Raw genomic sequence first — 72,089 nt, 5'->3', positions numbered from 1 at the left:
CCAGAAATAAGGCTAGCAAAGAGATCCACGAAGAACAGATGTAACTCTGTGAGATAAATTAACAGAAGACTAAGCAGTTTCTCAGAAAGCTACTTTCCAGATTTCATCTGAGGATATTTCCTTTTTCACCATAGCCCTCTATGGGCTTCCTAATATCACTTTGCCAATTCCACAAGACCTGTGTTAGCGAAAGGCTTCTTGAGGGGAAAGCTGTAACTCTGTGAGATGATTTCACAGAACACAAGGAAGTTTCTCAGAAAGCTTCTTTCCCTTTGTTATCGGTGCATATTTCCTTTGGACCTGTAGTCTTCAAAGGGATCCGAAATATCTGTTCTCAGATTCCACAGAAATAAGGCTAGCAAAGAGATCCACGAAACACAGATGTAACTCTGTGAGATGAATTAACAGAACACTAAGCAGTTTCTCAGAAAGCTTCTATCCAGATTTCATCTGAGATTATTTCCTGTTTTAACCATAGCCCTCTATGGGCTTCCAAATATCACTTTCCCAATTCCACAAGAACTGTCTTAGCGAAAGGCTTCTTGAGGGGAAAGCTGTAACTCTGTGAGATGACTTCACAGAACACAAAGAAGTTTCACAGAAAGCTTCTTTATGTTTGTTATCGGAGGATATTTCCTTTGGCCCTGTAGTCTTCAAAGCGTTCCAAAATATCTGTTCTCAGATTCCACAGAAATAAGGCTAGCAAAGAAATCCACGAAACACAGATGTAACTCTGTGAGATGAATTAACAGAACACTAAGCAGTTTCTCAGAAAGCTTCTTTCCAGATTTCATCTTAGGATATTTCCTTTTTCACCATAGCCCTCTAAGGGCTTCCAAATATCACTTTGCCAATTCCACAAGAACTGTGTTAGCGAAGGGCTTCTTGAGGGGAAAGCTGTAACTCTGTGAGATGATTTCACAGAACACAAAGAAGTTTCACAGAAAGCTTCTTTCTCTTTGTTATCGGAGGAAATTTCCTTTGGCCCTGTAGTCTTCAAAGCGTTCCGAAGTATCTGGTCTCAGATTCCACAAAAATAAGGCTAGCACGAGATCCACGAAATACAGATGTAACTCTGTGAGATGAATTAACAGAACACTAAGCAGTTTCTCAGAAAGCTTCTTTCCAGATTTCATCTGAGGGTATTTCCTTTTTCACCATAGCCCTTCATGGGCTTCCAAATATCTCTTTGCCAATTCCACAAGAACTGTCTTAGCGAAAGGCTTCTTGAAGGGAAAGCTGTAACTCTGTGAGATGATTTCACAGAACACAAAAATGTTTCTCGAAAGCTTCTTTCTCTTTGTTATCGGAGGATATTTTCTTTGGCCCTGTATTCTTTAAAGGGATCCGAAATATCTGTTCTCAGATTCCACAGAAATAAGGCTAGCAAAGAGATCCACGAAATACAGATGTAACTCTGTGAGTCGTACTCACACATCACAGAGCAGTTTCTCAGAAAGCTTCTTTCCAGATTTCATCTGAGGATAATTCCTTTTTCAACCTAGCCCTCTATGGGCTTCCAAATATCACTTTGCCAATTCCACAAGAACTGTCTTACCGAAAGGCTTCTTGAGGGGAAAGCTGTAACTCTGTGAGATGATTTCACAGAACACAAAGAAATTTCTCAGAAAGCTTCTTTCTCTTTGTTATCGGAGGATATTTCCTTTGGCCCTATAGTCTTTAAAGGGATCCGAAATATCTGTTCTCCGATTCCACAGAAATAAGGCTAGCAAAGAGATCCACGAAATACAGAGTAACTCTGTGAGATGAATTAACAGAACACTAAGCATTTTCTCAGAAAGCTTCTTTCCAGGTTTCATCTGAGGATATTTCCTGTTTCACCTTAGTCCTCTAAGGGCTTTCATATATCACTTTGCCAATTCCACAAGAACTGTCTTAGCGAAAGGCTTCTTGAGGAGAAAGCTGTAACTCTGTGAGATGATTTCACAGAACACAAAGAAGTTTCTCAGAAAGCTTCTTTCTCTTTGTTATCGGAGGATATTTCCTTTGGCACTATAGTCTTCAAAGGGATCCGAAATATCTGTTCTCAGTTTCCACAGAAATAAGTCTAGCAAAGAGATCCACGAAATACAGATGTAACTCTGTGAGATGAATTAGCAGAACACTAAGCAGTTTCTCAGAAAGCTTCTTTCCAGATTTCATCTGAGGATATTTCCTTTTTCACCATAGCCCTCTATGGGCTTCCAAATATCACTTTGCCAATTCCACAAGAACTGTCTTAGCGAAAGGCTTCTTGAGGGGAAAGCAGTAACTCTGTGAGATGATTTCACAGAACACAAAGAAGTTTCTCAGAAAGCTTCTTTCTCTTTGTTATCGGAGGATATTTCCTTTGGCCCTATAGTCTTCAAAGGGATCCGAAATATCTGTTCTCAGATTCCACAGAAATAAGGCTACCAAAGAGATCCACGAAATACAGATGTAACTCTGTGAGTGGAAGTCACACATAAAAGAGCAGTTTCTCAGAAAGCTTTTTTCCAGATTTCATCTGAGGATATTTCCTTTTTCACCATAGCCCTCTATGGGCTTCCAAATATCACTTTGCCAATTCCACAAGAACTGTCTCAGCGAAAGGCTTCTTGAGGGGAAAGCTGTAAATCTGTGAGGTGATTTAACAGTACACAAAGAAGTTTCTCAGAAAGCTTCTTTCTCTTTGTTATCGGAGGATATTTCCTTTTGCCCTATAGTCTTCAAAGGGATCTGAAATATCTGTTCTCAGATTCCACAGAAATAAGGCTAGCAAAGAGATCCACGAAATAAAGATGTAACTCCGTGAGGTGAATTAACAGAACACTAAGCAGTTTCTCAGAAAGCTTCTTTCCAGATTTCATCTGAGGATATTTCCTTTTTCACCATAGCCCTTTATGGGATTCCAAATATCACTTTGCCAATTCCACAAGAACTGTCTTAGCTAAAGGCTTCTTGAGGGGAAAGCTGTAACTCTGTGAGCTGATATCACAGAACACAAAGAAGTATCACAGAAAGCTTCTTTCTCTTTGTTTTCGAAGGATATTTCCTTTGGCCCTGTAGTCTTCAAAGCGTTTCGAAATATCTGTTCTGAGATTCCAGAGAAATAAGGCTAGCAAAGAGATCCACGAAATACAGATGTAACACTGTGAGATGAATTAACAGAACACTAAGCAGTTTCTCAGAAAACTTCTTTCCAGATTTCATCAGAGGATATTTCCTTTTTCACCATAGCCCTCTATGGGCTTCCAAATATCACTTTGCCAATTCCACAATAACTGTCTTAGCGAAAGATTTCTTGACGGGAAAGCTGTAACTCTGTGACATGATTTCACAGAACACAAAGAAGTTTCTCAGAAAGCTTCTTTCTCTTTGTTATCGGACGATATTTCCTTTGGACCTGTAGTCTTCAAAGGGATCCGAAATATCTGTTCTCAGATTCTACAGAAATAAGGCCAGGAAGGAGATCCACGAAATACAGATGTAACTCTGTGAGTGGAAGTCACACATCACAGAGCAGTTTCTCAGAAAGCCTCTTTACAGATTTCATCTGAGGATATTTCCTTTTTCACCTTAGCCCTCTATGGGCTTCCAAATATCACTTTGCCAATTCCACAAGAACTGTCTTAGCGAAAGGCTTCTTGAGGGGAAAGCTGTAACTCTGTGAGATGATTTCACAGAACACAAAGAAGTTTCTCAGAAAGCTTCTTTCTCTTTGTCATCGGAGGATATTTCCTTTTTCCCTGAAGTCTTCAAAGGAATTCGAAATATCTGTTATCAGATTACACAGAAATAAGGCTAGCAAAGAGATCCACGAAATACAGATGTAACTCCGTGAGTGGAAGTCACATATCACAGAGCAGTTTCTCAGACATCTTCTTTCCAGATTTCATCTGAGGATATTTCCTTTTTCACCATATCCCTCTATGGGCTTCCAAATATCACTTTGCCAATTCCCCAAGAACTGTTTTAGCGAAAGGCTTCTTGAGGTGAAAGCTGTAACTCTGTGAGATGATTTCACAGAATACAAAGAAGTTTCTCAGAAATCTTCTTTCTATTTGTTATCGGAGGATATTTCCTTTGGCCCTGTAGCCTTCAAAGGGATCCGAAATATCTGTTGTCAGATTCCACAGAAATAAGGCTACCTAAGAGATCCACGAAATACAGATGTAACTCTGTGAGATGAATTAACAGAACACTAAGCAGTTTCTCAGAAAGCTTCTTTCCACATTTCATCTGAGGATATTTCCTTTTTCTCCGTAGCCCTCTATGGGGTTCCAAATATCACTTTGCCAATTCCACAAGAACTGTCTTAGCGAAAGGCTCCTTGAGGGGAAAGCTGTAACTCTGTGAGATGATTTCAGAGAACACCAAGAAGTTTCTCAGAAAGCTTCTTTCTCTTTGTTATCGGAGGATATTTACTTCGGCCCTATAGTCTACAAAGGGATCCGAAATATCTGTTCTCAGATTCCACAGAAATAAGGCTAGCAAAGAGATCCACGAAATACAGATGTAACTCTGTGTGTGGAAGTCACACATCACAGAGCAGTTTCTCAGAAAGCTTCTTTCCAGATTTCATCTGAGGATATTTCCTTTTTCACCATAGCCCTCTAGGGGCTTCCAAATATCACTTTGCCAATTCCACAAGAACTGTCTTAGCGAAAGCTTATTGATGGGAAAGCTGTAACTCTGTGAGATGATTTCACAGAACAGAAAGAAGTTTCTCAGAAAGCTTCTTTCTCTTTGTTATCGGGGGATATTTCCTTTGGCCGTTTAGTCTTCAAAGGGATCCGAAATATCTGTTCTCAGATTCCACAGAAATAAGGTTAGCAAAGAGATCCACGACATACAGATGTAACTCTGTGAGATGAATTAACAGAACACTAAGCAGTTTCTCAGAAAGCTTCTTTACAGATTTCATCAGAGGATATTTCCTTTTTCAACATAGCCCTCTATGGGCTTTCAAATATCACTTTGCCAATTCCACAAGAACTGTTTTAGCGTAAGGCTTCTTGAGGGGAATGCTGTAACTCTGTGAGATGCTTTCACAGAACACAAAGAAGTTTCTCAGATAGCTTCTTTCTCTTTGTTATCGGAGGATATTTCCTTTGGCCCTATAGTCTTCAAAGGTTTCCGAAATATATGTTCTCAGATTCCACAGAAATAAGGCTAGCAAAGAGACCTACGAAATACAAATGTACCTTTGTGAGATGAATTAACAGAACACTAAGCAATTTCTCAGAAAGCTTCTTTCTAGATTTCAACTAAGGATATTTCCTTTTTCACCATAGCCCTCTATGGGCTTCCAAATATCACTTTGCCAATTCCACAAGAACTGTCTTAGCGAAAGGCTTCTTGAGGGGAAAGCTGTAACTCTGTGAGATGATTTCACAGAACACAAAGAAGTTTCTCAGAAATCTTCCTTCTCTTTGTTATCGGAGGATATTTCCTTTGGCCCTGTAGTCTTCAAAGGAATCCGAAATATCTGTTATCAGATTCCACAGAAATAAGGCTAGCAAAGAGATCCTCGAAATACAGATGTAACTCTGTGAGTGGAAGTCACATATCACGGAGCAGTTTCTCAGAAAGCTTCTTTCCAGATTTCATCTGAGGATATTTCCTTTTTAACCGTAGCCCTCTATGGGCTTCCAAATATCACTTTGCCAATTCCACAAGAACTGTTTTAGCGAAAGGCTTCTTGAGGGGAAAGCTGTAACTCTGTTCGATGATTTCACAGAACACAAAGAAGTTTCTCAGAAAGCTTCTTTCTCTTTGTTATCGGAGGATATTGCCTTTGGCCCTATAGTCTTCAAAGGGATCTGAAATATCTGTTCTCAGATTCCACAGAAAGAAGGCTAGCAAAGAGATCCACGAAATACAGATGTAGCTCTGTGAGATGAATTAACAGAACACTAAGCAGTTTCTCAGAAAGCTTCTTTCCAGATTTCATCTGAGGAAATTTCCTTTTTCACCATAGCCCTCTATGGGCTTCCAAATATCACTTTACCAATTCCACAAGAACGGTCTTAGCGAAAGGTTTCTTGAGGGGAAAACTGTAACTCTCTGAGATGATTTCACAGAACACAAGGAAGTTTCTCAGAAATTTTCTTTCTCTTTGTCATCGGAGGATATTTCCTTTTTCCCTGAAGTCTTCAAAGGAATTCGAAATATCTGTTATCAGATTACACAGAAATAAGGCTAGCAAAGAGATCCACGAAATACAGATGTAACTCCGTGAGTGGAAGTCACATATCACAGAGCAGTTTCTCAGAAATCTTCTTTCCAGATTTCATCTGAGGATATTTCCTTTTTCACCATAGCCCTCTATGGGCTTCCAAATATCACTTTGACAATTCCCCAAGAACTGTTTTAGCGAAAGGCTTCTTGAGGTGAAAGCTGTAACTCTGTGAGATGATTTCACAGAATACAAAGAAGTTTCTCAGAAATCTTCTTTCTCTTTTTTATCGGAGGATATTTCCTTTGGCCCTGTAGCCTTCAAAGGGATCCGAAATATCTGTTGTCAGATTCCACAGAAATAAGGCTACCTAAGAGATCCACGAAATACAGATGTAACTCTGTGAGATGAATTAACAGAACACTAAGCAGTTTCTCAGAAAGCTTCTTTCCACATTTCATCTGAGGATATTTCCTTTTTCTCCGTAGCCCTCTATGGGGTTCCAAATATCACTTTGCCAATTCCACAAGAACTGTCTTAGCGAAAGGCTCCTTGAGGGGAAAGCTGTAACTCTGTGAGATGATTTCACAGAACACCAAGAAGTTTCTCAGAAAGCTTCTTTCTCTTTGTTATCGGAGGATATTTACTTCGGCCCTATAGTCTACAAAGGGATCCGAAATATCTGTTCTCAGATTCCACAGAAATAAGGCTAGCAAAGAGATCCACGAAATACAGATGGAACTCTGTGTGTGGAAGTCACACATCACAGAGCAGTTTCTCGGAAAGCTTCTTTCCAGATTTCATCTGAGGATATTTCCTTTTTCACCATAGCCCTCTAGGGGCTTCCAAATATCACTTTGCCAATTCCACAAGAACTGTCTTAGCGAAAGCTTATTGATGGGAAAGCTGTAACTCTGTGAGATGATTTCACAGAACAGAAAGAAGTTTCTCAGAAAGCTTCTTTTTGTTTGTTATCGGGGGATATTTCCTTTGGCCGTTTAGTCTTCAAAGGGATCCGAAATAACTGTTCTCAGATTCCACAGAAATAAGGTTAGCAAAGAGATCCACGACATACAGATATAACTTGTGAGATGAATTAACAGAACACTAAGCAGTTTCTCAGAAAGCTTCTTTCCAGATTTCATCTGAGGAGATTTCCTTTTTCACCGTAGCCCTCTATGGGCTTCCAAATATCACTTTGCCAATTCCACAAGAACTGTCTTAGCGAAAGCTTATTGATGGGAAAGCTGTAACTCTGTGAGATGATTTTACAGAACAGAAAGAAGTTTCTCAGAAAGCTTCTTTCTCTTTGTTATCGGGGGATATTCCTTTGGCCGTTTAGTCTTCAAAGGGATCCGAAATATCTGTTCTCAGATTCCACAGAAATAAGGTTAGCAAAGAGATCCACGACATACAGATGTAACTCTGTGAGATGAATTAACAGAACACTAAGCAGTTTCTCAGAAAGCTTCTTTACAGATTTCATCAGAGGATATTTCCTTTTTCAACATAGCCCTCTATGGGCTTTCAAATATCACTTTGCCAATTCCACAAGAACTGTTTTAGCGTAAGGCTTCTTGAGGGGAATGCTGTAACTCTGTGAGATGCTTTCACAGAACACAAAGAAGTTTCTCAGATAGCTTCTTTCTCTTTGTTATCGGAGGATATTTCCTTTGGCCCTATAGTCTTCAAAGGTTTCCGAAATATATGTTCTCAGATTCCACAGAAATAAGGCTAGCAAAGAGATCTACGAAATACAAATGTACCTTTGTGAGATGAATTAACAGAACACTAAGCAATTTCTCAGAAAGCTTCTTTCTAGATTTCAACTTAGGATATTTCCTTGTTCACCATAGCCCTCTATGGGCTTCCAAATATCACTTTGCCAATTCCACAAGAACTGTCTTAGCGAAAGGCTTCTTGAGGGGAAAGCTGTAACTCTGTGAGATGATTTCACAGAACACAAAGAAGTTTCTCAGAAATCTTCCTTCTCTTTGTTATCGGAGGATATTTCCTTTGGCCCTGTAGTCTTCAAAGGAATCCGAAATATCTGTTATCAGATTCCACAGAAATAAGGCTAGCAAAGAGATCCTCGAAATACAGATGTAACTCTGTGAGTGGAAGTCACATATCACGGAGCAGTTTCTCAGAAAGCTTCTTTCCAGATTTCATCTGAGGATATTTCCTTTTTAACCGTAGCCCTCTATGGGCTTCCAAATATCACTTTGCCAATTCCACAAGAACTGTTTTAGCGAAAGGCTTCTTGAGGGGAAAGCTGTAACTCTGTTCGATGATTTCACAGAACACAAAGAAGTTTCTCAGAAAGCTTCTTTCTCTTTGTTATCGGAGGGTATTGCCTTTGGCCCTATAGTCTTCAAAGGGATCTGAAATATCTGTTCTCAGATTCCACAGAAAGAAGGCTAGCAAAGAGATCCACGAAATACAGATGTAGCTCTGTGAGATGAATTAACAGAACACTAAGCAGTTTCTCAGAAAGCTTCTTTCCAGATTTCATCTGAGGAAATTTCCTTTTTCACCATAGCCCTCTATGGGCTTCCAAATATCACTTTGCCAATTCCACAAGAACGGTCTTAGCGAAAGGTTTCTTGAGGGGAAAACTGTAACTCTCTGAGATGATTTCACAGAACACAAGGAAGTTTCTCAGAAATTTTCTTTCTCTTTGTCATCGGAGGATATTTCCTTTTTCCCTGAAGTCTTCAAAGGAATTCGAAATATCTGTTATCAGATTACACAGAAATAAGGCTAGCAAAGAGATCCACGAAATACAGATGTAACTCCGTGAGTGGAAGTCACATATCAAAGAGCAGTTTCTCAGAAATCTTCTTTCCAGATTTCATCTGAGGATATTTCCTTTTTCACCATAGCCCTCAATGGGCTTCCAAATATCACTTTGCCAATTCCCCAAGAACTGTTTTAGCGAAAGGCTTCTTGAGGTGAAAGCTGTAACTCTGTGAGATGATTTCACAGAATACAAAGAAGTTTCTCAGAAATCTTCTTTCTATTTGTTATCGGAGGATATTTCCTTTGGCCCTGTAGCCTTCAAAGGGATGCGAAATATCTGTTGTCAGATTCCACAGAAATAAGGCTACCTAAGAGATCCACGAAATACAGATGTAACTCTGTGAGATGAATTAACAGAACACTAAGCAGTTTCTCAGAAAGCTTCTTTCCACATTTCATCTGAGGATATTTCCTTTTTCTCCGTAGCCCTCTATGGGGTTCCAAATATCACTTTGCCAATTCCACAAGAACTGTCTTAGCGAAAGGCTCCTTGAGGGGAAAGCTGTAACTCTGTGAGATGATTTCACAGAACACCAAGAAGTTTCTCAGAAAGCTCCTTTCTCTTTGTTATCGGAGGATATTTACTTCGGCCCTATAGTCTACAAAGGGATCCGAAATATCTGTTCTCAGATTCCACAGAAATAAGGCTAGCAAAGAGATCCACGAAATACAGATGGAACTCTGTGTGTGGAAGTCACACATCACAGAGCAGTTTCTCAGAAAGCTTCTTTCCAGATTTCATCTGAGGATATTTCCTTTTTCACCATAGCCCTCTAGGGGCTTCCAAATATCACTTTGCCAATTCCACAAGAACTGTCTTAGCGAAAGCTTATTGATGGGAAAGCTGTAACTCTGTGAGATGATTTCACAGAACAGAAAGAAGTTTCTCAGAAAGCTTCTTTCTGTTTGTTATCGGGGGATATTTCCTTTGGCCGTTTAGTCTTCAAAGGGATCCGAAATAACTGTTCTCAGATTCCACAGAAATAAGGTTAGCAAAGAGATCCACGACATACAGATATAACTTGTGAGATGAATTAACAGAACACTAAGCAGTTTCTCAGAAAGCTTCTTTCCAGATTTCATCTGAGGAGATTTCCTTTTTCACCGTAGCCCTCTATGGGCTTCCAAATATCACTTTGCCAATTACACAAACACTGTCTTAGCGAAAGGCTTCTTGAGGGGAAAGCTGTAACTCTGTGACATGATTTCACAGAACACAAAGAAGTTTCTCAGAAAGCTTCTTTCTCTTTGTTATCGGAGGATATTTCCTTCGGCCCTATAGTCCTCAAAATGATCTGAAATATCTGTTCTCTGATTCCACAGAAACAAGGCTAGCAAAGAGATCCACGAAATACAGATGTAACTCTGTGAGATGAATTAACAGAACACTAAGCAGTTTATCAGAAAGCTTCTTTCCAGGTTTCATCTGAGGATATTTCCTTTTTCACCATAGCCCTCTATGGGCTTCCAAATATCACTTTGCCTATTCCACAAGAACTGTCTTAGCGAAAGACTTCTTGAGGGGAAAGCTGTAACTCTGTGAGATGATTTCAGGGAACACAAAGAAGTTTCTCAGAAAACTTCTTTCTCTTTGTTATTGCAGAATATTTCCTTTGGCCCTCTAGTCTTCAAAGGGATCCGAAATATCTGTTCTCAGATTCCACAGAAATAAGGCTAGCAAAGAAATCCACGAAATACAGATGTAACTCTGTGAGTGGAAGACACACATCACAGAGCAGTTTCTCAGAAAGCTTCTTTCCAGATTTCATCTGAGGATATTTCCTTTTTAACCATAGCCCTCTATGAGCTTCCAAATATCACTTTGCTAATTCCACAAGAACTGTTTTAGCGAAAGGCTTCTTGAGGGGAAAGCTGTAACTCTGTGAGATGATTTCACAGAATACAAAGAAGTTTCTCAGAAATCTTCTTTCTCTTTGTTATCGGAGGATATTTCCTTTGGCCCTGTAGCCTTCAAAGGGATCCGAAATATCTGTTGTCAGATTCCACAGAAATAAGGCTAGCAAAGAGATCCACGAAATACAGATGTAACTCTGTGAGATGAATTGACAGAACACTAAGCAGTTTCTCAGAAAGCTTCTTTCCAGATTTCATCTGAAGATATTTCCTTTTTCACCATAGCCCTCTATGGGCTTCCAAATATCACTTTGCCAATTCCACAAGAACTATATTAGCGAAAGGCTTCTAGAGGGGAAAGCTGTAACTCCGTGAGATGACTTCACAGAACACAAAGAAGTTTCTCGGAAAGCTTCTTCCTCTTTGTTATCGGAGGATATTTCTTTGGCCCTATAGTCTTGAAAGGGATCCGAAATATCTGTTCTCAGATTCCACAGAAATAAGACCAGCAAAGAGACCCACGAAATACAGATGTAGCTCTGTGAGATGAATTAACACAACACTAAGCAGTTTCTCAGAAAGCTTCTTTCCAGATTTCATCTGAGGATATTTCCTTTTTCTCCATAGACCTCTATGGGCTTCCAAATATCACTTTGCCAATTCCACAAGAACTATATTAGCGAAAGGCTTCTTAAGTGGAAAGCTGTAACTCTGTGCGATGATTTCACAGAACACAAAGAAGTTTCTCAGAAAGCTTCCTACTCTTTGTTATCGGAGGATATTTCCTTTTGCCCTATAGTCTTCAAAGGGATAGCAAATATCTGTTCTCAGATTCCACAGAAATAAGGGTAGCAAAGAGATCCACGAAATACAGATGTAACACTGTGAGTGGAAGTCACACATCACAGATCAGTTTCTCAGAAAGCTTTTTTCCAGATTTCATCTGAGGATATTTCCTTTTTCACCACAGCCCTCTATGGGTTTCCAAATATCACTTTGCCAATTCCACAAGAACTGTCTTAGCGAAAGGCTTCTTGAGGGGAAAGCTGTAACTCTGTGAGATGATTTCACAGAACACAAAGAAGTTTCTCAGAAAACTTCTTTCTCTTTGTCATCGGAGGATATTTCCTTTGGCCCTATAGTCTTCAAAGGGATCCGAAATATCTGTTCTCAGATTCCACAGAAAAAAGGCTAGCATAGAGATCCACGAAATAAAGATGTAACTCTGTGAGTGGAAGTCACACATCACAGAGCAGTTTCTCAGAAAGCTTCTTTCCTGATTTCATCTGAGGATATTTCCATTTTCACCATAGCCCTCTACGGGCTTCCAAATATCACTTTGTCAATTCCACAAAAACTGTTTTAGCGAAAGGCTTCTTCAGGGGAAAGCTGTAACTCTGTCAGATGATTTCACAGAACACAACGAAGTTTCTCAGAAAGCTTCTTTCTCTTTGTTATCGGGGGATATTTCCTTTGGCCCTATAGTCTTCAAAGGGATCCGAAATATCTGTTCTCAGATTCCACAGAAATAAGGCTAGCAAAGAAATCCACGAAATACATATGTAACTTTTTGAGATGAATTAAGAGAACATTAAGCAGTTTCTCAGAAAGCTTCTTTCCAGATTTCATCTGAGGATATTTCCTTTTTCACCATAGCCCTCTATGGGCTTCCAAATATCACTTTGCCAATTCCACAAGAGCTGTTTTAGCGAAAGGCTTCCTGAGGGGAAAGCTGTAACTCTGTGAGATGATTTCACAGAACACAAAGAAGTTTCTCAGAAATCTTCTTTCTCTTTGTTATCGGAGGATATTTCCTTTGGCCTTGTAGCCTTCAAAGGGATCCGAAATATCTGTTGTCAGATTCCACAGAAATAAGACTAGCTAAGAGATTCACGAAATACAGATGTAACTCTGTAAGATGAATAAACAGAACACTAAGCAGTTTCTCATAAAGCTTCTTTCCAGATTTCATCTGAGGAGATTTCCTTTTTCACCGTAGCCCTCTATGGGCTTCCAAATATCACTTTGCCAATTACACAAACACTGTCTTAGCGAAAGGCTTCTTGAGGGAAAGCTGTAACTCTGTGAGATGATTTCACAGAACACAAAGAAGTTTCTCAGAAAGCTTCTTTCTCTTTGTTATCGGAGGATATTTCCTTCGGCCCTATAGTCCTCAAAGGGATCCGAAATATCTGTTCTCTGATTCCACAGAAATAAGGCTAGCAAAGAGATCCACGAAATACAGATGTAACTCTGTGAGATGAATTAACAGAACACTAAGCAGTTTCTCAGACAGCTTCTTTACAGATTCTACTGAGGATATTTCCTTTTTCACCATAGCCCTCTATGGGCTTCCAAATATCACTTTGCCTATTCCACAAGAACTGTCTTAGCGAAAGGCTTCTTGAGGGGAAAGCTGTAACTCTGTGAGATGATTTCACAAAACACAAAGAAGATTCTCAGAAGGCTTCTTTCTCTTTGTTATCGGAGGATATTTCCTTTGGCCCTATAGTCTTCAAAGGGATCCGAAATATCTGTTGTCCGATTCCACAGAAATAAGACTAGCTAAGAGATTCACGAAATACAGATGTAACTCTGTCAGATGAATAAACAGAACACTAAGCAGTATCTCAGAAAGCTTCTTTCCAGATTTCATCTGAGGAGATTTCCTTTTTCACCGTAGCCCTCTATGGGCTTCCAAATATCACTTTGCCAATTACACAAACACTGTCTTAGCAAAAGGCTTCTTGAGGGGAAAGATGTAACTCTGTGAGATGATTTCACAGAACACAGAGAAGTTTCTCAGAAAGCTTCTTTCTCTTTGTTATTGGAGGATATTTCCTTCGGCCCTATAGTCCTCAAAGGGATCCGAAATATTTGTTCTCTGATTCCACAGAAATAAGGCTAGCAAAGAGATCCACGAAATACAGATGTAACTCTGTGAGAAGAATTAACAGAACACTAACAGTTTATCAGAAACCTTCTTTCCAGATTTCATCTGAGGATATTTCCTTTTTCACCATAGCCCTCTATGGGCTTCCAAATATCACTTTGCCTATTCCACAAGAACTGTCTTAGCGAAAGGCTTCTTGAGGGGAAAGCTGTAACTCTGTGAGATGATTTCACGGAACACAAAGAAGTTTCTCAGAAAGCCTCTTTCTCTTTGTTATCGCAGAATATTTCCTTTGGCCCTCTAGTCTTCAAAGGGATCCGAAATATCTGTTCTCAGATTCCACAGAAATAAGGCTAGCAAAGAAATCCACGAAATACAGATGTAACTCTGTGAGTGGAAATCACACATCACAGAGCAGTTTCTCAGAAAGCTTCTTTCCAGATTTCATCTGAGGATATTTCCTTTTTAACCACAGCCCTCTATGGGCTTCCAAATATCACTTTGCCAATTCCACAAGAACTGTCTTAGCGACAGGCTTCTTGAGGGGTAAGCTGTAACTCTGTGAGATGATTTCACAGAACTCCAAGAAATTTCTCAGAAGAATTCTTTCTCTTTGTTAACGGATTATATTTCCTATGGCCCTATAGTCTTCAAAGGGATCCGAAATATCTGTTCTCAGATTCCACAGAAATAAGGCTAGCAAAGAGATCCACGAAATACATATGTAACTATGTGAGCTGAATTAACAGAACACTAAGCAGTTTCTCAGAAAGCTTCTTTCCAGATTTCATCTGAGGATATTTCCTTTTTCACCATAGCCCTCTAAGGGCTTCCAAATATCACTTTGCCAATTCCACAAGAACTGTCTTAGCGAAAGGCTTCTTGAGGGGAAAGCTGTAACTCTGTGAGATGATTTCACAGAACACAAAGAAGATTCTCAGAAAGCTTCTTTCTCTTTGTTATCGGAGGATATTTCCTTTGGCCCTATAGTCTTCAAAGGGATCCGAAATATCTGTTCTCAGATTCCACAGAAATAAGGCTAGCAAAGAAATCCATGAAATACAGATGTAGCTCTGTGAGATGAATTAACATTACACTAAGCAGTTTCTCAGAAAGCTTCTTTCCAGATTTCATTTGAGGATATTTCCTTTTTCACCATAGCCCTCTATGGGCTTCCAAATATCACTTTGCCAATTCCAAAACAACTGTCTTAGCGAAAGGTTTCTGGAGGGGAAAGCTGTAACTCTGTGAGATGATTTCACAGACACAAAGAAGTTTCTCAGAAATTTTCTTTTTCTTTGTAATCGGAGGATATTTCCTTTGGCCTTATAGTCTTCAAAGGGATCCGAAATATCTGTTCTCAGATTCCAGAGAAATAAGGCTAGCAAAGAGATCCACGAAATACAGATATAACTCGGTGAGATGAGTTAACAGAACACTAAGCAGTTTCTGAGAAAGCTTCTTTCCAGATTTCATCTGAGAATATTTCCTTTTTCAACATAGCCCTCTATGGGCTTCCAAATATCACTTTGCCAATTCCACAAGAACTGTCTTAGCGAAAGGCTTCTTGAGGGGAAAGCTGTAACTCTGTGAGATGATTTCACAGAACACAAAGAAATTTCTCAGAAAGATTATTTCTCTTTGTTATCGCAGGATATTTCCTTTGGCCCTATAGTCTTCAATGTGATCCGAAATATATGTTCTCAGATTCCACAGAAATAAGGCTAGCAAAGAGATCCACGAAATACAGATGTAACTCTGTGAGATGAATTAACAGAACACTAAGCAGTTTCTCAGAAAGCTTCTTTCCAGATTTCATCTGAGGATATTTGGTTTTTCACCATAGCCCTCTTTGGGCTTCCAAATATCACTTTGCTAATTCCACAAGAACTGTCTTAGCGAAAGGCTTCTTGAGGGGAAAGCTGTAACTCAGTGAATTGATTTCACAGAACACAAAGAAGTTTCTCAGAAAGCTTCTTTCTCTTTGTTATCGGAGGATATTTCCTTTGGCCCTATAGTCTTCAAAGGGATCCGAAATATCTGTTCTCAGATTCCACAGAAATACGGCTAGAAAAGAGATCCACGACATACAGATGTAGCTCTGTGAGATGAATTAACGGAACACCAAGCAGTTTCTCAGAAAGCTTCTTTCCAGATTTCAACTGAGGATAGTTCCTTTTTCACCATAACCCTCTAAGGGCTTCCAAATATCACTTTGCCAATTCCACAAGAACTATCTTAGCGAAAGGCTTCTTGAGGGGAAAGCTGTAACTCTGTGAGATGATTTCACAGAACGCAAAGAAGTTTCTCAGAAAGCTTCTTTCTCTTTGTTATCGGAGGATATTTCCTTTGGCCCTATAGTCTTCAAAGGGATCCGAAATATCTGTTCTCAGATTCCACAGAAATAAGGCTAGCAAAGAGATCCACGAAATACAGATGTAACTCTGTGAGTGGAAGTCACACATCACAGAGCAGTTTCTCAGAAAGCTTCTTTCCAGATTTCATCTGAGGATATTTCCTTTTTCACCATAGCCCTCTATGGGCTTCCAAATATCACTTTGCCAATTCCACAAGAACTGTCTTAGCGAAAGGCGTCTTGAGAGGAAAGCTGTAGCTCTGTGAGATGATTTCACAGAACAGAAAGAAGTTTCTCAGAAAGCTTCTTTCTCTTTGGTATCGGAGGATATTTCCTTTGGCCCTATAGTCTTCAAAGGGATCCGAAATATCTGTTCTCAGATTCCACAGAAATAAGGCTAGCAAAGAGATCCACGAGATACAGATGTAACTCTGTGAGTGGAAGTCACACATCACCGAGCAGTTTCTCAGAAAGCATCTTTCCACATTTCATCTGAGGATATTTCCTTTTTCACCATAGCCCTCTATGGGCTTCCAAATATCACTTTGCCAATTCCACAAGAACTTTCTTAGCGAAAGGCTTCTTGAGGGGAAAGCTGTAACTCTGTGAGATGATTTCACAGAACACAAAGAAGTTTCTCAGAAAGCTTCTTCCTCTTTGTTATCGGAGGATATTTCCTTTGGCCCTATAGTCTTCAAAGGGATCCGAAATATCTGTTCTCAGATTCCAGAGAAATAAGGCTAGCAAAGAGATCCACGAAATACAGATATAACTCTGTGAGTGGAAGTCACACATCACAGAGCAGTTTCTCAGAAAGCTTCTTTCCAGATTTCATCTGAGGATATTTCCTTTTTCACCATAGCCCTCTATGGGCTTCCAAATATCACTTTGCCAATTCCACAAGAACGGTCTTAGCGAAAGCCTTCTTGAGGGGAAAGCTGTAACTCTGTGAGATGATTTCACAGAACACAAAGAAATTTCTCAGAAAGATTCTTTCTCTTTGTTATCGGAGGATATTTCCTTTGGCCCTATAGTTTTCAAAGGGATCCGAAATATCTGTTCTCAGATTCCACAGAAATAAGGCTAGAAAAGAGATCCACGAAACACAGATGTAACTCTGTGAGATGAATTAACAGAACACTAAGCAGATTCTCAGAAAACTTCTTTCCAGATTTCTTCTGAGGATATTTCCTTTTCCACCATAGCCCTCTATGGGCTTCCAAATATCACTTTGCCAATTCCACAAAAACTGTCTTAGCGAAAGGCTTCTTCATGGGAAAGCTGTAACGCTGTGAGATGATTTCACAGAACACAAAGAAATTTCTCAGAAGGATTCTTTCTCTTTGTTATCGGAGGATATTTCCTTTGGCCCTATAGTCTTCAAAGGGGTCCGAAATATCTGTTCTCAGATTCCACAGAAATAAGGCTTGCAAAGAGATCCACGAAATACAGATGTAAATCTGTGAGATGAATTAACAGAACACTAAGCGGTTTCTCAGAAAGCTTCTTTCCAGATTTCATCTGAGGATAGTTCCTTTTTCACCCTAGCCCTGTATGGGCTTCCAAACATCACTTTGCCAAATTCACAAGAACTGTGTTAGCGAAAGGCTTCTTGAGGGGAAAGCTGTAACTCTGTGAGATGATTTCAGAGAACACAGAGAAGTTTCTCAGAAAGCTTCTTTCTCTTTGTTATCAGAGGATATTTCCTTTGGCCCTATAGTCTTCAAAGGGATCCGAAATATCTGTTCTCAGATTCCACAGAAATAAGGCTAGCAAAGAGATCCACGAAATACAGATGTAAATCTGTGAGATGAATTAACAGAACACTAAGCAGTTTCTCAGAAAGCTTCTTTCCAGATTTCATCTGAGGATAGTTCCTTTTTCACCCTAGCCCTCTATGGGCTTCCAAATATCACTTTGCCAAATCCACAAGAACTGTTTTAGCGAAAGGCTTCTTGAGGGGAAAGCTGTAACTCTGTGAGATGATTTCACATAACACAGAGAAGTTTCTCAGAAAGCTTCTTTCTCTTTGTTAGCGGAGGACATTTCCTTTGGCCCTATAGTCTTCAAAGGGATCCGAAATATCTGTTCTCAGATTCCACAGAAATAAGGCTAGCAAAGAGATCCACAAAATACAGATGTAACTCTGTGAAATGAATTAACAGAACACTAAGGAGTTTCTCAGAAAGCTTCTTTCCAGATTTCATCTGAGGATAGTTCCTTTTTCACCCTAGCCCTCTATGGGCTTCCAAATATCACTTTGCCAAATCCACAAGAACTGTTTTAGCGAAAGGCTGCTTGAGGGTAAAGCTGCAACTCTGTGAGATGATTTCACAGAACACAAAGAAGTCTCTCAGAAAGCTTCTTTCTCTTTGTTATCGGAGGATATTTCTTTGACCCTATAGTCTTCAAAGGGATCCGAATTATCTGTTCTCAGATTCCACAGAAATAAGGCTAGCAAAGAGAACCACGAAATACAGATGTAGATCTGTGAGATGAATTAACAGAACACCAAGCAGTTTCTCAGAAAGCTTCTTTCCAGATTTCATCTGAGGATATTTTCTTTTTCACCATAGCCCTCTATGGGCTTCCAAATATCACTTTGCCAATTCCAGAAGAACTATATTCGTGAAAGACTTCTGAGGAGAAAGCTGTAACTCGGTGAGATGATTTCACAGAACACAAAGAAGTTTCTCTGAAAGCTACTTCCTCTTTGTTATCGGAGGATATTTCCTTTGGCCCTATAGTCTTGAAAGGGATCCGAAATATCTGTTCTCAGATTCCACAGAAATAAGGCTAGCAAAGAGATCCACGAAATACAGATGTACCTCCGTGAGTGGAAGTCACACATCACAGAGCAGTTTCTCAGAAAGCTTCTTTCCAGATTTCATCTGAGGATATTCCCTTTTTCACCAAAGACCTCTATGGGCTTCTAAATATCACTTTGCCAATTCCACAAGAACTGTCTTAGCGAAAGGCTTCTTGAGGGGAAAGCTGTAACTCTGTGAGATGATTTCACAGAACACAAAAAAGTTTCTCAGAAAGCTTCTTTCTCTTTGTTATCGGGGGATGTTTCCTTTGGCCCTATATTCTTCAAAGGGATCCGAAATATCTGTTCTCAGATTCCACAGAAATAAGGCTAGCAAAGAGATCCACGAAGTACAGATATAACTCTGTTAGATGAATTAACAGAAACCTAAGCAGTTTCTCAGAAAGCTTCTTTCCAGATTTCATCTGAGGATATTTCCTTTTTCACCATAGCCCTCTTTGGGCTTCCAAATGTCACTTTGCCAATTCCACAAGAACTGTCTTAGCGAAAGGCTTCTTGAGGGGAAAGCTGTAACTCTGTGAGATGATTTCACAGAACACAAACAAGTTTCACAGAAAGCTTCTTTCTCTTTGTTATCGGAGGATATTTCCTTTGGGCCTGTAGTCTTCAAAGGGATCCGAAATATCTGTTCTCAGATTCCACAGAAATAAGGCTAGCAAAGAGATCCACGAAATACAGATGTAACTCTGTGAAATGAATTAACAGAACACTAAGCAGTTTCTCAGAAAGCTTCTTCCAGATTTCATCTGAGGATAATCCTTTTTTCCCCATAGCCCTCTATGGGCTTCGAAATATCACTTTGCCATTTCCACAAGAACTGTCTTAGCGAAAGGCTTCTTGAGGGGAAAGCTGTAACTCTGTGAGATGATTTCACAGAACACAAAGTAGTTTCTCAGAAAGCTTCTTTCTCTTTGTTATCGGAGGCTATTTCCTTTGGCCCTGTTGTCTTCAAAGGAATCTGAAATATCTATTCTCAGATTCCGCAAAAATAAGGCTAGGAAAGATATCCACGAAATACAGATGTAACTCAGTGAGTGGAAGTCACACATCACAGAGTAGTTTCTCAGAAAGCTTCTTTCCAGATTTCATCTGAGGATATTTCCTTTTTCGTCACTTCCCTCTATGGGCTTCGAAATATAACTTTGCCAATTCCACAAGAACTGTCATACAAAAGGCTTCTTTAGGGGAAAGCTGTAACTCTGTGAGATGATTTCACAGAACACAAAGAAGTTTCTCAGAAAGCTGCTTTCTGTTTTTTATCGGAGGATATTTCCTTTTGCCCTATAGTCTTCAAAGGGATCCGAAATATCTGTTCTGAGATTCCACAGAAATAAGGCTAGCAAAGAGATCCACGAAATACAGATGTAACTCTGTGAGATGAATTAACAGAACACTAAGCAGTTTCTCAGAAAGCTTCTTTCCAGATTTCATCTGAGGATATTTCCTTTTTCTCCATAGCCCTCTATGGGCTTCCAAATATCACTTTGCCAATTCCACAATAACTATATTAGCGAAAGGCTTCTCAAGTGGAAAGCTGTAACTCTGTGAGATGATTTCACAGAACACAAAGAACTTTCTCAGAAAGCTTCTTTCTCTTTGTTTTCGCAGAATATTTCCTTTGGCCCTCTAGTCTTCAAAGGGATCCGAAATATCTGTTCTCAGATTCCACAGAAATAAGGCTAGCAAAGAAATCCACGAAATACAGATGTAACTCTGTGAGTGGAAGTCACACATCCCAGAGCAGTTTCTCAGAAAGCTTCTTTGCAGATTTCATCTTAGGATATTTCCTTTTTCACCATAGCCCTCTATGGGCTTCCAAATATCACTTTGCCAATTCCACAAGAACTGTCTTAGCGAAAGGCTTCTTAAGGGGAAAGCTGTAACTCTGTGAGATGATTTCACAGAACACCAAGAAATTTCTCAGAAAAATTCTTTCTCTTTGTTATCGGAGGATATTTCCTTTGGCCCTGTAGTCTTCAAAGGGATCCGAAATATCTGTTCTCAGATTCCACAGAAATAAGGCTAGCAAAGATATCCACGAAATACAGATGTAACTCTCTGAGATAAATTAACAGAACACTAAGCAGTTTCTCAGAAATCTTCTTTGCAGATTTCATCTTAGGATATTTCCTTTTTCACCATAGCCCTCTATGGGCTTCCAAATATCACTTTGCCAATTCCACAAGAACTGTCTTAGCGAAAGTCTTCGGAGGGGAAAGCTGTAACTCTGTGTGATGATTTCACAGAACACAAAGAAGTTTCTCAGAAAGCTTCTTCCTCTTTGTTATCGGAGGATATTTCCTTTGGCCCTATAGTCTTCAAAGGGATCCGAAATATCTGTTCTCAGATTCCACAGAAATAAGGCTCCAAAGAGATCCACGAAATACAGATGTAACTCTGTGAGTGGAAGTCACACATCACAGAGCAGTTTCTCAGAAAGCTTCTTTCCAGATTTCATCTGAGGATATTTCCTTTTTCACCACAGCCCTCTATGGGCTTCCAAATATCACTTTGCCAATTCCACAAGAACTGTCTTAGCGAAAGGCTTCTTGAGGGGAAAGCTGTAACTCAGTGAATTGATTTCACAGAACACAAAGAAGTTTCTCAGAAAGCTTCTTTCTCTTTGTTATCGGAGGATATTTCCTTTGGCCCTATAGTCTTCAAAGGGATCCGAAATATCTGTTCTCAGATTCCACAGAAATACGGCTAGAAAAGAGATCCACGACATACAGATGTAGCTCTGTGAGATGAATTAACGGAACACCAAGCAGTTTCTCAGAAAGCTTCTTTCCAGATTTCAACTGAGGATAGTTCCTTTTTCACCATAACCCTCTAAGGGCTTCCAAATATCACTTTGCCAATTCCACAAGAACTATCTTAGCGAAAGGCTTCTTGAGGGGAAAGCTGTAACTCTGTGAGATGATTTCACAGAACGCAAAGAAGTTTCTCAGAAAGCTTCTTTCTCTTTGTTATCGGAGGATATTTCCTTTGGCCCTATAGTCTTCAAAGGGATCCGAAATATCTGTTCTCAGATTCCACAGAAATAAGGCTAGCAAAGAGATCCACGAAATACAGATGTAACTCTGTGAGTGGAAGTCACACATCACAGAGCAGTTTCTCAGAAAGCTTCTTTCCAGATTTCATCTGAGGATATTTCCTTTTTCACCATAGCCCTCTATGGGCTTCCAAATATCACTTTGCCAATTCCACAAGAACTGTCTTAGCGAAAGGCGTCTTGAGGGGAAAGCTGTAGCTCTGTGAGATGATTTCACAGAACAGAAAGAAGTTTCTCAGAAAGCTTCTTTCTCTTTGGTATCGGAGGATATTTCCTTTGGCCCTATAGTCTTCAAAGGGATCCGAAATATCTGTTCTCAGATTCCACAGAAATAAGGCTAGCAAAGAGATCCACGAGATACAGATGTAACTCTGTGAGTGGAAGTCACACATCACCGAGCAGTTTCTCAGAAAGCATCTTTCCACATTTCATCTGAGGATATTTCCTTTTTCACCATAGCCCTCTATGGGCTTCCAAATATCACTTTGCCAATTCCACAAGAACTTTCTTAGCGAAAGGCTTCTTGAGGGGAAAGCTGTAACTCTGTGAGATGATTTCACAGAACACAAAGAAGTTTCTCAGAAAGCTTCTTCCTCTTTGTTATCGGAGGATATTTCCTTTGGCCCTATAGTCTTCAAAGGGATCCGAAATATCTGTTCTCAGATTCCAGAGAAATAAGGCTAGCAAAGAGATCCACGAAATACAGATATAACTCTGTGAGGGGAAGTCACACATCACAGAGCAGTTTCTCAGAAAGCTTCTTTCCAGATTTCATCTGAGGATATTTCCTTTTTCACCATAGCCCTCTATGGGCTTCCAAATATCACTTTGCCAATTCCACAAGAACGGTCTTAGCGAAAGCCTTCTTGAGGGGAAAGCTGTAACTCTGTGAGATGATTTCACAGAACACAAAGAAATTTCTCAGAAAGATTCTTTCTCTTTGTTATCGGAGGATATTTCCTTTGGCCCTATAGTTTTCAAAGGGATCCGAAATATCTGTTCTCAGATTCCACAGAAATAAGGCTAGAAAAGAGATCCACGAAACACAGATGTAACTCTGTGAGATGAATTAACAGAACACTAAGCAGATTCTCAGAAAACTTCTTTCCAGATTTCTTCTGAGGATATTTCCTTTTCCACCATAGCCCTCTATGGGCTTCCAAATATCACTTTGCCAATTCCACAAAAACTGTCTTAGCGAAAGGCTTCTTCATGGGAAAGCTGTAACGCTGTGACATGATTTCACAGAACACAAAGAAATTTCTCAGAAGGATTCTTTCTCTTTGTTATCGGAGGATATTTCCTTTGGCCCTATAGTCTTCAAAGGGGTCCGAAATATCTGTTCTCAGATTCCACAGAAATAAGGCTTGCAAAGAGATCCACGAAATACAGATGTAAATCTGTGAGATGAATTAACAGAACACTAAGCGGTTTCTCAGAAAGCTTCTTTCCAGATTTCATCTGAGGATAGTTCCTTTTTCACCCTAGCCCTGTATGGGCTTCCAAACATCACTTTGCCAAATTCACAAGAACTGTGTTAGCGAAAGGCTTCTTGAGGGGAAAGCTGTAACTCTGTGAGATGATTTCAGAGAACACAGAGAAGTTTCTCAGAAAGCTTCTTTCTCTTTGTTATCAGAGGATATTTCCTTTGGCCCTATAGTCTTCAAAGGGATCCGAAATATCTGTTCTCAGATTCCACAGAAATAAGGCTAGCAAAGAGATCCACGAAATACAGATGTAAATCTGTGAGATGAATTAACAGAACACTAAGCAGTTTCTCAGAAAGCTTCTTTCCAGATTTCATCTGAGGATAGTTCCTTTTTCACCCTAGCCCTCTATGGGCTTCCAAATATCACTTTGCCAAATCCACAAGAACTGTTTTAGCGAAAGGCTTCTTGAGGGGAAAGCTGTAACTCTGTGAGATGATTTCACAGAACACAGAGAAGTTTCTCAGAAAGCTTCTTTCTCTTTGTTAGCGGAGGACATTTCCTTTGGCCCTATAGTCTTCAAAGGGATCCGAAATATCTGTTCTCAGATTCCACAGAAATAAGGCTAGCAAAGAGATCCACAAAATACAGATGTAACTCTGTGAAATGAATTAACAGAACACTAAGGAGTTTCTCAGAAAGCTTCTTTCCAGATTTCATCTGAGGATATTTCCTTTTTCACCCTAGCCCTCTAAGCCTTCCAAATATCATTTTGCCAATTCCACAATAACTGTTTTAGCGAAAGGCTGCTTGAGGGTAAAGCTGCAACTCTGTGAGATGATTTCACAGAACACAAAGAAGTCTCTCAGAAAGCTTCTTTCTCTTTGTTATCGGAGGATATTTCTTTGACCCTATAGTCTTCAAAGGGATCCGAATTATCTGTTCTCAGATTCCACAGAAATAAGGCTAGCAAAGAGAACCACGAAATACAGATGTAGATCTGTGAGATGAATTAACAGAACACCAAGCAGTTTCTCAGAAAGCTTCTTTCCAGATTTCATCTGAGGATATTTTCTTTTTCACCATAGCCCTCTATGGGCTTCCAAATATCACTTTGCCAATTCCAGAAGAACTATATTCGTGAAAGACTTCTGAGGAGAAAGCTGTAACTCGGTGAGATGATTTCACAGAACACAAAGAAGTTTCTCTGAAAGCTACTTCCTCTTTGTTATCGGAGGATATTTCCTTTGGCCCTATAGTCTTGAAAGGGATCCGAAATATCTGTTCTCAGATTCCACAGAAATAAGGCTAGCAAAGAGATCCACGAAATACAGATGTACCTCCGTGAGTGGAAGTCACACATCACAGAGCAGTTTCTCAGAAAGCTTCTTTCCAGATTTCATCTGAGGATATTCCCTTTTTCACCAAAGACCTCTATGGGCTTCTAAATATCACTTTGCCAATTCCACAAGAACTGTCTTAGCGAAAGGCTTCTTGAGGGGAAAGCTGTAACTCTGTGAGATGATTTCACAGAACACAAAAAAGTTTCTCAGAAAGCTTCTTTCTCTTTGTTATCGGGGGATGTTTCCTTTGGCCCTATATTCTTCAAAGGGATCCGAAATATCTGTTCTCAGATTCCACAGAAATAAGGCTAGCAAAGAGATCCACGAAGTACAGATATAACTCTGTTAGATGAATTAACAGAAACCTAAGCAGTTTCTCAGAAAGCTTCTTTCCAGATTTCATCTGAGGATATTTCCTTTTTCACCATAGCCCTCTTTGGGCTTCCAAATGTCACTTTGCCAATTCCACAAGAACTGTCTTAGCGAAAGGCTTCTTGAGGGGAAAGCTGTAACTCTGTGAGATGATTTCACAGAACACAAACAAGTTTCACAGAAAGCTTCTTTCTCTTTGTTATCGGAGGATATTTCCTTTGGGCCTGTAGTCTTCAAAGGGATCCGAAATATCTGTTCTCAGATTCCACAGAAATAAGGCTAGCAAAGAGATCCACGAAATACAGATTTAACTCTGTGAGATGAATTAACAGAACACTAAGCAGTTTCTCAGAAAGCTTCTTCCAGATTTCATCTGAGGATAATCCTTTTTTCCCCATAGCCCTCTATGGGCTTCGAAATATCACTTTGCCATTTCCACAAGAACTGTCTTAGCGAAAGGCTTCTTGAGGGGAAAGCTGTAACTCTGTGAGATGATTTCACAGAACACAAAGTAGTTTCTCAGAAAGCTTCTTTCTCTTTGTTATCGGAGGCTATTTCCTTTGGCCCTGTTGTCTTCAAAGGAATCTGAAATATCTATTCTCAGATTCCGCAAAAATAAGGCTAGCAAAGATATCCACGAAATACAGATGTAACTCAGTGAGTGGAAGTCACACATCACAGAGTAGTTTCTCAGAAAGCTTCTTTCCAGATTTCATCTGAGGATATTTCCTTTTTCGTCACTTCCCTCTATGGGCTTCGAAATATAACTTTGCCAATTCCACAAGAACTGTCATACAAAAGGCTTCTTTAGGGGAAAGCTGTAACTCTGTGAGATGATTTCACAGAACACAAAGAAGTTTCTCAGAAAGCTGCTTTCTGTTTTTTATCGGAGGATATTTCCTTTTGCCCTATAGTCTTCAAAGGGATCCGAAATATCTGTTCTGAGATTCCACAGAAATAAGGCTAGCAAAGAGATCCACGAAATACAGATGTAACTCTGTGAGATGAATTAACAGAACACTAAGCAGTTTCTCAGAAAGCTTCTTTCCAGATTTCATCTGAGGATATTTCCTTTTTCTCCATAGCCCTCTATGGGCTTCCAAATATCACTTTGCCAATTCCACAATAACTATATTAGCGAAAGGCTTCTCAAGTGGAAAGCTGTAACTCTGTGAGATGATTTCACAGAACACAAAGAAGTTTCTCAGAAAGCTTCTTTCTCTTTGTTTTCGCAGAATATTTCCTTTGGCCCTCTAGTCTTCAAAGGGATCCGAAATATCTGTTCTCAGATTCCACAGAAATAAGGCTAGCAAAGAAATCCACGAAATACAGATGTAACTCTGTGAGTGGAAGTCACACATCCCAGAGCAGTTTCTCAGAAAGCTTCTTTGCAGATTTCATCTTAGGATATTTCCTTTTTCACCATAGCCCTCTATGGGCTTCCAAATATCACTTTGCCAATTCCACAAGAACTGTCTTAGCGAAAGGCTTCTTAAGGGGAAAGCTGTAACTCTGTGAGATGATTTCACAGAACACCAAGAAATTTCTCAGAAAAATTCTTTCTCTTTGTTATCGGAGGATATTTCCTTTGGCCCTGTAGTCTTCAAAGGGATCCGAAATATCTGTTCTCAGATTCCACAGAAATAAGGCTAGCAAAGATATCCACGAAATACAGATGTAACTCTCTGAGATAAATTAACAGAACACTAAGCAGTTTCTCAGAAATCTTCTTTGCAGATTTCATCTTAGGATATTTCCTTTTTCACCATAGCCCTCTATGGGCTTCCAAATATCACTTTGCCAATTCCACAAGAACTGTCTTAGCGAAAGTCTTCGGAGGGGAAAGCTGTAACTCTGTGTGATGATTTCACAGAACACAAAGAAGTTTCTCAGAAAGCTTCTTCCTCTTTGTTATCGGAGGATATTTCCTTTGGCCCTATAGTCTTCAAAGGGATCCGAAATATCTGTTCTCAGATTCCACAGAAATAAGGCTCCAAAGAGATCCACGAAATACAGATGTAACTCTGTGAGTGGAAGTCACACATCACAGAGCAGTTTCTCAGAAAGCTTCTTTCCAGATTTCATCTGAGGATATTTCCTTTTTCACCACAGCCCTCTATGGGCTTCCAAATATCACTTTGCCAATTCCACAAGAACTGTCTTAGCGAAAGGCTTCTTGAGGGGAAAAATGTAGCTCTGTGAGATGATTTCACAGAACAAAAAGAATTTTCTCAGAAAGCTTCTTTCTCTTTGTTATCGGAGGATATTTCCTTTGGCCCTATAGTCTTCAAAGGGATCCGAAATATCTGTTCTCAGATTCCACAGAAATAAGGCTAGCAAAGAGATCCACGAAATACAGATGTAACTCTGTGAGTGGAAGTCACACATCACAGAGCAGTTTCTCAGAAAGCTTGTTTCCACATTTCATCTGAGGATATTTCCGTTTTCACCATAGCCCTCTAAGGGCTTCCCAATATCACTTTGCCAATTCCACAAGAACTGTTTTAGCGAAAGGCTTCTTGATGGGAAAGCTGTAACTCTGTGAGATGATTTCACAGAACACAAAGAAGTTTCTCAGAAAGCTTCTTTATCTTTGTTATCGGGGGATATTTCCTTTGGCCGTATAGTCTTCAAAGGGATCCGAAATATCTGTTCTCAGATTCCACAGAAATAAGGCTAGCAAAGAGATCCACGAAATACGGATGTAACTTTGTGAGATGAATTAACAGAACACTAAGCAGTTTCTCAGAAAGCTTCTTTCCAGATTTCATCTGAGGATATTTCCTTTTTCACCATAGCCCTCTAAGGGCTTCCAAATATCACTTTGCCAATTCCACAAGAACTGTTTTAGCGAAAGGCTTCTTGATGGGAAAGCTGTAACTCTGTGAGATGATTTCACAGAACACAAAGAAGTTTCTCAGAAAGCTTCTTTCTCTTTGTTATCGGAGGATATTTCCTTTGACCCTACAGTCTTCAAAGGGATCCGAAATATCTGTTCTCAGATTCCACAGAAATAAGGCTAGCAAAGAGATCCACGAAATACAGATGTAACGCTGTGAGTGAAAATCACACATCACAGAGCAGTTTCTCAGAAATCTTCTTTCCAGATTTCATCTGAGGATATTTCCTTTTTCAACATAGCCCTCTATGGGCTTCCAAATATCACTTTGCCAATTACACAAGAACTGTCTTAGCGAAAGGCTTCTTGAGGGGAAAGCTGTAACTCTGTGAGATGATTTCACAGAACACAAAGAAGTTTCTCAGAAAGCTTCTTTCTCTTTGTTATAGGGGTTTATTTCCTTTGGCCCTATCGTCTTCAAAGGGATCCTAAATATCTGTTCTCAGATTACACAGAAATAAGGCTAGCAAAGAGATCCACGAAATACAGATGTAACTCTGTGAGTGGAAGTCACACATCACAGAACAGTTTCTCAGAAAGCTTCTTTCCAGATTTCATCTGAGGATATTTCCTTTTTCACCTTAGCCTTCCATGGGCTTCCAAATATCACTTTGTCAATTCCACAAGAACTGTCTTAGCGAAAGGCTTTTTGAATGGAATGCTGTAACTCTGTGAGATGATTTCACAGAACACAAGGAAGTTTCTCAGAAAGCTTCTTTCTCTTTCTTATCGGAGGATATTTCCTTTGGCCCTATACTCTTCAAAGGGATCCGAAATATCTGTTCTCAGATTCCACAGAAATAAGGCTAGCAAAGAGATCCACGAAATAGAGATGTAACTCTGTGAGTGGAAGTCACACATCACAGAGCAGTTTCTCAGAAAGCTTCTTTCCATATTTCATCTGAGATTATTTCCTTTTTAACCATAGCCCTCTATGGGCTTCCAAATATCACTTTGCCAATTCCACAAGAACTGTCTTAGCGAAAGGCTTCTTGAGGGGAAAGCTGTAACTCTGTGAGATGATTTCACAGAACACCAAGAAGTTTCTCAGAAAGCTTCTTTCTCTTTGTTATCGGAGGATATTTCCTTTGGCCCCATAGTCTTGAAAGGGATCCGAAATATCTGTTCTCAGATTCCACAGAAATAAGGCTAGCAAAGAGATCCATGAAATTCAGAGGTAACTCAGTGAGATGAATTAACAGAACACTAAGCAGTTTCTCAGAAAGCTTCTTTCCAGATTTCATCTGAGAATATTTCCTTTTTCAACATATCTCCCTATGGGCTTCCAAATATCACTTTGCCAATTCCACAAGAACTGTCTTAGCGAAAGGCTTCTTGAGGGGAAAGCTGTAACTCTGTGATATGATTTCACAGAACACAAAGAAGTTTCTCAGAAAGCTCCTTTCTCTTTGTTATCGGAGGATATTTCCTTTGGCCCTATAGTCTTCAAAGGCATCCGAAATGTCTGTTCTCAGATTCCACAGAAATAAGGCTAGCAAAGAGACCCACGAAATACAGATGTAACACTGTGAGTGGAAGTCACACATCACAGAGGAGTTCCTCAGAAAGCTTCTTTCCAGATTTCATCTGAGGATATTTCCTTTTTCACCGTAGCCCTCTATGGGCTTCCAAATATCACTTTGCCAATTCCACAGGAATTGTCTTAGCGAAAGGCTTCATGAGGGGAAAGCTGTAACTCTGTGAGATGATTTCACAGAACACAAAGAAGTTTCTCAGAAAGCTTCTTTCTCTTTGTTATCAGAGGATATTTCCTTTGGCCGTATAGTCTTCAAAGGGATCCGAAATATCTGTTCTCACATTCCACAGAAATAAGGCTAGCAAAGAGATCCACGAAATACAGATATAACTCTGTGAGATGAGTTAACAGAACACTAAGCAGTTTCTGAGAAAGCTTCTTTCCAGATTTCATCTGAGAATATTTCCTTTTTCAACATAGCCCTCTATGGGCTTCCAAATATCACTTTGCCAATTCCACAAGAACTGTCTTAGCGAAAGGCTTCTTGAGGGGAAAGCTGTAACTCTGTGAGATGATTTCACAGAACACAAAGAAATTTCTCAGAAAGATTATTTCTCTTTGTTATCGCAGGATATTTCCTTTGGCCCTATAGTCTTCAATGTGATCCGAAATATATGTTCTCAGATTCCACAGAAATAAGGCTAGCAAAGAGATCCACGAAATACAGATGTAACTCTGTGAGATGAATTAACAGAACACTAAGCAGTTTCTCAGAAAGCTTCTTTCCAGATTTCATCTGAGGATATTTGGTTTTTCACCATAGCCCTCTTTGGGCTTCCAAATATCACTTTGCTAATTCCACAAGAACTGTCTTAGCGAAAGGCTTCTTGAGGGAAAAGCTGTAACTCTGTGAGTTGATTTCACAGAACACAAAGAAGTTTCTCAGAAAGCTTCTTTCTCTTTGTTATCGGAGGATATTTCCTTTGGCCCTATAGTCTTCAAAGGGATCCGAAATATCTGTTCTCAGATTCCACAGAAATACGGCTAGAAAAGAGATCCACGACATACAGATGTAGCTCTGTGAGATGAATTAACGGAACACCAAGCAGTTTCTCAGAAAGCTTCTTTCCAGATTTCAACTGAGGATAGTTCCTTTTTCACCATAACCCTCTAAGGGCTTCCAAATATCACTTTGCCAATTCCACAAGAACTATCTTAGCGAAAGGCTTCTTGAGGGGAAAGCTGTAACTCTGTGAGATGATTTCACAGAATGCAAAGAAGTTTCTCAGAAAGCTTCTTTCTCTTTGTTATCGGAGGATATTTCCTTTGGCCCTATAGTCTTCAAAGGGATCCGAAATATCTGTTCTCAGATTCCACAGAAATAAGGCTAGCAAAGAGATCCACGAAATACAGATGTAACTCTGTGAGTGGAAGTCACACATCACAGAGCAGTTTCTCAGAAAGCTTCTTTCCAGATTTCATCTGAGGATATTTCCTTTTTCACCATAGCCCTCTATGGGCTTCCAAATATCACTTTGCCAATTCCACAAGAACTGTCTTAGCGAAAGGCGTCTTGAGGGGAAAGCTGTAGCTCTGTGAGATGATTTCACAGAACAGAAAGAAGTTTCTCAGAAAGCTTCTTTCTCTTTGGTATCGGAGGATATTTCCTTTGGCCCTATAGTCTTCAAAGGGATCCCAAATATCTGTTCTCAGATTCCACAGAAATAAGGCTAGCAAAGAGATCCACGAGATACAGATGTAACTCTGTGAGTGGAAGTCACACATCACAGAGCAGTTTCTCAGAAAGCTTCTTTCCACATTTCATCTGAGGATATTTCCTTTTTCACCATAGCCCTCTTTGGGCTTCCAAATATCACTTTGCCAATTCCACAAGAACTTTCTTAGCGAAAGGCTTCTTGAGGGGAAAGCTGTAACTCTGTGAGATGATTTCACAGAACACAAAGAAGTTTCTCAGAAAGCTTCTTCCTCTTTGTTATCGGAGGATATTTCCTTTGGCCCTATAGTCTTCAAAGGGATCCGAAATATCTGTTCTCAGATTCCAGAGAAATAAGGCTAGCAAAGAGATCCACGAAATACAGATATAACTCTGTGAGGGGAAGTCACACATCACAGAGCAGTTTCTCAGAAAGCTTCTTTCCAGATTTCATCTGAGGATATTTCCTTTTTCACCATAGCCCTCTATGGGCTTCCAAATATCACTTTGCCAATTCCACAAGAACGGTCTTAGCGAAAGCCTTCTTGAGGGGAAAGCTGTAACTCTGTGAGATGATTTCACAGAACACAAAGAAATTTCTCAGAAAGATTCTTTCTCTTTGTTATCGGAGGATATTTCCTTTGGCCCTATAGTTTTCAAAGGGATCCGAAATATCTGTTCTCAGATTCCACAGAAATAAGGCTAGAAAAGAGATCCACGAAACACAGATGTAACTCTGTGAGATGAATTAACAGAACACTAAGCAGTTTCTCAGAAAACTTCTTTCCAGATTTCTTCTGAGGATATTTCCTTTTCCACCATAGCCCTCTATGGGCTTCCAAATATCACTTTGCCAAATCCACAAGAACTGTTTTAGCGAAAGGCTTCTTGAGGGGAAAGCTGTAACTCTGTGAGATGATTTCACAGAACACAGAGAAGTTTCTCAGAAAGCTTCTTTCTCTTTGTTATCGGAGGATATTTCCTTTGGCCCTATAGTCTTCAAAGGGATCCGAAATATCTGTTCTCAGATTCCACAGAAATAAGGCTAGCAAAGAGATCCACAAAATACAGATGTAACTCTGTGAAATGAATTAACAGAACACTAAGGAGTTTCTCAGAAAGCTTCTTTCCAGATTTCATCTGAGGATATTTCCTTTTTCACCCTAGCCCTCTAAGCCTTCCAAATATCATTTTGCCAATTCCACAATAACTGTTTTAGCGAAAGGCTGCTTGAGGGTAAAGCTGCAACTCTGTGAGATGATTTCACAGAACACAAAGAAGTCTCTCAGAAAGCTTCTTTCTCTTTGTTATCGGAGGATATTTCTTTGACCCTATAGTCTTCAAAGGGATCCGAATTATCTGTTCTCAGATTCCACAGAAATAAGGCTAGCAAAGAGAACCACGAAATACAGATGTAGATCTGTGAGATGAATTAACAGAACACCAAGCAGTTTCTCAGAAAGCTTCTTTCCAGATTTCATCTGAGGATATTTTCTTTTTCACCATAGCCCTCTATGGGCTTCCAAATATCACTTTGCCAATTCCAGAAGAACTATATTCGTGAAAGACTTCTGAGGAGAAAGCTGTAACTCGGTGAGATGATTTCACAGAACACAAAGAAGTTTCTCTGAAAGCTTCTTCCTCTTTGTTATCGGAGGATATTTCCTTTGGCCCTATAGTCTTGAAAGGGATCCGAAATATCTGTTCTCAGATTCCACAGAAATAAGGCTAGCAAAGAGATCCACGAAATACAGATGTACCTCCGTGAGTGGAAGTCACACATCACAGAGCAGTTTCTCAGAAAGCTTCTTTCCAGATTTCATCTGAGGATATTCCCTTTTTCACCAAAGACCTCTATGGGCTTCCAAATATCACTTTGCCAATTCCACAAGAACTGTCTTAGCGAAAGGCTTCTTGAGGGGAAAGCTGTAACTCTGTGAGATGATTTCACAGAACACAAAAAAGTTTCTCAGAAAGCTTCTTTCTCTTTGTTATCGGGCGATGTTTCCTTTGGCCCTATATTCTTCAAAGGGATCCGAAATATCTGTTCTCAGATTCCACAGAAATAAGGCTAGCCAAGAGATCCACGAAGTACAGATATAACTCTGTTAGATGAATTAACAGAAACCTAAGCAGTTTCTCAGAAAGCTTCTTTCCAGATTTCATCTGAGGATATTTCCTTTTTCACCATAGCCCTCTTTGGGCTTCCAAATGTCACTTTGCCAATTCCACAAGAACTGTCTTAGCGAAAGGCTTCTTGAGGGGAAAGCTGTAACTCTGTGAGATGATTTCACAGAACACAAACAAGTTTCACAGAAAGCTTCTTTCTCTTTGTTATCGGAGGATATTTCCTTTGGGCCTGTAGTCTTCAAAGGGATCCGAAATATCTGTTCTCAGATTCCACAGAAATAAGGCTAGCAAAGAGATCCACGAAATACAGATTTAACTCTGTGAGATGAATTAACAGAACACTAAGCAGTTTCTCAGAAAGCTTCTTCCAGATTTCATCTGAGGATAATCCTTTTTTCCCCATAGCCCTCTATGGGCTTCGAAATATCACTTTGCCATTTCCACAAGAACTGTCTTAGCGAAAGGCTTCTTGAGGGGAAAGCTGTATCTCTGTGAGATGATTTCACAGAACACAAAGTAGTTTCTCAGAAAGCTTCTTTCTCTTTGTTATCGGAGGCTATTTCCTTTGGCCCTGTTGTCTTCAAAGGAATCTGAAATATCTATTCTCAGATTCCGCAAAAATAATTCTAGCAAAGATATCCACGAAATACAGATGTAACTCAGTGAGTGGAAGTCACACATCACAGAGTAGTTTCTCAGAAAGCTTCTTTCCAGATTTCATCTGAGGATATTTCCTATTTCATCACTTCCCTCTATGGGCTTCGAAATATAACTTTGCCAATTCCACAAGAACTGTCATACAAAAGGCTTCTTAAGGGGAAAGCTGTAACTCTGTGAGATGATTTCACAGAACACAAAGAAGTTTCTCAGAAAGCTTCTTTCTGTTTTTTATCGGAGGATATTTCCTTTTGCCCTATAGTCTTCAAAGGGATCCGAAATATCTGTTCTGAGATTCCACAGAAATAAGGCTAGCAAAGAGATCCACGAAATACAGATGTAACTCTGTGAGATGAATTAACAGAACACTAAGCAGTTTCTCAGAAAGCTTCTTTCCAGATTTCATCTGAGGATATTTCCTTTTTCTCCATAGCCCTCTATGGGCTTCCAAATATCACTTTGCCAATTCCACAATAACTATATTAGCGAAAGGCTTCTCAAGTGGAAAGCTGTAACTCTGTGAGATGATTTCACAGAACACAAAGAAGTTTCTCAGAAAGCTTCTTTCTCTTTGTTTTCGCAGAATATTTCCTTTGGCCCTCTAGTCTTCAAAGGGATCCGAAATATCTGTTCTCAGATTCCACAGAAATAAGGCTAGCAAAGAAATCCACGAAATACAGGTGTAACTCTGTGAGTGGAAGTCACACATCACAGAGCAGTTTCTCAGAAAGCTTCTTTGCAGATTTCATCTTAGGATATTTCCTTTTTCACCATAGCCCTCTATGGGCTTCCAAATATCACTTTGCCAATTCCACAAGAACTGTCTTAGCGAAAGGCTTCTTAAGGGGAAAGCTGTAACTCTGTGAGATGATTTCACAGAACACCAAGAAATTTCTCAGAAAAATTCTTTCTCTTTGTCATCGGAGGATATTTCCTTTGGCCCTGTAGTCTTCAAAGGGATCCGAAATATCTGTTCTCAGATTCCACAGAAATAAGGCTAGCAAAGATATCCACGAAATACAGATGTAACTCTGTGAGATAAATTAACAGAACACTAAGCAGTTTCTCAGAAATCTTCTTTGCAGATTTCATCTTAGGATATTTCCTTTTTCACCATAGCCCTCTATGGGCTTCCAAATATCACTTTGCCAATTCCACAAGAACTGTCTTAGCGAAAGTCTTCGGAGGGGAAAGCTGTAACTCTGTGTGATGATTTCACAGAACACAAAGAAGTTTCTCAGAAAGCTTCTTCCTCTTTGTTATCGGAGGATATTTCCTTTGGCCCTATAGTCTTCAAAGGGATCCGAAATATCTGTTCTCAGATTCCACAGAAATAAGGCTCCAAAGAGATCCACGAAATACAGATGTAACTCTGTGAGTGGAAGTCACACATCACAGAGCAGTTTCTCAGAAAGCTTCTTTCCAGATTTCATCTGAGGATATTTCCTTTTTCACCACAGCCCTCTATGGGCTTCCAAATATCACTTTGCCAATTCCACAAGAACTGTCTTAGCGAAAGGCTTCTTGAGGGGAAAAATGTAGCTCTGTGAGATGATTTCACAGAACAAAAGAATTTTCTCAGAAAGCTTCTTTCTCTTTGTTATCGGAGGATATTTCCTTTGGCCCTATAGTCTTCAAAGGGATCCGAAATATCTGTTCTCAGATTCCACAGAAATAAGGCTAGCAAAGAGATCCACGAAATACAGATGTAACTCTGTGAGTGGAAGTCACACATCACAGAGCAGTTTCTCAGAAAGCTTGTTTCCACATTTCATCTGAGGATATTTCCGTTTTCACCATAGCCCTCTAAGGGCTTCCCAATATCACTTTGCCAATTCCACAAGAACTGTTTTAGCGAAAGGCTTCTTGATGGGAAAGCTGTAACTCTGTGAGATGATTTCACAGAACACAAAGAAGTTTCTCAGAAAGCTTCTTTCTCTTTGTTATCGGAGGATATTTCCTTTGACCCTACAGTCTTCAAAGGGATCCGAATTATCTGTTGTCAGATTCCACAGAAATAAGGCTAGCAAAGAGATCCACGAAATACAGATGTAGCTCTGTGAGATGAATTAACAGAACACTAAGCAGTTTCTCAGAAAGCTTCTTTCCAGATTTCATCTGAGGATATTTCCTTTTTCACCATAGCCCTCTATGGGCTTCCAAATATTACGTTGCCAATTCCACAAGAACTATATTAGCGAAAGGCTTCTTGAGGGGAACGCTGTAACTCTGTGAGATGATTTCACAGAACACAAAGAAGTTTCTCAGAAAGCTTCTTCCTCTTTGTTATCGGAGGATATTTCCTTTGGCCCTATAGTCTTCAAAGGGATCCGAAATATCTGTTCTCAGATTCCAGAGAAATAAGGCTAGCAAAGAGATCCACGAAATACAGATATAACTCTGTGAGATGAGTTAACAGAACACTAAGCAGTTTCTCGGAAAGCTTCTTTCCAGAGTTCATCTGAGAATATTTCCTTTTTCAACATAGCCCTCTATGGGCTTCCAAATATCACTTTGCCAATTCCACAAGAACTGTCTTAGCGAAAGGCTTCTTGAGGGGAAAGCTGTAACTCTGTGAGATGATTTAACAGAACACAAAGAAGTTTCTCAGAAAGCTTCTTTATCTTTGTTATCGGGGGATGTTTCCTTTGGCCGTATAGTCTTCAAAGGGATCCGAAATATCTGTTCTCAGATTCCACAGAAATAAGGCTAGCAAAGAGATCCACGAAATACGGATGTAACTTTGTGAGATGAATTAACAGAACACTAAGCAGTTTCTCAGAAAGCTTCTTTCCAGATTTCATCTGAGGATATTTCCTTTTTCACCATAGCCCTCTAAGGGCTTCCAAATATCACTTTGCCAATACCACAAGAACTGTTTTAGCGAAAGGCTTCTTGATGGGAAAGCTGTAACTCTGTGAGATGATTTCACAGAACACAAAGAAGTTTCTCAGAAAGCTTCTTTCTCTTTGTTATCGGAGGATATTTCCTTTGACCCTACAGTCTTCAAAGGGATCCGAAATATCTGTTCTCAGATTCCACAGAAATAAGGCTAGCAAAGAGATCCACGAAATACAGATGTAACGCTGTGAGTGAAAATCACACATCACAGAGCAGTTTCTCAGAAATCTTCTTTCCAGATTTCATCTGAGGATATTTCCTTTTTCAACATAGCCCTCTATGGGCTTCCAAATATCACTTTGCCAATTACACAAGAACTGTCTTAGCGAAAGGATTCTTGAGGGGAAAGCTGTAACTCTGTGAGATGATTTCACAGAACACAAAGAAGTTTCTCAGAAAGCTTCTTTCTCTTTGTTATAGGGGTTTATTTCCTTTGGCCCTATCGTCTTCAAAGGGATCCGAAATATCTGTTCTCAGATTACACAGAAATAAGGCTAGCAAAGAGATCCACGAAATACAGATGTAACTCTGTGAGTGGAAGTCACACATCACAGAACAGTTTCTCAGAAAGCTTCTTTCCAGATTTCATCTGAGGATATTTCCTTTTTCACCTTAGCCTTCCATGGGCTTCCAAATATCACTTTGTCAATTCCACAAGAACTGTCTTAGCGAAAGGCTTTTTGAATGGAATGCTGTAACTCTGTGAGATGATTTCACAGAACACAAGGAAGTTTCTCAGAAAGCTTCTTTCTCTTTCTTATCGGAGGATATTTCCTTTGGCCCTATACTCTTCAAAGGGATCCGAAATATCTGTTCTCAGATTCCACAGAAATAAGGCTAGCAAAGAGATCCACGAAATAGAGATGTAACTCTGTGAGTGGAAGTCACACATCACAGAGCAGTTTCTCAGAAAGCTTCTTTCCAGATTTCATCTGAGATTATTTCCTTTTTAACCAAGCCCTCTATGGGCTTCCAAATATCACTTTGCCAATTCCACAAAAACTGTCTTAGCGAAAGGCTTCTTGAGGGGAAAGCTGTAACTCTGTGAGATGATTTCACAGAACACCAAGAAGTTTCTCAGAAAGCTTCTTTCTCTTTGTTATCGGAGGATATTTCCTTTGGCCCCATAGTCTTGAAAGGGATCCGAAATATCTGTTCTCAGATTCCACAGAAATAAGGCTAGCAAAGAGATCCATGAAATTCAGAGGTAACTCAGTGATATGAATTAACAGAACACTAAGCAGTTTCTCAGTAAGCTTCTTTCCAGATTTCATCTGAGAATATTTCCTTTTTCAACATATCTCCCTATGGGCTTCCAAATATCACTTTGCCAATTCCACAAGAACTGTCTTAGCGAAAGGCTTCTTGAGGGGAAAGCTGTAACTCTGTGATATGATTTCACAGAACACAAAGAAGTTTCTCAGAAAGCTCCTTTCTCTTTGTTATCGGAGGATATTTCCTTTGGCCCTATAGTCTTCAAAGGCATCCGAAATATCTGTTCTCAGATTCCACAGAAATAAGGCTAGCAAAGAGATCCACGAAATACAGATGTAACACTGTGAGTGGAAGTCACACATCACAGAGGAGTTCCTCAGAAAGCTTCTTTCCAGATTTCATCTGAGGATATTTCCTTTTTCACCGTAGCCCTCTATGGGCTTCCAAATATCACTTTGCCAATTCCACAGGAATTGTCTTAGCGAAAGGCTTCATGAGGGGAAAGCTGTAACTCTGTGAGATGATTTCACAGAACACAAAGAAGTTTCTCAGAAAGCTTCTTTCTCTTTGTTATCAGAGGATATTTCCTTTGGCCGTATAGTCTTCAAAGGGATCCGAAATATCTGTTCTCAGATTCCACAGAAATAAGGCTAGCAAAGAGATCCACGAAATACAGATGTAACTCTGTGAGATGAATTAACAGAACACTAAGCAGTTTCTCAGAAAGCTTCTTTCCAGATTTCACCTGAGGATATTTCCTTTTTCACCATAGCCCTATATGGGCTTCCAAATATCAGTTTGCCAATTCCACAAGGACTGTCTTAGCGAAAGGCTTCTTGAGGGGAAAGCTGCAACTCTGTGAGATGATTTCACAGAACACAAAGAAGTTTCTCAGAAAGCTTCTTTTTCTTTGTTATCAGAGGATATTTCCTTTGGCCATAGAGTCTTCAAAGGGATCCGAAATATCTGTTCTCAGATTCCACAAAAATAAGGCTAGCAAAGAGATCCACGAAATACAGATGTAACTCTGTGAGTGGAAGTCACACATCACAGAGCAGTTTCTCAGAAATCTTCTTTCTAGATTTCAACAGAGGATATTTCCTTTTTCACCATAGCCCTCTATGGTCTTCGAAATATCACTTTGCCAATTCCACAAGAAGTGTCTTAGCGAAAGTCTTCTTGAGGGGAAAGATGTAACTCTGTGCGATGATTTTACAGAACACAAAGAAGTTTCTCAGAAAGCTTCTTTCTCTTTGTTATCGGAGGATATTTCCTTTGGCCCTATAGTCTTCAAAGGGATCCGAAATATCTGTTCTCAGATTCCACAAAAATAAGGCTAGCAAAGAGATCCACGAAATACCGATGTAACTCGGTGAATGGAAGTAACACATCACAGAGCAGTTTCTCAGACAGCTTCTTTCCAGATTTCATCGGAGGATACTTCCTTTTTTGCCATAGCCCTCTATTGGCTTCCAAATATCACTTTGCCAATTCCACAAGAACTGGCTTAGCGAAAGGCTTCTTGAGGGGAAAGCTGTAACTCTGTGACTTGATTTCACAGAACACAAAGAAGTTTCTCAGAAAGCTTCTTTCTCTTTGTTATCGGAGGATATTTCCTTTGGCCCTATAGTCTTCAAAGGGATCCGAAATATCTGTTCTTAGATTCCACAGAAATAAGACTAGCAAAGAGATCCACGAAATACAGATGTAGCTCTGTGAGATGAATTAAGAGAACACTAAGCAGTTTCTCAGAAAGCTTCTTTTCAGATTTCACCTGAGGATATTTCCTTTTTCACCATAGCCCTCAATGGGCTTCCAAATATCACTTTGCCAATTCTACAAGAACTATCTTAGCGAAAGGCTTCTTAAGGGGAAAGCTGTAACTCTGTGAGATGATTTCACAGAACACACAGAGGTTTCTCAGAAAGCTTCTTCCTCTTTGTTATCGGAGGATATTTCCTTTGGCCCTACAGTCTTCAAAGGGATCCGAAATATCTGTTCTCAGATTCCACAGAAATAAGGCTAGCAAAGTGATCCACGAGTACAGATGTAGCTCTGTGAGATGAATTAACAGAACACTAAGCAGTTTCTCAGAAAGCTTCTTTCCAGATTTCACCTGAGGATATTTCCTTTTTCACCATAGCCCTCTATGGGCTTCCAAATATTACTTTGCCAATTCCACAAGAAATGTCTTAGCGAAAGGCTTCTTGAGGGGAAAGCTGTAACTCTGTGAGATGATTTCACAGAACACAAAGAAGTTTCTCAGAAAGCTTCTTTCTCTTTGTTATCGGAGGATATTTCCTTTCGCCCTATAGTCTTCAAAGGGATCCGAAATATCTGTTCTCAGATTCCACAGATATAAGGCTAGCAAAGAGATCCACGAAATACAGATGTAACTCTGTGAGTGGAAGTCACACGTCACAGAGCAGTTTCTCAGAAAGCTTCTTTCCAGATTTCATCTGAGGACATTTCCTTTTTCACCATAAACCTCTATGGGCTTCCAAATATCACTTTGCCAATTCCGCACGAACTGTCTTAGCGAAAGGCTTCTTGAGGGGAAAGCTGTAACTCTGTGAGATGATTTCACAGAACACAAAGAAGTTACTCAGAAAGATTCTTTCTCTTTGTTATCGGAGGATATTTCCTTTTGCCCTATAGTCTTCAAAGGGATCCGAAATATCTGTTCTCAGATTCCACAGAAATAAGGCCAGCAAAGAGATCCACGAAATACAGATGTAACTCTGGGAGATGAATTAACAGAACACTAAGCAGTTTCCAAAAAGCTTCTTTCCAGATTTCATCTGAGGATATTTCCTTTTTCACCATAGCCCTCTAGGGGCTTCCAAATATCACTTTGCCAATTACACAAGAACTGTCTTAGCGAAAGAATTCTTGAGGGGAAAGCTGTCACTCTGTGAGATGATTTCACAGAACACAAAGAGGTTTCTCAGAAAGCTTCTTCCTCTTTGTTATCGGAGGATATTTCCTTAGGCCCTATAGTCTTCAAAGGGATCCGAAATATCTGTTCTCAGATTCCACAGAAATTTGGCTAGCAAAGAGATACACAAAATACAGATGTACCTCTGTGAGATGAATTAACAGAACACTAAGCAGTTCCTCAGAAAGCTTCTTTCCAGATTTCATCTGAGGATATTTCCTTTTTCACCATAGCCCTCTATGGGCTTCCAAATATCACTATTCCAATTCCACAACAACTGTCTTAGCGAAAGGCTTCCTGAGGGGAAAGCTCTAACTCTGTGCTATGATTTCACAGAACACAAAGAAGTTTCTCAGAAAGCTTCTTTCTCTTTCTTATCAGAGGATATTTCCTTTGGCCCTATAGTCTTCAAAGGGATCCGAAATATCTGTTCTCAGATTCCACAGAAATAAGGCCAGCAAAGAGATCCACGAAATACAGATGTAACTCTGTGAGATGAATTAACAGAACACTAAGCAGTTTCTCAGAAAGCTTCTTTCTAGATTTCATCTGAGGATATTTCCTTTTTCACCATAGCCCTCTATGGGCTTCCTAATATCACTTTGCCAATTCCACAAGAACTGTTTTAGCGAAAGGCTTCTTGAGGGGAAAGGTGTAACTCTGTGAGATGATTTCACAGAACACAAAGAAGTTTCTCACAAAGCTTCTTTCTCTTTGTTATCGGAGGATATTTCCTTTGGACCTATAGTCTTCAAAGGGATCCGAAATATCTGTTCTTAGATTCCACAGAAATAAGGCTAGCAAAGAGATCCACGAAATACAGATGTAACTCTGTGAGATGAATTAACAGAACACTAAGCAGTTTCTCAGAAAGCTTCTTTCCAGATTTCATCTGAGGATATTTCCTTTTTCACCGTAGCCCTCTATGGGCTTCCAAATATCACTTTGCCAATTCCACAAGAACTGTCTTAGCGAAAAGCTTCTTGAGGGGATAGCTGTAACTCTGTGAGATGATTTCACAGAACACACAGAGGTTTCTCAGAAAGCTTCTTTCTCTTTGTTATCGGAGGATATTTCCTTTGGCCATAGACTTTTCAAAGGGATCCGAAATATCTGTTCTCAGATTCCACAAAAATAAGGCTAGCAAAGAGATCCACGAAATACAGATGTAAGTCTGTGAGTGGAAGTCACACATCACAGAGCCGTTTCTCAGAAAGCTTCTTTCCAGATTTCATCAGAGGATATTTCCTTTTTCACCATAGCCCTCTAAGGGCTTCCAAATATCACTTTGCCAATTCCACCAGAACTGTCTTAGCGAAAGGCTTCTTGACGGGAAAGCTGTAACTCTGTGAGATGATTTCACAGAACACAAAGAATTTTCTCAGAAAGCTTCTTTCTCTTTGTTATCGGAGGATATTTCCTTTGGCCCTATAGTCTTCAAAGGGATCCGAAATATCTGTTCTCAGATTCCACAAAAAGAAGGCTAGCAAAGAGATCCACGAAATACAGATGTAACTCTGTGAGATGAATTAACAGAACACTAAGCAGTTTCTCAGAAAGCTTCTTTCCAGATTTCAAATGGGGATATTTCCTTTTTCACCATACCCCTCTATGGGCTTCCAAATATCACTTTGCCAATTCCACAAGAACGGTCGTAGCGAAAGGCTTCTTGAGGGGAAAGCTGTAACTCTGTGAGATGATTTCACAGAACACAAAGAAGTTTCTCAGAAAGCTTCTTTCTCTTTGTTATCGGAGGATATTTCCTTTGGCCCTATATTCTTCAAAGGGATCCGAAATATCTGTTCTCAGGTTCCACAAAAATAAGGCTAGCAAAGAGATCCACGAAATACAGATGTAACTCTATGAGTGGAAGTCACACATCACAGAGAAGTTTCTCAGAAAGCTTCTTTCCAGATTTCATCGGAGGATATTTCCTTTTTCACCATAGCCCTCTATGGGCTTCCAAATATCACTTTGCCAATTCCACAAGAACTGTGTTAGCGAAAAGCTTCTTGAGGGGAAAGCTGTAACTCTGTGAGATGATTTCAGAGAACACAAAGAAGTTTCTCAGAAAGCTTCTTTCTCTTTGTTATCGGAGGATATTTCCTTTGGCCCTGTAGTCTTCAAAGGGATCCGAAATATCTGTTCTCAGATTCCACAGAAATAAGGCTAGCAAAGAGATCCACGAAATACAGATGTAACTCTGTGAGATGAATTAACAGAACACTAAGCAGTTTCTCAGAAAGCTACTTTCCAGATTTCATCAGAGGATATTTCCTTTTTCACCGTAGCCCTCTATGGGCTTCCAAATATCACTTTGCCAATTCCACAAGAACTGTCTTAGCGAAAGGCTTCTTGAGGGGAAAGCTGTAACTCTGTGAGATGATTTCACAGAACAAAAAGAAGTTTCTCAGAAAGCTTCTTTCTCTTTGTTATTGGAGGATATTTCCTTTGGCGCTAGAGTCTTCTAAGGGATCCGAAATATCTGTTATCAGATTCCACAGAAATAAGGCTAGCAAAGAGATCCACGAAATACAGATGTAACTCTGTGAGTGGAAGTCACATATCACATAGCAGTTTCTCAGAAAGCTTCTTTCCAGATTTCATCTGAGGATATTCCTTTTTTCCCCACAGCCCTCTATGGGCTTCCAAATATTACTTTCCCAATTCCACAAGAACTGTCTTAGCGAAAGGCTTCTTGAGGGGAAAGCTGTAACTCTGTGAGATGATTTCACAGATCACAAAGAAGTTTCTCAGAAAGCTTCTTTCTCTTTGTTATCGGAGGATATTTCCTTTGGACATAGAGTTTTCAAAGGGATCAGAAATATCTGTTCTCAGATTCCACAAAAATAAGGCTAGCAAAGAGATCCACGAAATACAGATGTAAGTCTGTGAGTGGAAGTCACACATCACAGAGCAGTTTCTCAGAAAGCTTCTTTACAGATTTCATCAGAGGATATTTCCTTTTTCACAATAGCCCTCTAAGGGCTTCCAAATATCACATTGCCAATTCCACAAGAACTGTCTTAGCGAAAGGCTTCTTGAGGGAAAGCTGTAACTCTGTGCTTTGATTTCACAGAACAGAAAGAAGTTTCTCAGAAAGCGTCTTTCTCTTTGTTATCGGAGGATATTTTCTTTTGCCCTATAGTCTTCAAAGGGATCCGAAATATCTGTTCTCAGATTCCACAGAAATAAGGCTAGAAAAGAGATCCACGAAATACAGATGTAGCTCTGTGAGATGAATTAACAGATCACTAAGCAGTTTCTCAGAAAGCTTCTTTCCAGATTTCATCGGAGGATTTTCCTTTTTCACCGTAGCCCTCTAGGGGCTTCCACATATCACTTTGCCAATTCCACAAGAACTGTCTTAACCAAAGGTTTCTTGAGGGGAAAGCTGTAACTCTGTGAGATGATTTCACAGAACACAAAGAAATTTCTCAGAAAGCTTCTTTCTCTTTGTTATCGGAGGATATTTCCTTTGGCCCTTTAGTCTTCAAAGGGATCCGAAATATCTGTTCTTAGATTCCACAGAAATAAGGCTAGCAAAGAGATCCACGAAATACACATGTAACTCTGTGAGATGAAATAACAGAACACTAAGCAGTTTCTCAGAAAGCTTCTTTCCAGATTTCATCTGAGGATATTTACTTTTTCACCATAGCCCTCCATGGGCTTCCAAATATCACTTTGCAAATTCCACAAGAACTGTCTTAGCGAAAGGCTTCTTGAGGGGAAAGCTGTAAGTTAGAGAGTTGATTTCACAGAACACAAAGAGGTTTCTCAGAAAGCTTCTTCCTCTTTGTTATCGGAGGATACTTCCTTTGGCCCTATAGTCTTCAAAGGGATCTGAAATATCTGATCTCAGATTCCACAGAAATAAGGCTAGCAAAGAAATCCACGAAATACAGATGTAACACTGTGAGATGAATTAACAGAACACTAAGCAGTTCCTCAGAAAGCTTCTTTCCAGATTTCATCTGAGGATAATTTTTTTTCCCCGAGATCTCTACCGGCTTCCAAATATCACTTTGCCAATTTCACAAGAACTGTCTTACCGAAAGGCTTCTTAAGGAGAAAGCTGTAACTCGGTGAGATGATTTCACAGAACACAAAGAAGTTCCTCAGAAAGCTTCTTTCTCTTTGTTATCGGAGGATATTTCCTTTGGCCCTCTAGTCTTCAAAGGGATCCGAAATATCTGTTGTCAGATTCCACAGAAATAAGGCTAGCAAAGAGATTCACGACATACAGATGTAACTCTGTGAGAGGAAGTCACACATCACAGAGCATTTTCTCCGAAAGCTTCTTCCAGATTTCATCTGAGGATATTTCCTTTTTCACCACAGCCCTCTATGGGCTTCCAAATATCACTTTGCCATTTCCACAAGAACTGTCTTAGCGAAAGGCTTCTTGAGGGGAAAGCTGTAACTCTATGAGACAATTTCACAGAACACTGAGAAGTTTCTCAGAAAGCTTCTTTCTCTTTGTTATCGGAGGATATTTCCTTTGGCCCTATACTCTTCAATGGGATCCGAAATATCTGTTCTCAGATTCCACAGATAAGGCTAGCAAAGAGATCCACGAAATACAGATGTAACTCTGTCAGAGGAATTAACAGAACACTAAGCAGTTAATCAGAGAGCTTCTTTCCAGATTTCGGCTGAGGATATTTCCTTTTTCACCATACCCCTCTATGGGCTTACAAATATCACTTTGCCAATTCCACAAGAACTGTCTTTGCGAAAGGCTTCTTGAGGGGAAAGCTGTAACTCTGTGCGATGATTTCCAGAACACAAAGAAGTTTCTCAGAAAGCTTCTTTCTCCTTGTTATCGGAGGATATTTCCTTTGGCTCTATAGTCTTCAAAGGGATCCGAAATATCTGTTCTCAGATTCCACAGAAATAAGGCTAGCAAAGAGATCCACGAGATACAGATGTAACTCTGTGAGTGGAAGTCACACATCACAGAGCAGTTTCTCAGAAAGCTTCTTTCCAGATTTCATCTGATGATATTTCCTTTTTCACCATAGCACTCTAAGGGCTTCCAAATATCACTTTGCCAATTCCACAAGAACTGTCTTAGCGAAAGGCTTCTTGAGGGGAAAGCTGTAACTCTGTGAGATGATTTCACAGAACACAAAGAGGTTTCTCAGAAAGCTTCTTCCTCTTTGTTATCGGAGGATATTTCCTTTGGCCCTATACTCTTCAAAGGGATCCGAAATATCTGTTCTCAGATTCCACAGAAATAAGGCTAGAAAAGAGATCCACGAAATACAGATGTAGCTCTGTGAGATGAATTAACAGAACACTAAGCAGTTTCTCAGAAAGATTCTTTCCAGATTTCACCTGAGGATATTTCCTTTTTCACCATAGCCCTCTATGGGCTTCCAAATATCACTTTGCCAATTCCACAAGAACTGTCTTATAGAAAGGCTTCTTGAGGGGAAAGCTGTAACTCTGTGAGATGATTTCACAGAACACAAAGAGGTTTCTCAGAAAGCTTCTTCCTCTTTGTTATCGGAGGATATTTCCTTTGGCCCTATAGTCTTCAAAGGGATCCGAAATATCTGTTCTCAGATTCCACAGAAAAAAGGCTAGCAAAGAGATCCACGAAATACAGATGTAACTCTGTGAGATGAATTAACAGAACACTAAGCAGTTTCTCAGAAAGCTTCTTTCCAGATTTCATCTGAGGATATTTCCTTTTTCACCATAGCCCTCTTTGGGATTCCAAATATCACTTTGCCAATACCACAAGAACTGTATTAGCGAACGGCTTCTTGAGGGGAAAGCTGTAACTCTGTGAGATGATTACACAGAACACAAAGAAGTTTCACAGAAATCTTCTTTCTCTTTGTTATCGGAGGATATTTCCTTTGGCCCAATAGTCTTCAAAGGGATCCGAAATATCTGTTCTCAGATTCCACAGAAATAAGGCTAGCAAAGAGATCCAAGAAATACAGAGGTAACTCTGTGAGTGGAAGTCACACATCACAGAGCAGTTTCTCAGAAAGCTTCTTTCCAGATTTCATCTGAGGATATTTCCTTTTTCACCATAGCCCTCTATGGGCTTCCAAATATCACTTTTCCATTTCCACAAGAACTGTCTTAGCGAAAGGCTTCTTGAGGGGAAAGCTGAACCTCTGTGAGATGATTTCACAGAACACAAAGAAGTTTCTCAGAAAGCTTCTTTCTCTTTGTTATCGGAGGATATTTTCTTTGGCCCTATAGTCTTCAAAGGGATCCGAAATATCTGTTCCCAGATTCCACAGAAAAAAGGCTAGCAAAGAGATCCACGAAATACAGATGTAACTCTGTGAGATGAATTAACAGAACCCTAAGCAGTTTCTCAGAAAGCTTCCTTCCATATTTAATCTGAGGATATTTCCTTTTTCACCATAGCCCTCTAAGGGCTTCCAAATATCAGTTTGCCAATTCCACAAGAACTGTCTTAGAGAAAGGCTTCCTGAGGGGAAAGCTGTAACTCTGCGAGATGATTTCACAGAACACAGAGAAGTTTCTCAGAAAGCTTCTTTCCCTTTTTTATCGGAGGATATTTCCTTTTGCCCTATAGTCTTCAAAGGGATCCGAAATATCTGTTCTCAGATTCCACAGAAATAAGGCTAGCAGACAGTTCTACGAAACACAGATGTAACTCTGTGAGATGAATTAACAGAAAACTAAGAAGTTTCTCAGAAAGCTTCTTTCCAGATTTCATCTGAGGATATTTCCTTTTTCACCACAGACCTCTATAGGCTTCCAAATATCACTTTGCCAATTCCACAAGAACTGTTTTAGCAAAAGGCTTCCTGAGGGGAAAGCTGTAACTCTGTGAGCGGATTTCACAGAACACAAAGAAGTTTCTAGAAAGCTTCTTTCTCTTTGTTATCGGAGGATATTTCCTTTGGCCCTACAGTCTTCAAAGGGATCCGAAATATCTGTTCTCAGATTCCACAGAAATAAGGCTAGCAAAGAGACCACGAAATACAGATGTAACTCTGTGAGTGGAAGTCACACATCACAGAGCATTTTCTCAGAAAGCTTCTTTCCAGATTTCATCTGAGGATATTTCCTTTTTCACCATAGCCCTCTATGGGCTTCCAAATATCACTTTGCCAATTTCACAAGAACTGTTTTACCGAAAGGCTTCTTAAGGAGAAAGCTGTAACTCGGTGAGATGATTTCACAGAACACAAAGAAGTTCCTCAGAAAGCTTCTTTCTCTTTGTTATCGGAGGATATTTCCTTTGGCCCTCTAGTCTTCAAAGGGACCCGAAATGTCTGTTGTCAGATTCCACAGAAATAAGGCTAGCAAAGAGATCCACGAAATACAGATGTAACTCTGTCAGACGAATTAACAGAACACTAAGCAGTTAATCAGAGAGCTTCTTTCCAGATTTCGTCTGAGGATATTTCCTTTTTCACCATACCCCTCTATGGGCTTACAAATATCACTTTGCCAATTCCACAAGAACTGTCTTTGCGAAAGGCTTCTTGAGGGGAAAGCTGTAACTCTGTGCGATGATTTCACAGAACACAAAGAAGTTTCTCTGAAAGCTTCTTTCTCCTTGTTATCGGAGGATATTTCCTTTGGCCCTATAGTCTTCAAAGGGATCCGAAATATCTGTTCTCAGATTCCACAGAAATAAGGCTAGCAAAGAGATCCACGAGATACAGATGTAACTCTGTGAGTGGAAGTAACACATCACAGAGCAGTTTCTCAGAAAGCTTCTTTCCAGATATCATCTGATGATATTTCCTTTTTCACCATAGCACTCTAAGGGCTTCCAAATATCACTTTGCCAATTCCACAAGAACTGTCTTAGCGAAAGGCTTCTTGAGGGGAAAGCTGTAACTCTGTGAGATGATTTCACAGAACACAAAGAGGTTTCTCAGAAAGCTTCTTCCTCTTTGTTATCGGAGGATATTTCCTTTGGCCCTATACTCTTCAAAGGGATCCGAAATATCTGTTCTCAGATTCCACAGAAATAAGGCTAGCAAAGAGATCCACGAAATACAGATGTAGCTCTGTGAGATGAATTAACAGAACACTAAGCAGTTTCTCAGAAAGATCCTTTCCAGATTTCACCTGAGGATATTTACTTTTTCACCATAGCCCTCTATGGGCTTCCAAATATCACTTTGCCAATTCCACAAGAACTGTCTTATAGACAGGCTTCTTGAGGGGAAAGCTGTAACTCTGTGAGATGATTTCACAGAACACAAAGAGGTTTCTCAGAAAGCTTCTTCCTCTTTGTAATCGGAGGATATTTCCTTTGGCCCTATAGTCTTCAAAGGGATCCGAAATATCTGTTCTTAGATTCCACAGAAATAAGGCTAGCAAAGACATCCACGACATACTGATGTAACTCTGTGAGATGAATTATCAGAACACTAAGCAGTTTCTCAGAAAGCTTCTTTCCATATTTCATCCAAGGATATTTCCTTTTTCACCATAGCCCTCTATGGGCTTCCAAATATCACTTTGCCAATTCCACAAGAACTGTCTTAGCGAAAGGCTTCTTGAGGGGAAAGCTGTAACTCTGTGAGATGATTTCACAGAACACAAAGAAGTTTCTCAGAAAGCTTCTTTCTCTTTGTTATCGGACGATATTTCCTTTGGCCCTATAGTCTTCAAAGGGATCGGAAATATCTGTTCTCAGAACCACAGAAATAAGGCTAGCAAAGAGATCCACGAAATACAGATGTAACGCAGTGAGTGGAAGTCACACATCACACAGCAGTTTCTCAGATAGCTTCTTTCGAGATTTCATCTGAGGATATTTCCTTTTTCACCATAGCCCTCTATGGGCTTCCAAATATCTCTTGCCAATTCCACAAGAACTGTCTTAGCGAAAGGCTTCTTGAGGAGAAAGCTGAAACTCGGTGAGATGATTTCACAGAACACAAAGAAGTTCCTCAGAAAGCTTCTTTCTCTTTGTTATTGGAGGATATTTCCTTTGGCCCTATAGTCTTCTAAGGGATCCGAAATATCTGATCTCAGATTCCACAGAAATAAGGCTAGCAAAGAGATCCACGAAATACAGATGTAACTCTGTGAGATGAATTTACAGAACACTAAGCAGTTAATCAGAAAGATTCTTTCCAGATTTCATCTGAGAATATTTCCTTTTTCACCACAGCCCTCTATGGGCTTCCAAATATCACTTGGCCATTTCCACAAGAACTGTCTTAGCGAAAGGCTTCTTGAGGGGAAAGCTGTAACTCTGTGAGATGATATCACAGAACACAGAGAAGTTTCTCAGAAAGCTACTTTCTCTTTGTTATCGGAGGATATTTCCTTTGGCCCTATACTCTTCAAAGGGATCCGAAATATCTGTTCTCAGATTCCACAGAAATAAGGCTAGCAAAGAGATCCACGAAATACAGATGTAACTCTGTGAGTGGAAGTCACACATAACAGAGCAGATTCTCAGAAAGCTTCTTTCCAGATTTCATCTGAGGATATTTCCTTTTTCACCATAGCCCTCTATAGGCTTCCAAATATCACTTTGCCAATTCCACAAGAACTGTTTTAGCGAAAGGCTTCTTGAGGAGAAAGCTGTAACTCTGTGAGGTGATCTCACAGAACACGATGAAGTTTCTAGAAAGCTTCTTTCTCTTTGTTATCAGAGGATATTTCCTTTGGCCCTATATTCATCAAAGGGATCCGAATATCTGTTCTCAGATTCCACAGAAATAAGGCTAGCAAAGAGAACCACGAAATACGGATGTAGCTCTGTGAGATGAATTAACAGAACACTAAACAGTTTCTCAAAAAGCTTCTTTCCAGATTTCATCTGAGGTTATTTCCTTTTTCACCATAGCCCTCTAACGGCTTCCAAATATCACTTTGCCAATTCCACAAGAACTAACTTAGCGAAAGGCTTCTTGCGGGGAAAGCTGTAACTCTGTGAGATGATTTCACAGAACACAAAGAAGTTTCTCAGAAAGCTTCTTTCTCTTTGTTATCGGAGGATATTTCCTTTGGCCCTATAGTCTTCAAAGGGATCCGAAATATCTGTTCTCAGATTCCACAGAAATAAGGCTAGGAAAGAGATCCACGAAATACAGATGTAGCTCTGTGAGATGAATTAACGGAACACATAGCAGTTTCTCAGAAAGCTTCTTTCCAGATTTCATCTGAGGATATTTCCTTTTTCACCGTAGCCCTCTATGGGCTTCCAAATATCACTTTGCCAATTCCACAAGAACTATCTTAGCGAAAGGCTTCTTGAGGGGAAAGCTGTAACTCTGTGAGATGATTTCACAGAACACAAGGAAGTTTCTCAGAAAGCTTCTTTCTCTTTGTTATCAGAGGATATTTCCTTTGGCCCTATAGTCTTCAAAGGGATCCGAAATATCTGTTCTCAGATTCCACAGAAATAAGGCTAGCAAAGAGATCCACGAAATACAGATGTAACTCTGTGAGTGGAAGTCACACATCACAGAGCAGTTTCTCAGAAAGCTTCTTCCAGATTTCATCTGAGGATATTTCCTTTTTCACCATAGCCCTCTATGGGCTTCCAAATATCACTTTGCCAATTTCACAAGAACTGTCTTAGCGAAAGGCTTCTTGAGGGGAAAGCTGTAACTCTGTGAGATGATTTCACAGAACACAAAGAAGTTTCTCAGGAAGCTTCTTTCTCTTTGTTATCGGAGGATATTTCCTTTGGCCCTATAGTCTTCAAAGGGATCCGAAATATCTCTTCTCAGATTCCACAGAAATAAGGCTAGCAGAGAGATCCACGAAATACAGATGTAACTCTGTGAGATGAATTAACAGAACACTTAGCAGTTTCTCAGAAAGCTTCTTTCCAGGTTTCATCTGAGGATATTTCCTTTTTCACCATAGCCCTCTATGGGCTTCCAAATATCACTTTGCCAATTCCACAAGAACTGTCTTCGCGAAAGTCTTCTTGAGGGGAAAGCTGTAACACTGTGAGATGGTTTCACAGAACACAAAGAAGTTTCTCAGAAAGCTTCTTTCTCTTTGTTATGGGAGGATATTTCCTGTGGCCCTATAGTCTTCAAAGGGATCCGAAATATCTGTTCTCAGATTCCACAGAAATAAGGCTAGAAAAGATATCCACGAAATACAGATGTAACTCTGTGAGATGAATTAACAGAACACTAAGCAGTTTCTCAGAAAGCTTCTTTCCAGATTTCATCTGAGGATATTTCCTTTTTCACCATAGCCCTCTATGGGCTTCCAAATATCACTTTGCCAATTCCACAAGAATTATGTTAGCGAAAGGCTTCTTGAGGTGAAAGCTGTAACTCTGTGAGATGATTTCACAGAACACCAAGAAGTTTCTCAGAAACCTTCTTCCTCTTTGTTATCGGAGGATATTTCCTGTGGCCCTATAGTCTTCAAAGGGATCCGAAATATCTGTTCTCAGATTCCACAGAAATAAGGCTAGCAAAGAGATCCACGAAATACAGATGTAACTCTTTGAGATGAATTAACAGAACACTAAACAATTTCTCAGAAAGCTTCTTTCCAGATTTCATCTGAGGATATTTCCTTTTTCACCATAGCCCTCTAAGGGCTTCCAAATATCACTTTGCCAATTTCACAAGAACTGTCTTAGCGAATGGCTTCTTGAGGGGAAAGCTGTAACTCTGTGAGATGATTTCAAAGAACACAAAGAAGTTTCTCAGAAAGCGTCTTTCTCTTTGTTATCGGAGGATATTTTCTTTGGCCCTATAGTCTTCAAAGGGATCCGAAATATCTGTTCCCAGATTCCACAGAAAAAAGGCTAGCAAAGAGATCCACGAAATACAGATGTAACTCTGTGAGATGAATTAACAGAACCCTAAGCAGTTTCTCAGAAAGCTTCCTTCCATATTTAATCTGAGGATATTTCCTTTTTCACCATAGCCCTCTAAGGGCTTCCAAATATCAGTTTGCCAATTCCACAAGAACTGTCTTAGAGAAAGGCTTCCTGAGGGGAAAGCTGTAACTCTGCGAGATGATTTCACAGAACACAGAGAAGTTTCTCAGAAAGCTTCTTTCCCTTTTTTATCGGAGGATATTTCCTTTTGCCCTATAGTCTTCAAAGGGATCCGAAATATCTGTTCTCAGATTCCACAGAAATAAGGCTAGCAGACAGTTCTACGAAACACAGATGTAACTCTGTGAGATGAATTAACAGAAAACTAAGAAGTTTCTCAGAAAGCTTCTTTCCAGATTTCATCTGAGGATATTTCCTTTTTCACCACAGACCTCTATAGGCTTCCAAATATCACTTTGCCAATTCCACAAGAACTGTTTTAGCAAAAGGCTTCCTGAGGGGAAAGCTGTAACTCTGTGAGCGGATTTCACAGAACACAAAGAAGTTTCTAGAAAGCTTCTTTCTCTTTGTTATCGGAGGATATTTCCTTTGGCCCTACAGTCTTCAAAGGGATCCGAAATATCTGTTCTCAGATTCCACAGAAATAAGGCTAGCAAAGAGACCACGAAATACAGATGTAACTCTGTGAGTGGAAGTCACACATCACAGAGCATTTTCTCAGAAAGCTTCTTTCCAGATTTCATCTGAGGATATTTCCTTTTTCACCATAGCCCTCTATGGGCTTCCAAATATCACTTTGCCAATTTCACAAGAACTGTCTTACCGAAAGGCTTCTTAAGGAGAAAGCTGTAACTCGGTGAGATGATTTCACAGAACACAAAGAAGTTCCTCAGAAAGCTTCTTTCTCTTTGTTATCGGAGGATATTTCCTTTGGCCCTCTAGTCTTCAAAGGGATCCGAAATATCTGTTGTCAGATTCCACAGAAATAAGGCTAGCAAAGAGATCCACGAAATACAGATGTAACTCTGTCAGACGAATTAACAGAACACTAAGCAGTTAATCAGAGAGCTTCTTTCCAGATTTCGTCTGAGGATATTTCCTTTTTCACCATACCCCTCTATGGGCTTACAAATATCACTTTGCCAATTCCACAAGAACTGTCTTTGCGAAAGGCTTCTTGAGGGGAAAGCTGTAACTCTGTGCGATGATTTCACAGAACACAAAGAAGTTTCTCTGAAAGCTTCTTTCTCCTTGTTATCGGAGGATATTTCCTTTGGCCCTATAGTCTTCAAAGGGATCCGAAATATCTGTTCTCAGATTCCACAGAAATAAGGCTAGCAAAGAGATCCACGAGATACAGATGTAACTCTGTGAGTGGAAGTAACACATCACAGAGCAGTTTCTCAGAAAGCTTCTTTCCAGATATCATCTGATGATATTTCCTTTTTCACCATAGCACTCTAAGGGCTTCCAAATATCACTTTGCCAATTCCACAAGAACTGTCTTAGCGAAAGGCTTCTTGAGGGGAAAGCTGTAACTCTGTGAGATGATTTCCCAGAACACAAAGAGGTTTCTCAGAAAGCTTCTTCCTCTTTGTTATCGGAGGATATTTCCTTTGGCCCTATACTCTTCAAAGGGATCCGAAATATCTGTTCTCAGATTCCACAGAAATAAGGCTAGCAAAGAGATCCACGAAATACAGATGTAGCTCTGTGAGATGAATTAACAGAACACTAAGCAGTTTCTCAGAAAGATCCTTTCCAGATTTCACCTGAGGATATTTACTTTTTCACCATAGCCCTCTATGGGCTTCCAAATATCACTTTGCCAATTCCACAAGAACTGTCTTATAGACAGGCTTCTTGAGGGGAAAGCTGTAACTCTGTGAGATGATTTCACAGAACACAAAGAGGTTTCTCAGAAAGCTTCTTCCTCTTTGTAATCGGAGGATATTTCCTTTGGCCCTATAGTCTTCAAAGGGATCCGAAATATCTGTTCTTAGATTCCACAGAAATAAGGCTAGCAAAGAGATCCACGACATACTGATGTAACTCTGTGAGATGAATTATCAGAACACTAAGCAGTTTCTCAGAAAGCTTCTTTCCATATTTCATCCAAGGATATTTCCTTTTTCACCATAGCGCTCTATGGGCTTCCAAATATCACTTTGCCAATTCCACAAGAACTGTCTTAGCGAAAGGCTTCTTGAGGGGAAAGCTGTAACTCTGTGAGATGATTTCACAGAACACAAAGAAGTTTCTCAGAAAGCTTCTTTCTCTTTGTTATCGGACGATATTTCCTTTGGCCCTATAGTCTTCAAAGGGATCGGAAATATCTGTTCTCAGAACCACAGAAATAAGGCTAGCAAAGAGATCCACGAAATACAGATGTAACGCAGTGAGTGGAAGTCACACATCACACAGCAGTTTCTCAGATAGCTTCTTTCGAGATTTCATCTGAGGATATTTCCTTTTTCACCATAGCCCTCTATGGGCTTCCAAATATCTCTTGCCAATTCCACAAGAACTGTCTTAGCGAAAGGCTTCTTGAGGAGAAAGCTGAAACTCGGTGAGATGATTTCACAGAACACAAAGAAGTTCCTCAGAAAGCTTCTTTCTCTTTGTTATTGGAGGATATTTCCTTTGGCCCTATAGTCTTCTAAGGGATCCGAAATATCTGATCTCAGATTCCACAGAAATAAGGCTAGCAAAGAGATCCACGAAATACAGATGTAACTCTGTGAGATGAATTTACAGAACACTAAGCAGTTAATCAGAAAGATTCTTTCCAGATTTCATCTGAGAATATTTCCTTTTTCACCACAGCCCTCTATGGGCTTCCAAATATCACTTGGCCATTTCCACAAGAACTGTCTTAGCGAAAGGCTTCTTGAGGGGAAAGCTGTAACTCTGTGAGATGATATCACAGAACACAGAGAAGTTTCTCAGAAAGCTACTTTCTCTTTGTTATCGGAGGATATTTCCTTTGGCCCTATACTCTTCAAAGGGATCCGAAATATCTGTTCTCAGATTCCACAGAAATAAGGCTAGCAAAGAGATCCACGAAATACAGATGTAACTCTGTGAGTGGAAGTCACACATAACAGAGCAGATTCTCAGAAAGCTTCTTTCCAGATTTCATCTGAGGATATTTCCTTTTTCACCATAGCCCTCTATAGGCTTCCAAATATCACTTTGCCAATTCCACAAGAACTGTTTTAGCGAAAGGCTTCTTGAGGAGAAAGCTGTAACTCTGTGAGGTGGTCTCACAGAACACGATGAAGTTTCTAGAAAGCTTCTTTCTCTTTGTTATCAGAGGATATTTCCTTTGGCCCTATATTCATCAAAGGGATCCGAATATCTGTTCTCAGATTCCACAGAAATAAGGCTAGCAAAGAGAACCACGAAATACGGATGTAGCTCTGTGAGATGAATTAACAGAACACTAAACAGTTTCTCAAAAAGCTTCTTTCCAGATTTCATCTGAGGTTATTTCCTTTTTCACCATAGCCCTCTAACGGCTTCCAAATATCACTTTGCCAATTCCACAAGAACTAACTTAGCGAAAGGCTTCTTGCGGGGAAAGCTGTAACTCTGTGAGATGATTTCACAGAACACAAAGAAGTTTCTCAGAAAGCTTCTTTCTCTTTGTTATCGGAGGATATTTCCTTTGGCCCTATAGTCTTCAAAGGGATCCGAAATATCTGTTCTCAGATTCCACAGAAATAAGGCTAGGAAAGAGATCCACGAAATACAGATGTAGCTCTGTGAGATGAATTAAAGGAACACATAGCAGTTTCTCAGAAAGCTTCTTTCCAGATTTCATCTGAGGATATTTCCTTTTTCACCGTAGCCCTCTATGGGCTTCCAAATATCACTTTGCCAATTCCACAAGAACTATCTTAGCGAAAGGCTTCTTGAGGGGAAAGCTGTAACTCTGTGAGATGATTTCACAGAACACAAGGAAGTTTCTCAGAAAGCTTCTTTCTCTTTGTTATCAGAGGATATTTCCTTTGGCCCTATAGTCTTCAAAGGGATCCGAAATATCTGTTCTCAGATTCCACAGAAATAAGGCTGGCAAAGATATCCACGAAATACTGATGTAACTCTGTGAGATGAATTAACAGAACACTAAGCAGTTTCTCAGAAAGCTTCTTTCCAGATTTCATCTGAGGATATTTCCTTTTTCACCATAGCCCTCTATGGGCTTCCAAATATCACTTTGCCAATTCCACAAGAATTATGTTAGCGAAAGGCTTCTTGAGGTGAAAGCTGTAACTCTGTGAGATGATTTCACAGAACACAAAGAAGTTTCTCAGAAACCTTCTTCCTCTTTGTTATCGGAGGATATTTCCTGTGGCCCTATAGTCTTCAAAGGGATCCGAAATATCTGTTCTCAGATTCCACAGAAATAAGGCTAGCAAAGAGATCCACGAAATACAGATGTAACTCTTTGAGATGAATTAACAGAACACTAAACAATTTCTCAGAAAGCTTCTTTCCAGATTTCATCTGAGGATATTTCCTTTTTCACCATAGCCCTCTAAGGGCTTCCAAATATCACTTTGCCAATTTCACAAGAACTGTCTTAGCGAATGGCTTCTTGAGGGGAAAGCTGTAACTCTGTGAGATGATTTCAAAGAACACAAAGAAGTTTCTCAGAAAGCGTCTTTCTCTTTGTTATCGGAGGATATTTCCTTTGGCCCTATAGCCTTCAAAGGGATCCGAAATATCTCTTCTCAGATTCCACAGAAATAAGGCTAGCAAAGAGATCCACGAAATACAGATGTAACTCTGTGAGATGAATTAACAGAACACTAAGCAGTTTCTCAGAAAGCTTCTTTCCAGGTTTCATCTGAGGATATTTCCTTTTTCACCATAGCCCTCTATGGGCTTCCAAATATCACTTTGCCAATTCCACAAGAACTGTCTTAGCGAAAGGCTTCTTGAGGGGAAAGCTGTAACTCTGTGAGAAGATTTCACAGAACACAAAGAAGTTTCTCAGAAAGCTTCTTTCTCTTTGTTATGGGAGGATATTTCCTTTGGCCCTATAGTCTTCAAAGGGATCCGAAATATCTGTTCTCAGATTCCACAGTAATAAGGCTAGCTAAGAGATCCACGAAATACAGATGTAGCTCTGTGAGATGAATTAACAGAACACTAAGTAGTTTCTCTGAAAGCGTCTTTCCAGATATCATCCAAGGATAATTCCTTTTTCACCATAGCCCTCTAGGGGCTTCCAAATATCACTTTGCCAATTCCCAAAGAACTGTCTTAGCGAAAGGCTTCTTGAGGGGAAAGCTGTAACTCTGTGAGATGATTTCACAGAACACAAAGAAGTTTCTCAGAAAGCCTCTTTCTCTTTGTTATGAGAGGATATTTCCTGTGGCCCTATAGTCTTCAAAGGGATCCGAAATATCTGTTCTCAGATTCCACAGAAATAAGGCTAGCAAAGAGACCACGAAATACAGATATAACTCTGTGAGATGAATTAACAGAACACTAAGCAGTTTCTAAGAAAGCTTCTTTCCAGATTTCATCTGAGGATATTTCCTTTTTCACCTTAGCCCTCTAGGGGCTTCCAAATATCACTTTGCCAATTCCACAAGAACTGTTTTAGTAAAAGGCTTCTTGAGGGGAAAGCTGTAAGTCTGTGAGATGATTTAACAGAACACAAAGAAATTTCTCAGAAGGCTTCTTCCTCTTTGTTATCGGAGGATATTTCCTTTGGCCCTATTGTCTTCAAAGGGATCCGAAATATCTGTTCTCAGATTCCACAGAAATAAGGCTAGCAAAGAGATCCACGAGATACAGATGTAACTTCGTGAGTGGAAGTCACACATCACAGAGCAGTTTCTCAGAAAGCTTCTTTCCAGATTTCATCTGAGGATATTTCCTTTTTCTCCATAAAACTCTATGAGCTTCCAAATATCACTTTACCAATTCCACAAGAACTATCTTAGCGAAAGGCTTCTTGAGGGGAAAGCTGTAACTCTGTGAGATGATTTCACCGAACCCAAAGAAGTTTCTCAGAAAGCTTCTTTCTCTTTGTTATCGGAGGATATTTCCTTTGGCCCTATAGTCTTCAAAGGGATCCGAAATATCTGCTCTCAGAATACACAGAAATAAGGCTAGCAGAGATCCACGAAATACAGATGTAACTCTGTGAGACGAATTAACAGAACACTAAGCAGTTTCTCAGAAAGCTTCTTTCCAGATTTCATCTGAGGATATTTTCTTTTTAACCATAGCCCTCTATGGGCTTCCAAATATCACTTTGCCAATTCCACAAGAACTGTTTTAGCAAAAGGCTTCTTGAAGGGAAAGCTGTAACTCTGTGAGATGATTTCACAGAACACAAAGAAGTTTCTCAGAAAGCTTCTTTCTCTTTGTTATCGGAGGATATTTCCTTTGGCCCTATAGTCTTCAAAGGGATCCGAAATATCTGTTTTCAGATTCCACAGAAGTAAGGCTAGCAAAGAGACCACGAAATACAGATATAACTCTGTGAGATGAATTAACAGGATACTAAGCAGTTTCTCAGAAAGCTTCTTTCCAGATTTCATCTGAGGATATTTCCTTTTTCACCATAGCCCTCTATGGGCTTCCAAATATCACTTTGCCAATTCCACAAGAACTGTCTTAGCGAAAGGCTTCTTGAGGGGAAAGCTGTAACTCTGTGAGATGATTTCAAAGAACACAAAGAAGTTTCTCAGAAAGCGTCATTCTCTTTGTTATCGGAGGATATTTCCTTTGGCCCTATAGTCTTCAAAGGGATCCGAAATATCTCTTCTCATATTCCACAGAAATAAGGCTATCAAAGAGATCCACGAAATACAGATGTAACTCTGTGATATGAATTAACAGAACACTAAGCAGTTTCTCAGAAAGCTTCTTTCCAGGTTTCATCTGAGGATATTTCCTTTTTCACCATAGCCCTCTATGGGCTTCCAAATATCACTTTGCCAATTCCACAAGAACTGTCTTAGCGAAAGGCTTCTTGAGGGGAAAGCTGTAACTCGGTGAGATGATTTCACAGAACACAAAGAAGTTTCTCAGAAAGCTTCTTTCTCCTTGTTATCAGAGGATATTTCCTTTAGCCCTATAGTCTTCAAAGGGATCCGAAATATCTGTTCTCAGATTCCACAGAAATAAGGCTAGCAAAGAGATCCACGAAATACAGATGTAACTCTGTGAGTGGAAGTCACACATCACAGAGCAGTTTCTCAGAAAGCTTCTTTCCAGATTTCATCTGAGGATATTTCCTTTTTCACCGTAGCCTTCTATGGGCTTCCAAGTATCACTTTGCCAATTCCACAAGAACTGTCTTAGCGAAAGGCTTCTTGAGGGCAAAGCTGTAACTCTATGAGATGATTTCACAGAACACAGAGAAGTTTCTCAGAAAGCTTCTTTCTCTTTTTTATCGGAGGATATTTCCTTTGGCCCTATAGTCTTCAAAGGGATCCGAAATATCTGTTCTCAGATTCCACAGAAATAAGGCTAGCAAAGAGATCCACGAAATACAGATGTAACTCTGTGAGATGAATTTACAGAATACTAAGCAGTTAATCAGAAAGCTTCTTTCCAGATTTCATCTGAGGATATTTCCTTTTTCACCACAGCCCTCTATGGGCTTCCAAATATCACTTCGCCAATTCCACAAGAACTGTCTTAGCGAAAGGCTTCTTGAGGGGAAAGCGGTAACTCTGTGCGATGATTTCACAGAACACAAAGAAGTTTCTCAGAAAGCTTCTTTCTCTTTGTTATCGGAGGATATTTCCTTTGGCCCTGTAGTCTTCAAAGGGATCCGAAATATCTGTTCTCAGATTCCACAGAAATAAGGCTAGCAAAGAGATCCACGAAATACAGATGTAACTCTGTGAGATGAATTAACAGAACACTAAACAATTTCTAAGAAAGCTTCTTTCCAGATTTCATCTGAGGATATTTCCTTTTTCACCATAGCCCTCTATAGGCTTCCAAATATCACTTTGCCAATTTCACAAGAACTGTCTTAGCGAAAGGCTTCTTGAGGGGAAAGCTGTAACTCTGTGAGATGATTTCACAGAACACAAAGAAGTTTCTCAGAAAGCTTCTTTCTCTTTGTTATCGGAGGATATTTCCTTTGGCCCTATAGTCTTCAAAGGGATCCGAAATATCTCTTCTCAGATTACACAGAAATAAGGCTAGCAAAGACATCCACGAAATACAGATGTAACTCTGTGAGATGAATTAACAGAACACTAAGCAGTTTCTCATCAAGCTTCTTTCCAGGTTTCATCTGAGGATATTTCCTTTTTCACCATAGCCCTCTATGGGCTTCCAAATATCACTTTGCCATTTCCACAAGAACTGTCTTAGCGAAAGGCTTCTTGAGGGGAAAGCTGTAACACTGTGAGATGATTTCACAGAAAACAAAGAAGTTTCTCAGAAAGCCTCTTTCTCTTTGCTATGGGAGGATATTTCCTGTGGCCCTATAGTCTTCAAAGGGATCAGAAATATCTGTTCTCAGATTCCACAGAAATAAGGCTAACAAAGAGATCCACGAAATACAGATGTAACTCTGTGAGTGGAAGTCACACATCACAGAGCAGTTTCTCAGAAAGCTTCTTCCAGATTTCTTCTGAGGATATTTCCTTTATCACCACAGCCCTCTATGGGCTTCCAAATATCACTTTGCCATTTCCACAAGAACTGTCTTAGCGAAAGGCTTCTTGAGGGGAAAGCTGTAACTCTCTGAGATGATTTCACAGAACACAAAGAAGTTTCTCAGAAAGCTTCTTTCTCTTTGTTATCGGAGGATATTTCCTTTGGCCCTATACTCTTCAAAGGGATCCGAAATATATGTTCTAAGATTCCACAGAAATAAGGCTAGCAAAGAGATCCACGAAATGCAGATATAACTCTGTGAGATGAATTAACAGAACACTAAGCAGTTTCTCAGAAAGCTTCTTTCCAGATTTCATCGGAGGATATTTTCTTTTTCACCATAGCCCTCTATGGGCTTCCAAATATTACTTTGCCAATTCCACAAGAACTGTCTTAGCGAAAGGCTTCTTGAAGGGAAAGCTGTAACTCTGTGAGATGATTTCTCAGAACACAAAGAAGTTACTCAGAAAGCTTCTTTCTCTTTGTTATCGGAGGATATTTCCTTTGGCCCTATAGTCTTCAAAGGGATCCGAAATATCTGTTCTCAGATTCCACAGAAATAAGGCTAACAAAGAGAACCACGAAATACATATATAACTCTGTGAGATGAATTAACAGAACACTAAGCATTTTCTCAGAAAGCTTCTTTCCAGATTTCATCTGAGGATATTTCCTTTTTCAACATAGCCCTCTATGGGCTTCCAAATATCACTTTGCCAATTTCACAAGAGCTGTCTTAGCGAAAGGCTTCTTGAGGAGAAAGCTGTAACTCGGTGAGATGATTTCACAGAACACAAAGAAGTTCCTCAGAAAGCTTCTTTCTCTTTGTTATCGGAGGATATTTCCTTTGGCCCTATAGTCTTCAAAGGGATCCGAAATATCTGTTCTCAGATTCCACAGAAATAAGGCTAGCAAAGAGATCCACGAAATACAGATGTAACTCTGTGAGTGGAAGTCACACATCACAGAGCAGTTTCTCAGAAAGCTTCTTTCCAGATTTCATCTGAGGATATTTCCTTTTTCACCGTAGCCTTCTATGGGCTTCCAAGTATCACTTTGCCAATTCCACAAGAACTGTCTTAGCGAAAGGCTTCTTGAGGGCAAAGCTGTAACTCTATGAGATGATTTCACAGAACACAGAGAAGTTTCTCAGAAAGCTTCTTTCTCTTTTTTATCGGAGGATATTTCCTTTGGCCCTATAGTCTTCAAAGGGATCCGAAATATCTGTTCTCAGATTCCACAGAAATAAGGCTAGCAAAGAGATCCACGAAATACAGATGTAACTCTGTGAGATGAATTTACAGAATACTAAGCAGTTAATCAGAAAGCTTCTTTCCAGATTTCATCTGAGGATATTTCCTTTTTCACCACAGCCCTCTATGGGCTTCCAAATATCACTTCGCCAATTCCACAGGAACTGTCTTAGCGAAAGGCTTCTTGAGGGGAAAGCGGTATCTCTGTGCGATGATTTCACAGAACACAAAGAAGTTTCTCAGAAAGCTTCTTTCTCTTTGTTATCGGAGGATATTTCCTTTGGCCCTGTAGTCTTCAAAGGGATCCGAAATATCTGTTCTCAGATTCCACAGAAATAAGGCTAGCAAAGAGATCCACGAAATACAGATGTAACTCTGTGAGATGAATTAACAGAACACTAAACAATTTCTAAGAAAGCTTCTTTCCAGATTTCATCTGAGGATATTTCCTTTTTCACCATAGCCCTCTATAGGCTTCCAAATATCACTTTGCCAATTTCACAAGAACTGTCTTAGCGAAAGGCTTCTTGAGGGGAAAGCTGTAACTCTGTGAGATGATTTCACAGAACACAAAGAAGTTTCTCAGAAAGCTTCTTTCTCTTTGTTATCGGAGGATATTTCCTTTGGCCCTATAGTCTTCAAAGGGATCCGAAATATCTCTTCTCAGATTACACAGAAATAAGGCTAGCAAAGACATCCACGAAATACAGATGTAACTCTGTGAGATGAATTAACAGAACACTAAGCAGTTTCTCAGAAAGCTTCTTTCCAGGTTTCATCTGAGGATATTTCCTTTTTCACCATAGCCCTCTATGGGCTTCCAAATATCACTTTGCCATTTCCACAAGAACTGTCTTAGCGAAAGGCTTCTTGAGGGGAAAGCTGTAACACTGTGAGATGATTTCACAGAAAACAAAGAAGTTTCTCAGAAAGCCTCTTTCTCTTTGCTATGGGAGGATATTTCCTGTGGCCCTATAGTCTTCAAAGGGATCAGAAATATCTGTTCTCAGATTCCACAGAAATAAGGCTAACAAAGAGATCCACGAAATACAGATGTAACTCTGTGAGTGGAAGTCACACATCACAGAGCAGTTTCTCAGAAAGCTTCTTCCAGATTTCTTCTGAGGATATTTCCTTTTTCACCACAGCCCTCTATGGGCTTCCAAATATCACTTTGCCATTTCCACAAGAACTGTCTTAGCGAAAGGCTTCTTGAGGGGAAAGCTGTAACTCTCTGAGATGATTTCACAGAACACAAAGAAGTTTCTCAGAAAGCTTCTTTCTCTTTGTTATCGGAGGATATTTCCTTTGGCCCTATACTCTTCAAAGGGATCCGAAATATATGTTCTAAGATTCCACAGAAATAAGGCTAGCAAAGAGATCCACGAAATGCAGATATAACTCTGTGAGATGAATTAACAGAACACTAAGCAGTTTCTCAGAAAGCTTCTTTCCAGATTTCATCGGAGGATATTTTCTTTTTCACCATAGCCCTCTATGGGCTTCCAAATATTACTTTGCCAATTCCACAAGAACTGTCTTAGCGAAAGGCTTCTTGAAGGGAAAGCTGTAACTCTGTGAGATGATTTCTCAGAACACAAAGAAGTTACTCAGAAAGCTTCTTTCTCTTTGTTATCGGAGGATATTTCCTTTGGCCCTATAGTCTTCAAAGGGATCCGAAATATCTGTTCTCAGATTCCACAGAAATAAGGCTAACAAAGAGAACCACGAAATACATATATAACTCTGTGAGATGAATTAACAGAACACTAAGCATTTTCTCAGAAAGCTTCTTTCCAGATTTCATCTGAGGATATTTCCTTTTTCAACATAGCCCTCTATGGGCTTCCAAATATCACTTTGCCAATTTCACAAGAGCTGTCTTAGCGAAAGGCTTCTTGAGGAGAAAGCTGTAACTCGGTGAGATGATTTCACAGAACACAAAGAAGTTCCTCAGAAAGCTTCTTTCTCTTTGTTATCGGAGGATATTTCCTTTGGCCCTATAGTCTTCAAAGTGATCCGAAATATCTGTTCTCAGATTCCACAGAAATAAGGCTAGCAAAGAGATCCACGAAATACAGATGTAACTCTGTGAGATGAATTTACAGAACACTAAGCAGTTAATCAGAAAGCTTCTTTCCAGATTTCATCTGAGGATATTTCCTTTTTCACCACAGCCCTCTATGGGCTTCCAAATATCACTTCGCCAATTCCACAAGAACTGTCTTAGCGAAAGGCTTCTTGAGGGGAAAGCGGTAAGTCTGTGCGATGATTTCACAGAACACAAAGAAGTTTCTCAGAAAGCTTCTTTCTCTTTGTTATCGGAGGATATTTCCTTTGGCCCTGTAGTCTTCAAAGGGATCCGAAATATCTGTTCTCAGATTCCACAGAAATAAGGCTAACAAAGAGATCCACGAAATACAGATGTAACTCTGTGAGTGGAAGTCACACATCACAGAGCAGTTTCTCAGAAAGCTTCTTCCAGATTTCATCTGAGGATATTTCCTTTTTCACCACAGCCCTCTATGGGCTTCCAAATATCACTTTGCCATTTCCACAAGAACTGAATAAGCGAAAGACTTCTTGAGGGGAAAGCTGTAACTCTGTGAGATGATTTCACAGAACACAGAGAAGTTTCTCAGAAAGCTTCTTTCTCTTTGTTATCGGAGGATATTTCCTTTGGCCCTATACTCTTCAAAGGGATCCGAAATATCTCTCTCAGATTCCACAGATAAGGTTAGCAAAGAGATCCACGAAATACAGATGTAACTCTGTCAGACGAATTAACAGAACACTAAGCAGTTAATCAGAGAGCTTCTTTCCAGATTTCGTCTGAGGATATTTCCTTTTTCACCATAGCCCTGTATGGGCTTCCAAATATCACTTTGCCTATTCCACAAGAACTGTCTTTGCGAAAGGCTTCTTGAGGGGAAAGCTGTAACTCTGTGCGATGATTTCACAGAACACAAAGAAGTTTCTCAGAAAGCTTCTTTCTCCTTGTTATCGGAGGATATTTCCTTTGGCCCTATAGTCTTCAAAGGGATCCGAAATATCTGTTCTCAGATTCCACAGAAATAAGGCTAGCAAAGAGATCCACGAAATACAGATGTAGCTCTGTGAGATAAATTAACAGAACACTAAGCAGTTTCTCAAAAAGCTTCTTTCCAGATTTCATCTGAGGATATTAACTTTTTCACCATAGCCCTCTATGGGCTTCAAAATATTACTTTGACAATTCCACAAGAACTGTCTTAGCGAAAGGCTTCTTGAGGGGAAAGCTGTAACACTCTGAGATGATTTCTCAGAACGCAAAGAAGTTACTCAGAAAGCTTCGTTCTCTTTGTTAAAGGAGGATATTTCCTTTTGCCCTATAGTATTCAAAGGGGTCCGAAATATCTGATCTCAGATTCCACAGAAATAAGGCTAGCAAAGAGATCCACGAAATACAGATGTAACTCTGTGAGATGAATTAACAGAACACTAAACAATTTCTCAGAAAGCTTCTTTCCAGATTTCATCTGAGTATATTTCCTTTTTCACCATAGCCCTCTATGGGCTTCCAAATATCACTTTGCCAATTTCACAAGAACTGTCTTAGCGAAAGGCTTCTTGAGGGGAAAGCTGTAACTCTGTGAGATGATTTCACAGAACACAAAGAAGTTTCTCAGAAAGCTTCTTTCTCTTTGTTATCGGAGGATATTTCCTTTGGCCCTATAGTCTTCAAAGGGATCCGAAATATCTCTTCTCAGATTCCACAGAAATAAGGCTAGCAAAGAGATCCACGAAATAGAGATGTAGCTCTGTGAGATGAATTAACAGAACACTAAGCAGTTTCTCAGAAAGCTTCTTTCCAGATTTCATCTGAGGATATTTCCTTTTTCACCATAGCCCTCTATGGGCTTCCAAATATCACTTTGCCAACTCCACAAGAACTGTCTTAGCGAAAGGCTTCTTGAGGGGAAAGCTGTAACTCTGTGAGATGATTTCACAGAACACAAAGAAGTTTCTCAGAAAGCTTCTTTCTCTTTGTTATCGGAGGATATTTCCTTTGGCCCTATAGTCTTCAAAGGGATCCGAAATATCTGTTCTCAGATTCCACAGAAATAAGGCTAACAAAGAGATTCACGAAATACAGATGTAACTCTGTGAGTGGAAGTCACACATCACAGAGCAGTTTCTCAGAAAGCTTCTTCCAGATTTCATCTGAGGATATTTCCTTTTTCACCACAGCCCTCTATGGGCTTCCTAATATCACTTTGCCATTTCCACAAGAACTGTCTTAGCGAAAGGCTTCTTGAGGGGAAAGCTGTAACTCTGTGAGATGATTTCACAGAACACAAAGAAGTTTCTCAGAAAGCTTCTTTCTCTTTGTTATCGGAGGATATTTCCTTTGGCCCTATACTCTTCAAAGGGATCCGAAATATATGTTCTAAGATTCCACAGAAATAAGGCTAGCAAAGAGATCCACGAAATGCAGATGTAACTCTGTGAGATGAATTAACAGAACACTAAGCAGTTTCTCAGAAAGCTTCTTTCCAGATTTCATCTGAGGATATTTCCTTTTTCACCATAGCCCTCTATGGGCTTCCAAATATTACTTTGCCAATTCCACAAGAACTGTCTTAGCGAAAGGCTTCGTGAGTGGAAAGCTGTAACTCTGAGAGATGATTTCTCAGAACACAAAGAAGTTACTCAGAAAGCTTCGTTCTCTTTGTTAAAGGAGGATATTTCCTTTTGCCCTATAGTCTTCAAAGGGATCCGAAATATCTGTTCTCAGATTCCACAGAAATAAGGCTAGCAAAGAGATCCACGAAATACAGATGTAACTCTGTGAGATGAATTAACAGAACACTAAACAATTTCTCAGAAAGCTTCTTTCCAGATTTCATCTGAGGATATTTCCTTTTTCACCATAGCCCTCTAAGGGCTTCCAAATATCACTTTGCCAATTTCACAAGAACTTTCTTACCGAAAGGCTTCTTAAGGGGAAAGCTGTAACTCTGTGAGATGATTTCACAGAACACAAAGAAGTTTCTCAGAAAGCTTCTTTCTCTTTGTTATCGGAGGATATTTCCTTTGGCCCTATAGTCTTCAAAGGGATCCGAAATATCTCTTCTCAGATTCCACAGAAATAAGGCTAGCAAAGAGATCCACGAAATGCAGATGTAACTCTGTGAGATGAATTAACAGAACACTAAGCAGTTTCTCAGAAAGCTTCTTTCCAGATTTCATCGGAGGATATTTCCTTTTTCACCATAGCCCTCTATGGGCTTCCAAATATTACTTTGCCAATTCCACAAGAACTGTCTTAGCGAAAGGCTTCTTGAAGGGAAAGCTGTAACTCTGTGAGATGATTTCTCAGAACACAAAGAAGTTACTCAGAAAGCTTCTTTCTCTTTGTTATCGGAGGATATTTCCTTTGGCCCTATAGTCTTCAAAAGGATCCGAAATATCTGTTCTCAGATTCCACAGAAATAAGGCTAGCAAAGAGATCCACGAAATACAGATGTAACTCTGTGAGATGAATTAACAGAACACTAAACAATTTCTCAGAAAGCTTCTTTCCAGATTTCATCTGAGGATATTTCCTTTTTCACCGAAGCCCTCTAAGGGCTTCCAAATATCACTTTGCAAATTTCACAAGAAATTTCTTAGCGAAAGGCTTTTTGAGGGGAAAGCTGTAACTCTGTGAGATGATTTCACAGAACACAAAGAAGTTTCTCAGAAAGCTTCTTTCTCTTTGTTATCGGAGGATATTTCCTTTGGCCCTATAGTCTTCAAAGGGATCCGAAATATCTCTTCTCAGATTCCACAGAAATAAGGCTAGCAAAGAGATCCACGAAATAGAGATGTAACTCTGTGAGATGAATTAACAGAACACTAAGCAGTTTCTCAGAAAGCTTCTTTCCATATTTCATCTGAGGATATTTCCTTTTTCACCATAGCCCTCTAAGGGCTTCCAAATACCACTTTGCCAATTCCACAAGAACTGTCTTAGCGAAAGGCTTCTTGAGGGGAAAGCTGTAACTCTGTGAGATGATTTCACAGAACACAAAGAAGTTTCTCAGAAAGCTTCTTTCTCTTTGTTATCGGAGGATATTTCCTTTGGCCCTATAGTCTCCAAAGGGAACCGAAATATCTGTTCTCAGATTCCACAGAAATAAGGCTAGCAAAGAGATCCACGAAATACAGATGTAACACTGTGAGATGAATTAACAGAACACTAAGCAGTTTCTCAGAAAGCATCTTTCCAGATTTCATCTGAGGATATTTCCTTTTTCACCATAGCCCTCTATGGGCTTCCAAATATCACTTTGCCAATTCTCCAAGAACTGTCTTAGCGAAAGGCTTCTTGAGGTGAAAGCTGTAACTCTGTGAGATGATTTCACAGAACACAAAGAAGTTTCTCAGAAAGCTTCTTTCTCTTTGTTATCGGAGGAAATTTCCTTTGGCCCTATAGTCTTCAAAGGGATCCGAAATATCTGTTCTCAGAATACACAGAAATAAGGCTCGCAAAGAGATCCACGAAATACAGATGTAACTCTGTGAGACGAATTAACAGAACACTAAGCAGTGTCTCAGAAAGCTTCTTTCCAGATTTCATCTGAGGATATTTCCTTTTTCACCATAGCCCTCTATGGGCTTCCAAATATCACTTTGCCAATTCCACAAGAACTGTTTTAGCAAAAGGCTTCTTGAAGGGAAAGCTGTAACTCTGGGAGTTGATTTCACAGAACACAAAAAAGTGTCTCAGAAAGCTTCTTTCTCTTTGTTATCGGAGGATATTTCCTTTGGCCCTGTAGTCTTCAAAGGGATCCGAAATATCTCTTCTCAGATTCCACAGAAATAAGGCTAGCAAAGAGACCACGAAATACAGATGTAACTCTGTGAGATGAATTAACAGAACACTAAGCAGTTTCTCAGAATGCTTCTTTCCAGATTTCATCTGAAGATATTTCATTTTTCACCTTAGCCCTCTAGGGGCTTCCAAATATCACTTTGCCAATTCCACAAGAACTGTTTCAGCAAATGGCTTCTTAAGGGGAAAGCTGTAACTCTGTGAGATTATTTCACAGAACTCAAAGAAGTTTCTCAGAAAGCTTCTTTCTCTTTGTTATTCGAGGATATTTCCTTTGGCCCTATAGTCTTCAAAGGGATCGGAAATATCTCTTCTGAGATTCCACAGAAATAAGGCTAGCAAAGAGATCCACGAAATACAGATGTAACTCTGTGAGATGAATTAACAGAGCACTAAGCAGTTTCTCAGAAAGCTTCTTTCCAGATTTCATCTGAGGATATTTCCTTTTTCACCATATCCCTCTATGGGCTTCCAAATATCACTTTGCCAATTCCACAAGAACTGTCTCAGCGAAAGGCTTCTTGAGGGGAAAGCTGTAACTCTGTGAGATGATTTCACAGAACACAAAGAAGTTTCTCAGAAAGCTTCTTTCTCTTTGTTATCGGAGGATATTTCCAGTGGCCCTATAGTCTTCAAAGGGATCCGAAATATCTGTTCTCAGATACCACAGAAATAAGGCTAGCAAAGAGATCCACGAAATACAGATGTAGCTCTGTGAGATGAATTAACAGAACACTAAGCAGTTTCTCAGAAAGCTTCTTTCCAGATTTCATCTGAGGATATTTCCTTTTTCACCATAGCCCTCTATGGGCTTCCAAATATCACTTTGCCAATTCCACAAGAACTATCTAAGCGAAAGGCTTCTTGAGGGGAAAGCTGTAACTCTGTGAGATGATTTCACAGAACACAAAGAAGTTTCTCAGAAAGCTTCTTTCTCTTTGTTATCGGAGGATATTTCCTTTTGCCCTATAGTCTTCAAAGGGATCCGAAATATCTCTCTCAGATTCCACAGATAAGGCTAGCAAAGAGATCCACAAAATACAGGTATAACTCTGTCAGACGAATTAACAGAACACTAAGCAGTTAATCAGAGAGCTTCTTTCCAGATTTCGTCTGAGGATATTTCCTTTTTCACCGTAGCCCTTTACGGGCTTCCAAATATCACTTTGCCAATTCCACAAGAACTGTCTTTGCGAAAGGCTTCTTGAGGGGAAAGCTGTAACTCTGTGCGATGATTTCACAGAACACAAAGAAGTTTCTCAGAAAGCTTCTTTCTCCTTGTTATCGGAGGATATTTCCTTTGGCGCTATAGTCTTCAAAGGGATCCGAAATATCTGTTCTCAGATTCCACAGAAATAAGGCTAGCAAAGAGATCCACGAAATACAGATGTAACTCTGTGAGTGGAAGTCACACATCACAGAGCAGTTTCTCAGAAAGCTTCTTTCCAGATTTCATCTGAGGATATTTCCTTTTTCACCATAGCCCTCTATGGGCTTCCAAATATCACTTTGCCAATTCCACAAGAACTGTCTTAGCGAAAGGCTTCTTGAGGGGAAAGCTGTAACTCTGTGAGATGATTTCACAGAACACAGAGAAGTTTCTCAGAAAGCTTCTTTCGCTTTGTTATCGGAGGATATTTCCTTTTGCCCTATAGTCTTCAAAGGGATCCGAAATATCTGTTCTCAGATTCCACAGAAATAAGGCTAGCAAAGAGAACCACGAAATACGGATGTAGCTCTGTGACATGAATTAACAGAGCACTAAGCAGTTTCTCAGCAAGCTTCTTTCCAGATTTCATCTGAGGATATTTCCTTTTTCACCTTAGCCCCCTATGGGCTTCAAAATATTACTTTGACAATTCGACAAGAACTGTCTTAGCGAAAGGCTTCTTGAGGGGAAAGCTGTAACTCTGTGAGATGATTTCACAGAACACAAAGAAGTTTCTCAGAAAGCTTCTTTCTCTTTGTTATCGGAGGATATTTCCTTTGGCCCTATAGTCTTCAAAGGGATCCGAAATATCTGTTCTCAGATTCCACAGAAATAAGGCTAGCAAAGAGACCACGAAATACAGATATAACTTTGTGAGATGAATTAACAGAACACTAAGCAGTTTCTCAGAAAGCTTCTTTCCAGATTTCATCTGAGGATATTTCCTTTTTCACCTTAACCCTCTAGGGGCTTACAAATATCACTTTGCCGATTCCACAAGAACTGTTTTAGGAAAAGGCTCCTTGAGGGGAAAGCTGTAACTCTCTGAGATGATTTCACAGAACACAAAGAAGTTTCTCAGAAAGCTTCTTTCTCTTTGTTATCGAAGGATATTTCCTTTGGCCCTATAGTCTTCAAAGGGATCCGAAATATCTCTTCTCAGATTCCACAGAAATAAGGCTAGCAAAGAGATCCACGAAATACAGATGTAACTCTGTGAGATGAATTAACAGAGCACTAAGCAGTTTCTCAGAAAGCTTCTTTCCAGATTTCATCTGAGGATATTTCCTTTTTCACCATAG

This window comes from Macaca fascicularis, chromosome 20, assembly GCF_037993035.2.
Source record: "Macaca fascicularis isolate 582-1 chromosome 20, T2T-MFA8v1.1".
Lineage (NCBI taxonomy): Eukaryota > Metazoa > Chordata > Mammalia > Primates > Cercopithecidae > Macaca > Macaca fascicularis.
This window is presented reverse-complemented; position numbering follows the sequence as displayed.